This window comes from Wyeomyia smithii, chromosome 3 (assembly GCF_029784165.1).
Source record: "Wyeomyia smithii strain HCP4-BCI-WySm-NY-G18 chromosome 3, ASM2978416v1, whole genome shotgun sequence".
Taxonomy (NCBI): domain Eukaryota; kingdom Metazoa; phylum Arthropoda; class Insecta; order Diptera; family Culicidae; genus Wyeomyia; species Wyeomyia smithii.
Genome location: NC_073696.1, coordinates 204,818,896 through 204,889,551, shown reverse-complemented (window position 1 = coordinate 204,889,551; position 70,656 = coordinate 204,818,896). Strand labels below are relative to the sequence as shown.

General features: G+C 39.0%; 8 protein-coding genes and 2 pseudogenes across 8 annotated transcripts in view; 5 read left to right on the top strand and 5 right to left on the bottom strand.

Moving 5' to 3' along the window:
• The window catches only part of LOC129729015 (uncharacterized), a 1,764-nt gene extending 1,241 nt beyond the window's left edge, over positions 1-523 (top strand). The window contains exon 3 of the mRNA XM_055687493.1: positions 209-523. Within this exon, the coding sequence (XP_055543468.1) occupies positions 209-523 (315 nt within the window). The remainder of the gene's footprint in view (positions 1-208) is intronic.
• A 2,053-nt stretch (positions 524-2,576) lies between these two features.
• Positions 2,577-4,809, top strand: LOC129730823 (E3 ubiquitin-protein ligase RNF220). The gene is made up of 2 exons (XM_055690405.1): positions 2,577-3,181; positions 3,240-4,809. Exons 1-2 carry the CDS (start codon positions 2,765-2,767, stop codon positions 4,035-4,037), a joined length of 1,215 nt encoding a protein of 404 aa, XP_055546380.1. The 5' UTR covers positions 2,577-2,764; the 3' UTR covers positions 4,038-4,809.
• LOC129730822 (mitosis initiation protein fs(1)Ya) lies at positions 4,529-7,361 on the bottom strand. The gene is made up of 3 exons (XM_055690404.1): positions 7,223-7,361; positions 6,944-7,165; positions 4,529-6,715 (listed from the first exon to the last, which is right to left on the bottom strand). Exons 1-3 carry the CDS (start codon positions 7,238-7,240, stop codon positions 4,760-4,762), a joined length of 2,196 nt encoding a protein of 731 aa, XP_055546379.1. The 5' UTR covers positions 7,241-7,361; the 3' UTR covers positions 4,529-4,759.
• Positions 7,358-8,609, bottom strand: LOC129730825 (RNA-binding protein 48). Its single transcript, XM_055690406.1, has 4 exons — positions 8,525-8,609; positions 8,044-8,194; positions 7,794-7,944; positions 7,358-7,680 (listed from the first exon to the last, which is right to left on the bottom strand). The coding sequence occupies exons 2-4, from the start codon at positions 8,152-8,154 to the stop codon at positions 7,358-7,360; spliced, it is 585 nt and encodes a 194-aa protein (XP_055546381.1). The 5' UTR covers positions 8,155-8,194; positions 8,525-8,609.
• Positions 8,610-25,885: 17,276 nt separating this feature from the next.
• On the bottom strand, positions 25,886-33,615 carry LOC129729014 (uncharacterized; annotated as a pseudogene).
• LOC129731727 (uncharacterized) lies at positions 28,055-28,852 on the top strand (annotated as a pseudogene).
• Positions 33,616-34,675: 1,060 nt separating the features above from the next.
• Positions 34,676-52,112, top strand: LOC129730059 (regulator of chromosome condensation). The gene is made up of 4 exons (XM_055689078.1): positions 34,676-35,069; positions 35,139-35,515; positions 50,536-51,351; positions 51,425-52,112. Exons 1-4 carry the CDS (start codon positions 34,988-34,990, stop codon positions 51,695-51,697), a joined length of 1,548 nt encoding a protein of 515 aa, XP_055545053.1. The 5' UTR covers positions 34,676-34,987; the 3' UTR covers positions 51,698-52,112.
• LOC129730060 (ERI1 exoribonuclease 2-like) lies at positions 52,098-59,699 on the bottom strand. The gene is made up of 4 exons (XM_055689079.1): positions 59,576-59,699; positions 59,333-59,504; positions 58,748-59,279; positions 52,098-52,688 (listed from the first exon to the last, which is right to left on the bottom strand). The coding sequence occupies exons 2-4, from the start codon at positions 59,374-59,376 to the stop codon at positions 52,494-52,496; spliced, it is 771 nt and encodes a 256-aa protein (XP_055545054.1). The 5' UTR covers positions 59,377-59,504; positions 59,576-59,699; the 3' UTR covers positions 52,098-52,493.
• A 608-nt stretch (positions 59,700-60,307) lies between these two features.
• On the bottom strand, positions 60,308-61,181 carry LOC129730061 (ERI1 exoribonuclease 2-like). The gene is made up of 3 exons (XM_055689081.1): positions 61,085-61,181; positions 60,537-61,020; positions 60,308-60,480 (listed from the first exon to the last, which is right to left on the bottom strand). The coding sequence occupies exons 1-3, from the start codon at positions 61,099-61,101 to the stop codon at positions 60,370-60,372; spliced, it is 612 nt and encodes a 203-aa protein (XP_055545056.1). The 5' UTR covers positions 61,102-61,181; the 3' UTR covers positions 60,308-60,369.
• A 4,581-nt stretch (positions 61,182-65,762) lies between these two features.
• Positions 65,763-66,662, top strand: LOC129732568 (ERI1 exoribonuclease 2-like). Its single transcript, XM_055693540.1, has 3 exons — positions 65,763-65,813; positions 65,871-66,360; positions 66,424-66,662. The coding sequence occupies exons 1-3, from the start codon at positions 65,797-65,799 to the stop codon at positions 66,586-66,588; spliced, it is 672 nt and encodes a 223-aa protein (XP_055549515.1). The 5' UTR covers positions 65,763-65,796; the 3' UTR covers positions 66,589-66,662.
• The last annotated feature ends 3,994 nt before the right edge of the window (positions 66,663-70,656 follow it).

Genomic DNA, 70,656 nt, shown 5'->3' with positions numbered 1-70,656 from the left:
AAGACCAAATGGTCGTATAATTCGCGTATGATCAAAATAATTGATTCGAATTATGCAGCGATTAATGAATGTTTAGGTGAGATTTATCTTGGCGACAGTGTCTTTTATGCTGAAACTTGTACTACAGCCAGAGGTCTTCACGCATTCATGCTTGAATTCAATACCGTATTCTTGCTCAAACTTTTTGCTAATATTTTTGCACATACAGATGTTCTGTATCAACGTAGTAGAATGTTTACGTAACGCCAAGGCTTGCCTCGCTTCTATCGAAGAGCTCAAAGCAGAGCATCATTTCTACAGAACGCTTAATGATGCAATTGATGTTTCTGGCGAAACGGTCACTGATAGCAACGGTATCAATTATCGTCCCATATATGACTTTATCATTGACAAAATTATTGACGAAATGTCTAAACGATTCAAAGAACTAGATGAATACAAATTCATCATTTGCCAAATTTGCCGAATTCAATGTCACATTCCCTACAAAGAATTTGAAAATGCTTATTTCGTACCATTCTAAATTCGATGAAGCGAAGCTGTATAATGAGCTGACCGTTCTTTACTCGCGCGAAGAGTTCAGAGGCAAAAATATATTGTATTTAATTTCGTTTATCCTTGGACAAAACCTGCATCAAACTTTCTCCGAAACGCTTCGGCTGGCCAGAATGATACTGACATTGCCTAATACAACGGCGTCCGTCGAACGAACGTTTTCGGTTCTCCGACGGATCAAAAAATATTTGCGGTCCAAATCGGGCCAGAATCGATTATTTGGTATTATGATGATGGCTGTGGAGAAAGATTTACTCCATGAGATGATGCTGACGCCATTATTTTACGACGATATTATCGACAAGTTTGCGTTAAAAGTAAACCGAAGGATTCCTTTGTTATATAAATAAATGTTGATAAATAAAACTTTTAAAATCTGTTATCGCAATACTGTTGTTTTAATGTTGCAAATGTCGATTGAACAGGTGGCCCACTTGGTCACGCGTCGCCTCTGAACAAGCCGTTATCCAACAAAATTGTTAGTTGGGATACATAAGGCAATATTAATTGTATTTTTATAATGTTCCCCAAAGGGATTTACAACTCTGTTTTGGAACAAATACATGAGTTAAAAACCAGAAAAAAATCTGTCTGTCCGTTGCTATCGCAACACTAGTATTAATTTGCTCGTACGACTCATGGCGTCAGAATTCTACTTATACTTTGAATGGCGGAATAACGAAGAACGTTTATTTGGATTCATAGCAATGAAACTAGAGATGAAACGATAATAGTTTAACAAACTTTCTTTCTCTCTCTGCTACTGACGAACTAAACCAAATGCTGACTACAGTAGAAATGGCTTGACCAAAAAGGAACTGTAAGAGTGGCTTTTTTACAATTAAGTTTAAAGCTCCGTTGAACTTTTTGTTTCCTTTTTTAATTTTTCCAATAAAGCCCTATATAGAGTTCCAAGCGAAGTGAAAATCTCATACAATATGTTCATTATTTCACGCCCGTGAAAAATGCAATCTGCAAAAATTTCACTTCGCTTGGAGCTGTAAACAAATTTGATCCAGCGAAATCGAAGGTTGTGGATCTTATCTTTTTCACTTGGGTTCACTTTTTTCACGCATGCAAACGCTAATGAAAAAAGCAGCAGCAAGCGAAAACTTGCGTGCGTTTATGTTCTGTCTGTTGCAGCCAATTTTCACTTCACTCGGAGTGTGAGCTCGTGAATTTCGCTTCACTTAAACTATAAACTTCAGGCTGGTGAAATACCTGTGTGTTCTACAAACGGGTTTTCACGACAGACTTCACTTGTCAAATTTTTCACTTCGCTTGGAACTGTAAACTATGCTTAAGATAAAAAGTAGGAAAGTATGCTAAAAAAATAATAGATGAAATTAGGCAACTCACTAAAGAAGGATGACAGTTTAAAACATGACAATCGACATAGACGAAAATTGGTATTTTACCTCAGTTAATTTTTTAAAGCAAGCGTCAATTAAAAATTATATGTTGAATTAATCCATACAAAATCAAATGCACATGACTGAATGGGTGATACTGACTATCGATACTTTCCACCAGCTCACCTCGTTTTGACCTGGAAGCAACCTAACTGCTGTCAAAACCTTTATTAATTTGATCGATTTTAACCCAGTTTTGACCTGGCGTGCTGCCCGAAGCGCACTGTAATATTTGTCAGTTTCAACCCGCCACCACACGTGCTTAGTTCGTAAACAATTAACTGGCACCTCTTGCTCACTTGCGTCGTAAATTGCGATGTCGTTTCTTTATTCCTCCACAGATTTGCCCGAACACAGTGGAATAAAGAAATTCGCTAATAATGAAGTATCTTTGTCGATATACTAGAATATTTCTGTTTTACGATGACGGGGTAGTTCAAAATGGTGCGAAAGTCGCAATACAAATTTAAACTGAAAAAGGGAAAAAGTGAGGCGGGGTTTAAAGTTTTCATTTTTTACGTCAGTTCTACATTACCCCTTGCGCCATGCTGTGTACTATGCTGTGAGTATATACATTTTATTTACGCATTTCATTTGATGAGTCTGTGAGTCTGTGGTGTTAGTGCCCAAAATCTGAAAACAAACAATTTTTGTGCTAGCAAGTTTTTACAAAGTCTTGAATTTATATTCAGATTTGCATTATTCTAGCAGAATTAAATTTCTCGATACGCAGCTCGAGTGTGTATTGATGTGGTCTGTTTTTAAATGCATAAACAGCTAGCCTTGCAACGTTTTCAATGGATCACCAGTGTGTGGAAGAGAATTTAAAAGCCGGTGGCAGCGGAGACAGTGGAAATTTCGTTCGACAGAGGAAACCTAAAACGGAAACGCTTTGTTGTCCGATTTGCGGCATCACACTTCGCCCCAATGATATTGACCAACATTTCGCGTTGGAAGTGGAGCGACTTGATAGAATTCTTAAACCTAGAACAAATGCTTCCAGTGCGAGTGCGAGCTACACCGCAGTCACTGATAGGGCTTCGCCTGTAGCTGGCCCGAGCGGTAATATTTATGGGACCAAAATTGGTGGTAGCACCGGAATAACAAATGGACACTCCACAGAAGACACGACAGATTCGGCTCCATTGGCAACTCCTGAAGAATGCTGGGGAACCTATCAGAAAATTAAGAATAATCGTCAAGCAAGATTGAAGGTACAATCGCAGTCATTTGAATGCGTAGTTTATGTATTCATACTATTTTTTATTTCAGATAAAGACTCGAAAACGCAAAACAGAAGACAGTAACTGCCCTGTATGCAATAAGGTGGTGTCAGAAGATATAACATCTCACGTGGAAAATTGTCTCAAAAAATCTGAAATAAACGGGAATGGTGTGTCCTCTAGGGTAAATGATTCTGATGACGATGATGTAAGTATTGATGTAGAAGGAGAAAACTTTGAGGTTTATGAATGGGCCGGACATACACGAGTTCGCACAACTAGTATGTTACATCAAACCGGTGCTCTGGCGAGTACAGCTGTACGAGTAACAAACGCAGAGGATACTGATGACGAGCTGAATGTTGACGGTGATGAAACGCAGATTTATGGGCCTCCACAATACTCCGAGCGTGATGTTATTTATCCAATGGCCGATAATCGATTTAAAGATTCCTATCTTCGCGGTTTAGTAATGGCAAATGAACCTTTAACACTTAAGAGACCCGAACAAGACAATCCCGGCGAAGGGACCAGTAGACATACAGTCGCTCGTTTCCCGCAGCAACAGCAGCAGCATGTTCACATGACTTCGGAGGATCGAAATGGCGAAAACGGAGACCAGATAATTGAATCACTGAAGTCGAAGATTCGTGAATACGAAGGATTCATACAAAATCGACCTAAATGTCTGATATGTATGGATGACTTTAGGAAACCGGTTGTATCTATTTGTTGTTGGCATGTTTACTGCGAGGAATGTTGGTTGCATACTTTGGGAGCCAAAAAGCTGTGCCCTCAGTGCAGTATGATCACTTCGCCTACGGACTTGAGGCGTATATATCTATAAGACGGTGTGAACGTCGATTGGGAATGCCAAGATGGCATGAGCTGTTTAGAGTCCTTTCCACTGTCATTTTTGAGGAATATATGACAAATTGATTTATGATAGCACTTCGCACGGAAGAAAAAAAACACTTAATACTGAAGACAATAAGCGACTAAGAGTAACTAAATCTTTTTTACGAACGATAAGCTGCTCTGAATATTTTATATTTTATAAGCATCCCGTAGGCCAAGATAAGAAAAAAAGCTGCGATGCATTTTATCTAATTCTACTTTGATATAATTAGTAAGATATAAGTTCTATTATAATAAACTATCTCAATCATAGAAAACGGAGGTCAGTTTGCAACATAGAAGAGAGTGTCACAGGACCATTTCTGTTGAAACCAGTCTATGTTACCAAACGAAAGAAAAACGTAGTTCGACCAGGAAGTTCAGTTTCGTCCGATTGTTACTTGAAATATTTCTTATTAATATTTTTTCTTGGTACATGTATTATTTCGTCAATTTTTGTTTATGTATATATTTATTCTAACAATACAAGCTGACATTGATATGGCACTTTACATCTATTACATAGGAAGAATAACATGCAATACTAGTTTCTTTCACAATATGACTTTGAAACGCGATTATTGATTGTTATTAGCAGTTACGCAACAAATTGAGCATCGTATCGATATTAAACTAAACTAAGTCGCGTAAATTGCCCCAGTATTACAGTCATCAGATGTCACTTCCACTACCATCGCTTCTACTGTTACTTCTCATTCGTTCGATCGGTTGCCTTCCCTGAATGCGTTTCGCCCTCTTAGCCAGTGGACTAGAACTAGTGAGTCTATGAACTGCAGCAGCATTTCCTATAAATTCGTAAGGTCTGGTGTACAGAGAAGCGGTTCGCCGCCGCTTAAGCCCAGCCCCTGCTTCTTGACTGTACGGTATCGCAAACTCTTCTGAGCCAGATGAAGAATTACGCGACTGCTGTGGTTTAGATGCTCGTACTGGAAATCGATCTTTTAAAAATCCAGCGAATGAAGCTGCCTTTTTCAATAATGTAGATGAAACTTTGCCATCTTCTTCGGTATTATCAGTAACCGACGACGCGGAGCCTGAAGTGGCAAGCTCCTCTTGTATGTCACCACGACTCGCAAGTCTCATCACGTTTGTTACAATTGTCCACAGCCTACCAGTACTAGGCAAGGACTGGGGAGCTTTATACTGTGTGCAAGATTTAGTCTTAGATGGCGGCATGAATACATCATCCGAACCGGAGGCGTCACTGTTGTCTTCGGTCATAATAGAATCAAAACGTGAATCTCCTATTGCTGAGCAGCTGAAACTACGAGTGGGAACGGCACATGGTGTTGCCCAAACTTCATCTCCATCTTCGTCAAAATCATCTTTTGTGCTTTTTCGGGACATTTCTGGTGTTGCAAATGTAATAACCTTTTTTAATATTCCACCAGCCATCTTTGGAGTATCCTGATAATTGTGAGCGGTTTTAGACTTTGATCTTCGATGGACAATCAAGCTTTCTTCGTCTAACCGCTGGTTATCACGGTTTTCTTGATCTATTATCTCACGACTTGTGTCTAGGCTTTGGTGAGTATCGTAATAACTGGAAAAGGTTACTCTAGCTTCGGAAGATTCTTCGTTTGATTTTTTGGGAAGGCAAATCATCTTTGCTGTTTTGTGAAAAGCGAATCCTGACGAGGCCGCTGATTCACTGGAGGCTCTTTTCAGAACCGGTGTCGTGCGGAGATCCAACGCTGCTCCTCGCAAGGAAGAATCAGAAGTACTGTTCACACTACTGCCATTAGTTGAGTTGAAACTCATTTTTCGCTGTGTTCCTGGAGCCAAAATTTTGGAGTAGTAACCGTGCTGTGCAATCGCCCGTTGAATACTCTTTGACATAACCTGTCTTAAAGGTGTGGCCACTGCTCGTGATCGACTTCGGCTGATGGCGCGAACCTTGGGAAGTATTTCATAAGAAGCTGGTGACGATGTTACTGGATCTTCGGCTTTTGAATCGGAATCGCTGCCGCTATTACTGTGGTGGATACTGGACATTTGTCCCATTGCACTTGTATAGGATTCATTAGCTGCCCCTTTCCTGTGTGGTAAACAACCATGCATCATCGGAGTTGACGTGGTTCGAACCAGTTTTTTGTTAGGACTAGGTGGTCCATTACCCGGATCCTCCGAGGAAGCATTGACAGCTGATATATTCGATGTGACGCACAACATACTATCAAAACTCTGTCTGCTCTTTCGCTTCCAACGCAAGTTGATCATGGAAAGCGGAGTTAACATAGCTTTATTTATATCAGGAATTTCCTCAATTGGGTCCGTAATAGCACGGAGTTCCTTGGAGATACGAGGAGTGGTTGCTGTTACAGTGGATGCTTTCATAACCTTGATTGCTGTTTGATGTACTTTACCACTGTTCCCATTGGAATAGTCGGAAGAGTTAACAACAGAACAGTTGTCATTTATATTTTCTTTATCCTCTACTTCCTGCGGACGAACAATGCCATTTTCGGGAGATGCTTCTTTTATAGTTGGTATTTGCATAGCATTTTGTTCTAACTGGCAGACGGCGTCGGTTGCACTAGTTCCGTTCCTATCAGTGATGGTTAAGCAACGAGTAATTGATTCGAAATCAGAAGTCGTGTGGAACACCTGCGGTGGAGGAAGATACCGAAAGAAAATAATTATTCATAATTTTGTCACATACAAATTAGTAATGATAGTTTTGTGTTTAATAAAGACGAATATAGGCAGATCACCTGAACTATACTGTATCAAGACATCGAAATTTGTCTACAAGAACTCAACACAAAGGTCAGCAATAATAAGCCAACTAACCTCAAAACTCAACATCGCAAAACAACACCGTAATTCACTCACCTTGGCGCATCGATTGCAGCGTAATGGCAGATGCTCTTTTAAGATGTGTTCTACCAGCAAATTGTTTGGTGTTACTTTCATATCCGGTTTCAGCGGAAATGGTCGGTTATTGCAAATATAGCAAATTTGTCGAATTGCTTGCATTTCCTTGTGATTGTTGTTTTCGTGCTTTTCTCGGCACTTTGCACAGCAGAATACTTGAGCACAAGTCCTGCACTGGACCTACATAAAATTAGAATAATATATATTTTTATGGCTGCATGTCGATTTATATCGTACCTCTTTGGGAATCTTCATTCTTTCTTCAGAAAAAAAGCACTGAACAAACTGGTAATTTGACAATGTGCAATAGACACTCTGCTAACCACGAAAAGAAACTTTCTATTGTTTCTTAGCAGTGTAACCAGAGAGTATTTATTTGGATGATACTTTTCTGTGCTTTTTCGGGATCGATTCTGCCGAATGGACTGAATCCTGTTGCTGTAGCACTTGTTCACACTTTGCGATCAAATTGCTGTGTTCACTCAACCGATTCTTTTGAATTCTCAAATTGACCTCTCTACGCCGTTGAGACAACTTCTCACGGAGCTCTTGTATAGATTCCTTCTCTGGGGCGTAAGTGATGTGCAGAATACCGCCATAAAAGTTTCGAGCGTCCAAACGTTTTTTCGCTAGCCGAGCTTTTTCTAGTTTATCGAATTTTACATAGAACACGTCTGTGAAAGGCTCAACTTGATCTGTAAATAAAACATTTTATTATTGGTATTACTGTGAGACAAATGTCTGTATATTTGAACAGTGCCAAAACACGTGAACAAAATTGTTTGTCTTAACACTTGAATACACTCACGATTTCCACTCGCCCTAATGCTGTCCGTAATATTTAATACATGCTGAACCGTACCGTGACGGCGAAACTCGGTCTTTAGTTCCCGGAGCAAATTGATTTGGGGAACGCCGAAGACTAGTAAATGTCGGGATTCGTTTGCCACTGAGTAGACCTATACAAAAGAAACGGACACAAGAGAATCATATAGAATCAAAATACTGTCATAGTCAGTAGACCTTGAAATTTTTTCGAGAGGGAAAGGAACTCTTACCTTTACGGCAGTTGGTTTTTTCGATTTACGATACGGTGGTCGGTTATGGCAGTATTGATGTCGAATGTGATCGCTCAACTCAATGGAGTTATTACTCAGATCACTGATCATTTTTTTATCAATGAAGCCATCGATACTAACATGTGTGGTTCTACGTGGTTGTGTTGGCAATGGATGAGAAATTAGAGGTATTTGTCATTTTTAGCAACTATTAACGAGGTTAATTGGTTTCTTGTTATCCGAATATGTTTTCTATAAGTGCGATAACAAAAATTCCGTATGCTATCAGATTGTACATGCTATTTGAAAAAAATACTCCGACCAAACTGCGCTATTTCTAGCCTTCTCTGAATGATCAACAAAATTTTATTAGCACATTATAACTGAACATAATAATTAAAATATCTTCAAAATGACAAATTTTCTATCCTGAAATTTCTAACGTCATATATTACACTAGAAGCACATTGTTTACAATTACCTATACTGCGCAAATTTCTACGGTGTTTTGTTTTGTTTAATCGGTCACAAGCAATGTACGAGATCGATCCCTTTTTGCAGAATCGGTCATTTTATGTCGATTACCCGATAAAAAATCCGCATATTTTTCTCCATATTTAGTACATTCTCGTAGGCATATCATCTGAAAGAGTGTAATTTTCTGAGCAAAACGTGAATCATTAAAACTTTATATCATTGTCCATGGATTTTTAAATGAAGAATAAAAATTGCTCCAAAATCGCTACAATAACAGTTGGTATATGGGCGAACTGTCATTGTAGCGATTCGAGCAGTTTTAAATCTTGATTTAAAAAACGAAGGATAACGATAGAATTTTTTTTAAATCACGTTCTACTTGGAAAATTCAGATCTTTCAGATGATATAAAAAGCTGATATAGCTTAACAACCCAATTGCCGATTTCGATTCCGACGAATCCACTGATTGTTGCAACAACTCGTAAGACTGTATTACCACATACATAATGCCTTGTTCAGACTACACCGGATATCACCTGATATCGCCAGATGATATCCGATATCACTTCGAGCGTTCACACTACAGTGAGCTGATATGAATTGACATTTGCTTTATTATTATTTATTGCAAAGTATACTTGTAGAGTAAGGCATTCTCATTCTTTAATTCTACAATTGGATTGAATGTAACCACATCTTAAATATAAATTAATTATTTTGAACTCATTCTTAAGATCCAATGATTTTTACTTTAACATTTTTAATTCCTTTCTTCTAGCCAATCTATACACTTGCGCATGAACCTCCCTCGTAAATTAATATTTTTAATGTCGGCTGGGAGCTGGTTCCATAAAGTAATTGCTCGCACGAAAAACGAATCACGATAGTGAGAAGTAATGAATTGTGGCAAAACAAAGCTTCTGGTACGTGTGCCTCTGAAAAACCTGAGTTTTTCTGAAAGATAACGGGGACCATGATAGGTTATTCTAAATAAAGTAGATATATACCGCGATTTTAGGAAAACTTGAAATGAGCATCCCAGTAGTTGACTTTGGAGATGTGAAACTCGAGAAAAGGTATTAATATTAAAAATCCAACGGACACATCCATTTAGCGCAATTCTTAATCTGTCGAAAGCAGCAGCAGAGGCGTTTGAAATTAATTCTAACCCATAGGTGAAGTGGGGAAGTAGAAGTGTTTTGAACAATCTAATTTTAACCGGAATAGACAGCATGCTTGCAGTTAGCCTTAAGTGACGTAAACCTGCGTAGATTTTTGAGCACTGGGTATTAATATGAGCATCCCATTCAAGATTGTGCTGAAAGGTGATCCCCAAATTAGAGATCTTATCAACATAATCCAAAGTTTCACGGTTGAAAATTATACTCGGTAATGTAGACGGAATTTCTCGACGACTAATAAACATAACTTTGGTTTGGAAGCATTTACAGAGAGAAGATTTCGTTCTGACCATCGGCTAGCATTTTCAAGATCCGAATTAACGAGTAAACCCATTTCATCAACTGAAAGATTGTCAGAGCAGAAATAAAGCTGAACATCGTCAGCAAATATATGTATCATGCAATGCCTGAGAACTGTTGGCAAATCATTAATAAATAATGAAAAAAGTAAAGGCCCGAGTACTGACCCTTGAGGAACCCCCGATATTATGTTGACCGAATTCGATAGAGTTCCTGGCGTTTCTACTAATTGAGATCGATCACAGAGGTAAGACCGAATAAGGTAAACTGCCTCTCGTGAAAAGCTGAACTGGTTTGATAGTTTTTGCAGTAATTTGGCGTGGGAAACCCTATCAAAAGCTTTTGAAAAGTCTATTAAAAGCAAAAAAGCTACTCCTTTCTTGTCCACTATCTTGTGAATGTCGTCTTGCACCTTTAATAAAGCTGTGGTGGTGCTATGACCAGTTCTAAATCCTGATTGATATGGTGTAAGCAGGTGAAAAGCGTTGATGAACTCTTGTATTTGATTTTTGGCAATCTTTTCAAAAGCCTTGGATAAAACACAGAGTATGCTATGGGACGTAAATTATTTAAGGAGTTAATTCTAGGTTTTTTTGGTATTGGAATAACTTTTGACGCTTTCCAGGAACGAGGAAACTTAGAAGTTGAAAAGATAAGGTTGAAAACGAATGTAATAGGTGTGATAATGAAAGGTAAAATCAATTTTATAAATCTAAGAGGAATTTCATTTAAGCCTACCGCGTTCGAAGTGAAAGAATTGATAACTTTTCCGACTTCAAATTCATTACATGGAACAAATTTGAAACCATTTGGATTTTCGGGAGGGGTTGGGGGTATTTCATGATCACGAGTAAAGTTTTCGCTGAAAAAGTTATTGATTTCATCACTAGAATGAGATAACTGTGCTTGATTATTCACGGATTTAGTAATATTTAGTTGCTTAAGTTTAGCCCACAGCTGCTTGCTAGAGTTATTAGAATGCAAAGCTGAGGAAATGAAATCAGCTTTAGCTTTGTTTATTAAGTTATTCACGCGGTTGCGCAATCGTCTGTACTGAGCATGATCGATATCGCTTTTACTGCTGGTCCATTGACTATACGCAGCATTCCTCGAAATCATGGCATTACGAATTTCTTCTGTAAAATGGAAGTTGATCGCTGAAGGACGGTAAGCACGAACTGGGACAAACGTATCAAAGTGTTCTAAAAGTTGAGTAGTCAAAAAATCAATTGCGAGATTAGAGTCGTGCATACTGTAAAGCAAAGACCAGTCGATTTGATCCAAACTATGATATAATTCTCCGTAGTTAATACATCCATAGTCTCTGAAGTATTTTGGCTGATCAGCGGAAACGCGAGATATATTGAGGGATGAAAAAATTATGTCATGCTTAGAAAAACCAGGTGCAGATACTTGATTGAAATTAACAATGAACTCGTCATTATTTGTTAATAACAGATCAATTAGAGAGCAACCCTCTGAATAAAAATGAGTGGGCTGATTATTCACACAGCTAAATCCAAAATTGTCAGTTACATTGCTAAACTGCAAACTTTTACTATTTCTTTTGTTTAAGTTCGAGTTAAAATCACCAATCAATATGATATTGGTGTAAAGAAGCGAAAAATCAAATAGCTTACTGTTTAAAACGGCAGCATAGTCTCCTCTAGGCGGACTGAAAAAAACGCCAAGCAAAAACTTTTCGGTGACATATTGAACCTCAATAAACAAATATTCAGTACAATTGCTGTCATCTGCACCCACATATAAAGTAGAGCTCGATAGGATTCTGCATCGCAATTCAGGCTTGAAATAAACGCAAATGCCTCCGCCACGGCTGTAAGAACGATCATGTCTATGTAGGTTATAACCAGGAAGTGCAATAGAATCGTCGGAAATTGAATCATGAAGCCATGTTTCAGTCACACAAATCACGTCGACTTTACTATTTACAAATAAGTCTTTAAATTCTTCAAATTTGCTTATTCCACGAGCGCATAAACTCTGAATGTTCATATGACATACATTAATGTTATCGCTTTTGAGTGCCACATTCATCACGGCACGCGGGATACTGGCTATATCATTGTTTGTGCGAGCAATGCTCACTTGATTAACTGACATCATCGAAAAAGAAAGAGAGGAGCAAACGCAAATGAACTAAACTAACTAAACGAAAGGAATATAATGCTGAGACTAAAAAAACTAACGTATAAATTTCATTGATCATAGTGATTATTTATACTAACTGTGGTTATGTACTTGGAGGTTTGTAGAAGTTGTTGATTATCATCGAAACTAGGGCATTGAGAAGCGTAGACACTACACCATGGTAGCAACAGCAGCATCGAATCCTCAGCAGCAGCGGCAGCAGCAGAAGGTCCAACAGCAACACCATCAGCAGAATTTTCAATTTACTTTTAGGAGGGGAATAATCAACGGACAATAAAGGAGTGGAAACATGGAATATCATAAAAGGAAAATGATTTGACTAGGAAAGGTTATATATTTTTCGAACTAAGCAGTTTTAACTGATCCTGGTTACGTATAGCCTCGGCTGGAGAATCGGCATTGGTTTTAACGAAGACGACCCCATGCTTGGTAAAAACCTTCTGAATCCTGCCTTCCTTTTTTAGTTTCAAGGCATGTCCTTTCAGCTGACGGGCAGATTCACACAGATTTTCGTTAAGGTAAACCCGTTTGGTAACGTCGAATCCAAGCTGCGACAGATTGAGATTCCTTTGAAACAGGTAGCAATGAAAGAAGTCATCTCTAGCCGCTTTTATAGCAAACTGGAAAAGTATAGGTGGTGAAGAGCCAACGGCAATGGGAACTCGGGCCAGTCGCTTCGAAAAGACAACTGGAACATCCGAGTTAGAGTAGCCCAGAGCAGAAGCAACTTTAAACAATAAGACACTCGTTTTTTCTGACGGGTTGTACGGTACACCAGTAAGCAGGAGGTCAGCTGAATTTTCTAGTTTAGTAATTTAAAAGAAAAGAAAAGAAAACAAAAACAGGCTAAAACAAGACAACAAGAGCAATGGGATTAGGCAGAGTGTAATCCAGCCTTTACACTCTTTGACCAAGCGTCAAATATTTGTCACTTTTTGACAGATTGGTCAAATTTGGTCAAAGATAATTGTTTGTCACTCTCCAATTTTTCATGTGGTAAACAAGGGCAGGTGTTTGTCAAACTATAATGAAAGGTAATCAAATTGGTCAGAAATCTTTCCAGTATCTCCCAGCAGAACGATGTTGAAGTCCACATTGCATGACGACAAATGCAAAACAGCGCCCCTCGCAGCCTGGAAGAATACAAATATGACCAGTCACAAAAAGAAATGTGCAAGATGACTGGCAAATGATGATATCTGCAGCTGAAAAACAAAAACATGATTTTGCAAAAAATAAAGAAATCGCCACTAACAATCTTTATATTCAAAACAATATCCCGACTATTCCACGAACGATTATCAGAATATAAATCAATATAATATTCATGAGATGATACCTGAACAACTGGAAACTACTGCAAAAAAACATATTTATACTATTTGAAGAATAGTTTTAGTACAAAATTTTGGATTATTAGTTTACCATATCTTGTATAATATCGAAAAAAATATGTTCGGGAAAATCGCTGTTTTTGAATGGTAACCATACCTAACGCCTAGTTCACCAAATGATTATTTCTCAGTTTACTATGAACTAGATGGTCAAAACTGAAGCTGATATGGTATGTAAATGGTTATATGACTGTTTTATAAATGGTTAAGATGCTGTACGGGAAACAATTCGTGTATGGTATTTGTTTATGCGGGTTGCTATCATTTGTTAATGATTACACAGGGAGGATCTATCTGTCAAACATCGTGTAACCAACATATTTGGCAACATGGCGTTTGTTTTGGTTTTTGTTCTTTTTAGTCATGAAATTGATCGATGTGAAATATTATATAATTGGAACGTTTTTTTAACAAAACGCGAGAAACCGCGGAAAACTTTCATGAATGTGTTGTGTAGTGATATTTTTCCCCCGTTATTGTTCATGGTTACAAACGTCATGGACCAACAAACGTCATGGACCAGAGTTGATCTGCGATAACGCACACATATATGGAATTTGACAGCAGTGAATCCCCTCTGTGATTACATTAGTCACATTAATGAATCATGAAACTGTGAGCAATTGGAAAATACTCAAGAAAGCGATATTACTTACCTGGAATATATAAAATTATACGACGAAGAATCTTATGCTGTTATCACTCTCGAAACCATTTTGAAAAACACTACGAAATCCTATTTCGTTTGGTAATTATTCAACTTAAAAAATATCATCCGATTTAACTTTACATAATAAAGCGATTTTTTAACAGATTAAGTTCACCTCTTACGAGAACTGCGAGTAGCGATTTCTAGCAGATTTTGAGCAGTTTTAATTCGTGATTGAAAAACTGAAGGACAACGATAAATTTTTTTTGAAAGTCACGTTTTGCTTGGAAAATGTAGCTCTTTCAAATGCTATAAAAAACTGATGTAGCTAAACAACCCAATTAACGATACAAAAATATATTTGTCCTCCAAATATGCCAATAAAAGCAAAATTGCTCTAACTTCGTACATGTTATGATGCCTTGTTCAGACTACGCCGCATATCACCAGCAGAGTCTATGTCTATATAGAGTCTATATAGAGTCGCGCGAAGAGAAAATCTATCGTTTCGGCAACACAGTTTTTGTGCCGTTTGTTGCCAAGAACTATATTATGCATTAAGTTGAAAATTGGAGTTGTCGACTAGCGACATTCGATTTTTCACTTATACCGTACATTATACCTAACGTCGGAAGTAATGCGCTGTATAGCAAATCAGATCCCGATCAACCACTCTTTATGCACCTTCATGAAATGACAACAACTGAAATCAAACGATATAGGTTCAAAACTAATTGATAGCGATCGTTCTCGTTTCATGAAGAAACTTAAAGAGTGGTTGGTCGGGATGCGCTATACAGCGCACTACTTCCGACGTTAAGTATAATGTACGGTATGAGCAGAGATGCCAGATATACAGACAAATCTGTATTATACAGACTTTTGTGTTGCGATACAGACACGCATAAGCCTACAGATTTTATACAGACATTTAGTATAATACAGATATTACACAGATATCTGATATTCTACATAATGGTTTTACCAGTATACACAAAAAAAAAACGAACACAAAAACCAAAAGTCACTGTAGCCGTTGCTGGAAAAAGTGAACTAGGAACTGAACACTTTGCTGAACATATTAATCTTGCGTTTTTGAGCGTGAAATCATGACAACGGGAATCGAGTCAGGCTATCGGGGTTTTTATCGGCCCCGTGGGCACTAATCTGCCTGTTTCGCCCCCAGTAACAAACAGCTGATTGTCTCGATCGATTGCCATGCAGGTTATATTGGTGAAAAGACCGTTTGTTCTATTCGGAGCAATATCCAACGTTGAAGAATTGCTTAAAATGTCCCAAACCTTGAAGGTACTATTTTTATAACCGCGAGACTTCTGCCATCATGTATCAGTTTAGCTACATTACGACGAACGACGATTTTTATCACGGGAAAGACTCTTACTTCTATGTGTTACTTAGATTTAAAAGATAAATTAGTTATCGATTAATCGACCAACTATGATAGACTCGAAAAAGAACAATCAAAACAAGCAATAAAACAAAACAAACAGGTCGACAAATAATTAGGTATCAATGTATCGGTAACTTTTTTTCGCAGCGGTATACAGACTTATACAGACATTTTTATGGATTATACAGACTTGCCAAAAAAAAGTCTGGCATCTCTGGGTATGAGAGTAAAATCGAATGTCGCTAGTCGACAACTCCAATTTTCAACTTAATGCATAATACAGTTCTGTTTTTCACCATGCATAAGCGAATATCATTTTTTGAAATTCGTCACAAGGTACACAGTTTTGAAAGATTATACCGATGATGTTTTGTTAAATTTAAGTAAACCAGTGTACAGGTTTAAAGTTGGATTATAATGTGTAACTAAAACTTCGAAAAAACACATATTCTTTATTATTTCTATATTTCTTTTCAATTTTCAAATTTCTTGATATGAACATGAATGTTTGTTCTCTGTGGATTCGCCGTTATCACGGAGTATTCCGGATTTTTATTCGCAAATAAGTCAATTAGCAATTAGGAGATCTATTTCAGGTGTTTTAGCACAAACCACCCAAAAAGTGGAAACAGAATTGCTGCTACCAGAATCATTGAGTGCTAGGTGAAGAATGGGGGCTAGCAATGGGCGATATTGTATCGGTATCGGAAATATCGATACTTTTGAGACGATATTTCGATTTTTTGGATCGATACACAAGCGTCCGATACTCGACCGTATCGATACTGAAAACCGCGATATTTGTATCGATATTACTTTATGCATACGGACCAGCTAGCTGACATGTTACAAGGGCTAACATCTCAATGCGTACACGAGATCACCGCCACTTTTGATACGCTATGTTATGCTGTCTGTCAGCGTCAGTGGAGCCCACACATCGTAGAACCGCTGCGATGTTGGCTGCGATAAAGCAAAGCAAATCGGATGGAGATGCCAGCTAGTTGATACGAGCTGGAACCACTGAAAAGCTGCCACTGCCAGTATGAGTATCGCACAAGTCTATTTGCACTAGCAAAACTTAAGCCTGTATTACACTCTTTGACCAAGCGTCAAATATTTGGCACTTTTTGACAGATAAAAATTTGGTCGAAGATAATTATTTGTCACTCTCCAATTTTAACATGAGGCAAACACGGGCAAACAACAACCATGATGTCAAATAAATTTGACCATTATGTCAGAAGGTCAAAAATTTGACCATTAGACAAAGAGTGTACTACAGGCTTTAGATGGAGAAATAGATAGAGAGAATGTTGTGAGCCAAACGAACTGTCAAAATCTGAGCCAAACGCAGCATAGGGCCAAATTCGAAATTTGTTTTACTTAAGCCACACATTTAAAGCCAAAAAGGAGTGCTCAATAATAACGTGTTCTCAAATACTTTCAAAAATAGGCATAGCTCTACGTTGCATTATTAAGTCACAAAACTTATATTGTTTCTCTGACAATTGATTAAAATATTGTTTGTCTACATTTATACTCAGCTTCATTTGTTTTTATTTCAAGAAATTCTACTTTCTGCGTTAAAATGCATCCACAAACCCCTCAAACGAAATTCAACGTTATCAGAAATGATGTTTGGCTTCGATTTAGTTGGGTTATAACCATGGGCGCAACTACGGGGGGGCTAGGGGGGGCTGAAGCCCCCCTAGAAATTGTTTAGCCCCCCCTAGAATTTCCCAGAGAATGATTGTATTCAATATATATACATTCCATACTACTTATCAGAGCATTAAAATCAACACAAATTGAGATGTCATTCGTTGGCTAAGAACTAGTTCTGCACCCAGGATCGATTCTCAACCCTTGCTCTCTTACTCACCTTACCAGTCAGACGAGAGCTGTAGTAACTCGTGCTGTATCAAGCAGTTGTTGCCATTTTACTCGGTTTTGGGCTGTGTTTCACCAGTTCCCCAGACGTCTCATCACTCGCAAGTCTCTTTCGATCTAGTCGAGCCAACATGCACGCTGCACCCTTAATTTCTGCTGCCGGTAGGGTTGCTGAGAAGAAGTGATTTCATAGGGTTGTCGTCCGGCATCCTTACGACGTGACCAGTCCACCGCAACCTATTGTCTTTCGCCAGGTGTGCAATGGGGTTCTCTCCAAGCAGCGCTTGTTCATTCGCTGTCGCCATTATCCGTCGTCCGTTTGTACTCTACCTTAGATAGTCCATAGTACCTTCCGTTCGAAAACACCAAGAGGACTTCCGTAGAGGACTACCGGTTATATCAGGGTTTTGCAGTTTTTTGTATTGAGGTGGTCATGTCCGATCATCACCGTGATTGGTGCGTACGTTTGTAATGTCTTAGAAGTAGGGGCCATCGATGAGAACGTGGTCAATTTGTTTTGCTGTACGTTGGTCGAGTAAAGAAGGGACTTTGGACTGCCAATCCGCAGGAAGCTGCGAAGTTGGTGCATAGCTGGCCGTTGTCGTTCGTCACGGTGTGCAGGCTGTGCCGGCCGATAACCGGCTTATACAAGTCTTTCCTTCCGTTCATGTTCCCAATGACGATCTTGATGTCTCTACGCGAGCAGCTATGGTAGAGTTTCTCCAGCTGTGCGGGATAGTGTAGTTGTGGAACCGGCCTTTCATTCTCAACAAACACAACCTGTCGCTGATTGTCCAGCAGAATCCGGTCGACATCCGGGGCGTTAAGCGATCTACTGTTACATATACCGAGCTTCTAATCGTCGTCCTTATTTCGTCGGGAGGGTCATTACCGATTGTTCCGGTTCGTTTTGAATTCTTGACTCTCCGCAGTATGTTTATTTTAGTATGCTGCCTTACCAGGGCTGCGATGCCTAGTCTCGCGACGGAGCTGCCGCTAGAGATGTAGCTGGCGAGACACCACATTTCATAGTTCAACTGTCCGGTCCGGATCAGTCGCTGTTTGAGCCGCCCCTAGCCTGTGGTGTAGACGCTCAGACAAGCTGCTCTCTAAGGAGAACAACTACCCCTTCCTGTCAGCGTACGACCAAGTTCCCACCGGTTCACCGGTTTTCCCTTGGTTGCTCGTATCCCAATCGGTTCCACGTGGAGGTAGGAACAGAGCATTATGCCTTAAACAACACTGGGGTCTATTTTATTCCAACTAGTACGGGTGTTCTGTTAAAAAGCACTGCCCAGCCGTTTACCAAACCTAGTTCTCCTCAATATCGAATCAATGTTGCTGAAAGAGGTTGACGTTGACGCTGTGTTCAAGATATTCAGCACATCTTCGGAGATTCTATCCCGAAGTGATTTTTTCTGCTTTTACGATACTATTTTAGGCTTTATTAAATAAGCATATTAAAACTCTTTTATGACATAGATGAAAACTAGCCCCCCCTAGAAATCTTCCTTAGTTGCGCCCATGGCTATAACCCAACGAGCGGGAGCCCAACTAAAACGTAGCCCAACTAAACATAGCCCAACGAGCGAAATTTGACTGTATTTTAAAAACAAATATAAGTTTTCTGGTTACACTGTTCAGATCGAATATTTGCAAGCGGAAACTAACTCATGCTTTCCGTCGACACAAGTTAGAGTACAAGTGAAAAAAAAAAATTGCAATATTTATTAGTTAGACAAATTCAGCGGTAGACTTCACTATCTTATTTTCGCTGACATATCTATTTTTTTTTATGTCATCAACTTCCTCATCAATTAATATGGAAGTGTGTCAATAATTTATACAAATAAGACGGGAGCTGCCAGTGAATACAAATCTTGAAGATATAAGTTGTTTAATTCATTTGTTTGCCAAAGCTCAGAATTTCTGCATTACCTGTATGTATTTGTTTGTGAAGTCATTTGATTCATGCTGCTCTAGAGAATGCGGATAGATACCAGAAAAACAACAAAAAGTCGGCACATCAAATTTTCATTGCTGGAAACCACCAAAATTTTGCTGATTTTTGGTGTGCTGTGCTTCCAGCAATCTGTTCAGCAAAATGAAATTTGCTAATTATTCAGTAATGCTCAATTGCATAAAAGTGACAGGTCGCTTGCTGCATGTTCGGTAAAACAAAATACAACTTGCTGGTTGTCAGCTATGACAATTTGCTGTTCATTCAGCAAAGCATAAATCAATTTGCTGGTTAACCAGTTAATTCAAGGGAACCATGTTTCCGTCAGGCACCAGATTCCATCCGCCCATCGGATCATAGGCAAATTACTGTTGAACTAGAGATGTATGATTATCATTTCAACTTTTAAGTTCATCTAGCCCAACAAGGACTTAGCTATGGTCCCATATTCGCTATCAGGAGCTTAGCGATGATCCCGTACCAGCTGCACAGCGATTTGGCGCGTTTTACTAATGACAGCTTGACGTAAGTTTTTTGACATATCAATTCTTTTGCTGGATTCCAGCAACCATTCATTTACTGTTCTTTGTTCAGCAAATAGTTTTGCTGTATTTTCGCGAATGACTGAATCGAATACTGGTTTTCAGTAAATTCAGGGTGGCCACTCAATATCAATTTTCAATTTCCCGGTTTTTCCCCGGTTTTCCCGATGATATTTAGTGAAATTTCCCGTGGTTTTATTTTTAAAACATATGAGAAAAAAATCAATTTTCACATGCTTATTTGTGCCTTGCAAAAATAGTGTTACAAAACTATGAAAAACATTCCTCCTTCATCGTGTTTAGCCGTTTGTCGACTTTAGCCAGTACCTTCATGGTAATCTGCTGCACAATTTTCGCCCTCTTTATCTCCAAATCGTTGCCAATCTTTGCCTTCTCGCGCTTTTTTGCTTCCTTCTGCATCTTTCTCTGTCAACCTTCTCTCGAGCTTGCAGTGCTTCTGTATCAGGATGCCAATGAAATGCGTGGGAAAAATTCAAGAGTTGGGGCATAGAGTTTTTGTCTTCTAGAAAAATGTCCTCAGGCAAAACTTCAAGCGGACTTTGGGAAGAAGAGCCTCAGAGTGACCAATGAAAAAAATGCACATGAAACTGTCAAGATGCATTTTGCAAAATGGCTGAAACGTTGAGATCTGTTATTTCAAAACAATTTTTTTTCGAAAAACTTCGATCCTGGGACTTTAAAATTTTCGAGCTGGGGTCAATGTAATGTATAAGAAATTTTCTCATGGTCCGTAAAATAAATTCAACTGACACTCTGAATAAACAATTTGAAAAAAAAAATAATTTAGCTACTGTTTGTTTTTGATATAGAAAAAATCTGAGAAATCTTTAACAAATAGCTCTTCAAGGTGGCGTCTTTCCCCAACAAAATCAAGTAGTCAAAAGGTCCAACACAGAATGAAAAAACTTTTTTTGCTGCTTTTTGCTGCTTGTGGTTAAAATCATACCAAAAATCGGGAAGTACAAACCGTGTAGCTCCGTTCCGGTCCTGTTCGAAATAAAATCGAGACTCGAAGTTTCCGGTCCTATTTGACTTTTAACCGGATTCTCTCCGATGCGATGTCGAACACTATTCACAAAAAGTTTCAATACGCCTCCCGCGACGCTGATAACTTGTTGACTTATTTAAAATCTGACAATATATGTTACGGAACAGTAAATTTAGCCACCTGATCAAGCCTGATTTTATTTGACGCAGATCTTGCTGCGAAGCCGCTGTCGACTTTAACTGAAACCAACAACCAGCTTTCCCCTATCCGGCAGAATCATGCCAGTTAGGTAAACATAAAATAAACAGGGTCTCATGTTGACATTTCCCCAGAAACTGTTGAACAAATAAAGCGGCAGACATGAAGGAGGATGATTTTCCCGGCGTGAAGCCTAATTTCCCGGTTTTCCCGTATTTTTTTTTCCCGGTGATTTAAAATTCCCGGCTTTTCCCGCTTTTCCCGTTTTTCCGGTAGAGTGGCCACCCTGAGTAAATGTATTTATCAAAAATTCAAAAAATGATCTCAGCTATAGTATCGATACTTCTGGTATCGATACTTTTTGATCGATATTTTGAGTATCTCGATACTTTTGGTTCTTCGGGTATCGATACTGAAGTATCGATACTCTCCGTCGTATCGCCCAATGCTAATGGGGGCTGCTAGATCTAGTGATGGGAAACTTATCGATACTTATCGATAATATCGATAAACGCCGGTCATCGATATTATCGTTAATTTTTTGACGTTAACGATAATTATCGATATTATAAGGGTGAGCACAAGTCAGTGCGGCTGGTTACTGGAGGAGACCCAAAAGAAGGAGACCTCTCCTACCCTACCCCAGGAGTTGCTTTTGCCGCTAGGTATTTGTTGGGTGCTGCTATTCGACAAGATTTAGCATTGTTGCGGGTGGTGTGAAGGTTCGTCCCGGGTGTCACTGAGTTTCTGAGAAATAATGGTAACTAAAAAGGTATTTATAGTTTTTAGTTTCCTAAGAACAGATGAATTAGACAACTTAGTACTAGAGAACTTTAAAAAAATATCCAAACTTTTTGCACCATCTCATAAAAAACAATGATACGAAATTGTAATAAAATGCATTTTCTATGGCTTGCCAACTCTTATAATGAGCGGGGGCCTAGTGTGGTTGGTAACGTCTCCGCCAACCACGCTCGACGCCTGGGTTCGAATCCCACCGCCGACATACAGTGGGTCCAAAAAGTATTCGTCTAGATGAAAATTTCCTGAAAAAGCTAGAGACTGAAGCTTGATTGTTACTAGAAAAGAAAACCAATCGTAATTTTGGGTCGCAAATCAATCAATTCATATTTATTCTTTGAAACTTACAAAAAAAAACCATAACCATAAATGTAACAAGGGTGACATTTCATTATAATTCATTTTACGTGTGCTCAAAAAGTATTTGTCTACTTAAGAAATTTACCATTTGAAGAGTTCATACAAGAGTTAAACTTCTTTACCGACGAATAAGCCCTCTGGCAGTATCTAGCCGAATGATATATTGACAGATCATAGTATTTTGTTGTTTTTATTGTAATTGAAGTGTAAATTAAGAGACATCATGGGTCGGAAAGGTAAAGAGACGAGTTCTGAAGAGAGGAAACTAATTATACGCCTGCATAATGAATGCAAGTCATCTTACGAGATAGCGAGACTTGTAGGTAGGCCTAGATCAACCATTCAATCAGTTATTAATCGCTTTAGCATTACAAAAACACTGCAAAACAAACAACGGAGCGGTCGTCCTCGATCGTTAACTGAGCAGGATGACCGATTGATTGTGCGAGCAATAAAAAAAGATCCGAAAATAAGTGCGCCCAAGTTAGCAGGTGAACTGGAGAGAAAAGGTACAACGGTATGAACTAGCACAATCCGAAATACCTGCAAAAAGTATGGCTATAATGGACGTGTTGCTCGGAAAAATTTTTGGGTGAGTCAAGTTAACTGTCAGAAACGGCTTAGTTTTGCCAAGGAACACCAATTCAAGAAGGAAGACTTCTGGAATCGAGTCATATTTTCCGACGAAAGCAAATTCAATATATTTGGATCAGATGGTCAACGTATGGTATGGCGCAAAAAGAACACGGAAATGCAACCGCAAAACCTAACACCAACAGTGAAGCATGGTGGGGTTCCGTCCTGGTTTGGGGATGCATGAGTGCAGCAGGTGTAGGAAAACTACATATAATTGAAGGGATTATGGATCATACAATGTATATCCGCATTTTGAAGGATAATTTGAATGCCAGTGCTGAGAAATTGGGGCTACAAGGGAAATACATATTCCAACAAGATAATGATCCCAAGCACACGGCCCTTAACACCAAGCTATGGCTTCTTTATAACACACCGAAACAACTTCACACGCCTCCCCAGAGCCCAGATATTAACCCGATAGAGCATTTATGGAAAATACTGGATGATGAAATCAGGAAAAGGCACATTTCTAACAAAAACCAATTGAAACAAGTTTTGAAAGAAGAATGGGAAAAAATTTCATCCTCCGTCACGGCCAATTTGATAAACTCCATGCCTCGAAGACTACGAGCTGTTATAGACGCAAAGGGAAACCCAACTAAGTATTAATTTTCATATTATTAGTCCTATTGTTATGCGAAAACTATTTAAAACCCAATTAGACGAATACTTTTTGAGCATATGTTAAATGAAATGTGATGAAATGTCACCCTTGTTACCTTTATTGTTATGTTTTTTTTTAATTTTCGAAGAGTAAATATTAACCTACTGGTCTGCTACCCAAACTAACCGTTAGTTTTATTTTTTAGTACATATCAAGCTCCAGTCTTGGACTTTTTAGAAAAATATTCGTCTAGACGAATACTTTTTGGACCCACTGTAGGTGTCGATGGTTGTGAGGTGGCGTGATCCCCTCACAACCAACCCAACTGGTCTAGATTCAATCCTAGCCGACACCGGGAGATTTTCTGAGGCGAAAAATCTCTGGGATCACGCCTTCCATCGCATGAGGAAGTAAAGCCGTTGGCGCCGGTCCGTTAATAAACGGGTCGTGAGTTAGGGTCCTGGGTGTGGAGTCGCCTCCTTGGGCGTCGGTGATTGGCCACAACAGTGGTGGAACTAGACCGACGGAAAACAAGCGAGAAAAAAAAACTTTTATAATATCATGGACATGCATAGCGGCAGTCTATTGGTGATTCTCTGGTAATTGTTTAGTTTAACTTGGAACTGTTTAAGTTTAAAGTATCTGTTACCCAACAAACAATTTTTAGTTCCACTAAAAAACCAAATCAACGAAATTGTTGCGCCAAAAAAGTATCCTGATTTATACAGGGGGTAGACGAAATAATTGAGATAAATAAAATTCTCTCGAATTTTAAATGGCCAGAACTCTACGAAAAATGGATCAATTTTGATAACCGGTTTCATTTCACTGGAAAACAGTTTTATATTAGTATTACTTGGGAACTTGGTGTGACCAACCTACACCGAAAATGTTTCGGACTCAAGAGTGTGTGTCAAGGTGTACATTTTTGCAACGCATAGAACGTTTTAGGCAACTAAATTCTCTATCTAAAATACTTCATTTGAAAAAATCTGAGATCACCGATCTTTTCTAAAATCATTTTTTGTTTTTAAAATTATATTTTTTTCAGAGTAGGATCTTTAACTCATTTTTTATATTTTTGAAGGAAAGTTCAGATAATTTTTACTGAAATATATTGTTTCATAAGAAAAAAGTTCAAATACAGTTAGGTATTCTTACGCGGGGGATACATGCCTCGTGAAAAAACCATGTTAATTCAGAAATCCGCTTGAAAAACCGCTTTAATTCAAAAATTCGCGTAAAAAACCACGTTAATTTGAAAATCTGCATAAATAACCTTTTAGAGAAAATCCGCGTGAAAATAAGCTGACCTTTTTAAATGTTAATCCAGATAAATTTTCAAACGCAAGTTTGCAAAGTTGCTTGGTTTAATAAGACCTACACACCCACAATGTTCGATTGAATTCTGCTAGAGTGCTGAAAGCTCAAAGAAAATTAGTACCCAACAGGGAAAAAACCGCCAAAATCAACACCCATACTTAATAAATTTATACCTCGATGATTCCTTGGCGAATTTTCAATCTTTGGCTACAAATGAACCCGAAATAAATTCTGATTTATTGACAACATATAAACTTAAGTGAAACAGAATGTCAGAAAAAGTTCTACGCGTTGCAAAAATGTACACTTTGGCACACACTCCGGAAATCCGAAACATTTCCAGTGACCCTTGGTCACGTCCAGTTCTCAAGTAATACTAGGAAACTAGGACAGTTTTCCAGTAAAATGAAACCTGTTTTGTCAGAATTGATTCATTTTTCGTGAAGTTTTGGCCATTTAAAATTTGACAGAATTTTGCCTGCTTCAATTATTTCCCTGATTATACAACCTTCAAAACGAACTTCGGCTTGACACTATTCCGTAGAAAGGGTATGCCGGTTCTGGCATCTACAACATCTTGACACTATTGGCCAACGATCAGAGCATCGAAAGAAAGCCCGGTTCCGGACGGCAAACGACCCTGAGCGACAAGAAGCTTCAAAGTATGCTGAAGAGGAAGACCGAGAGGAAAAGTCACTGCGTGCACTTGGCCGAGAGGTTGGTGCATGCTCTAAAACAGTGTGGAGAACATGGACATACATGCAGGAAGCGGCAGTGCCGTCCACTGGTCTCGGAGCTGCAGGCAATGACGCAGCAACAGCGGTTGAATAAGATGGTCAAGTCAATTTTCCCGGTGAATCGCGACGCGGCAGTGGTATTGGACGATTAGACCTATCTCACCATGGATGGCAACGACTAGCAGGGCTCTTCGTGTTTTACCTCCCCCACGAAGGAAGTGAGCACCGAGGTAAAGTTTATTTCACAGACCAAGTTCCCCAAGAAGGTGCGGCTTTGACTGACAATCAGTGAGAAAGGTATTTCAAAGTTGCTCTTCTTTCGCTCCGGGCTGGCCGTGAACGGAAAAATTTATAGTACAAAGTGCCTGACAGAAGTTGCGTCGTTCATCAAGAAATACCATAAGCGCGAAGACACATTGTTCTGGCCAGATTTGACGTCGGCCAACTACTCGAAGCGATCGTTGGAGGAGATGGAGCGGCTGAATATCGATGTGGTACCGAAGTCGGCGAATCCGCCCAATGTCCCCCATCTCTCTTGTAGGAGCCTATGACCACTGCTACCATTAGCTAGATATATTGTCCCCCATCTGCTTCCCATCGAGAATTTCTGGACAAACTTGAAGCGCAAGATCTACTCCAACAATTTTGTCGCGAAAACGGAGGAGGAATTATTAAAAAAAAAACGAAGAAAGAGCTTAAAAACACGGCTACACGCATGTTTTCGTCCGCCATGGCGAATGTTCCTGTTAACTGCCGGAAGGCTGCACGCAAGGACGTACTATTTTTTTGTGAGGAAGCTAACATGATAACCTTCCACGGGTAATTTATCCAACTCAATTATCTGTCTTAGTTTTTTTTCATCACCATCTGAAATAGTTTTTTTTCATCACCATCTGAAAAAAAAAATTACCGCAAACGTTAGCTGTCAAATTATCGATACTTATCGATAATATCGATAAAAGCCCCGGAATCATCGATTGTTATCGATGTCGGTTTTGGGCGATATTTCCCATCACTAAATCATGATTCTCACAGCTGTTTCTGAGGGATTTTCGCGAATCGGGGGATCTTTTATGCAACATGACTGGCCTTGAACATAAAGGGCACACTTGCGCATTACTCATCTAGGGTCTAAATAATCTTATGCTTTAACAACACTAAGGTCGCCTTTTAAGCGGTTCATTAATGAGTTATTTTTTCGCGGATTCCGGAATTAACGCGGTTTTGTACGTGAATTCCCGAATGTACGCAATATTTTTACGCGGATTCCGGAATTCACGCGGTTTCTTTTTATGCGGCACGTGTCCCCCACGTAAAAGACGACTAAACCTAGTTCTATGAAAATCTGCAATTTGCTTTAAGTTCGATTGAAATTTCCACTAGTAGTTTGGCAACCTCCATGAAATGTCAACTGGTCGTGGCTACAGACGGTGTTATGAACAGATACGCAAAGAGTGAGGTCGAAAACTCCAAGTGAACCGTCAAATCGAGGCTCCGAGTGTGCAAAGTAAACAAACTCAGGAGTGTTACTTTTCGTACAGAATGTGTATTGTAATCAGTATAATTGTTGTGAACCACGTGCAATTATGGTTTGAATGGAAAATGTGTTTGTTATGCTTGTATTATGAGTGATGCATTGAAAATAAAAAAAAAGTATAAACAAGCTTTGAAACTCAGTTATATATTCTCACAAAGTTTCGGAATTTCATTACACTTTCTAGTGCGTATGAAAAGTCATGCGAAATTAAATGTGGTTGCCAGAATTGTTTGAAATAGAATATTAGCAAAGGGTTGCCATATTTACTGCTTTTCTCTTTGCGTATCTCTTTATAACACAGTCTCCACACGGTAAGAGTCGAAAACCCATTAATGGGTACTTTTTCAACCATTTCGCCAAAAAGTGAGCCAACCCATTTAGTGGGTAAACTCGATTTACCCATTAACGGGTAAACCGATTAAACGTCAAAAACTGGGTACAAAATCACTCATTTTGAGAAATAAATTTTCTCAAGGAAATGGGTGAAATTTTACCCATTATTAAATAAACGGAAACTTTGTGATTATCACTCAAAAAAATGAAAAGAAGTGAAAGTGAAATCAATTATTTTTAATGGGGGACAAAAATGAAAGATAAAAATTTGCTTTTATTGATGATTTTAATGAAGCTGGTCTCTTCAAATACGATGGAACTTTCCTTCAACTCAGAAAATGCAGAGAGATTTAAAAAAATCGAAAATAAAAAACTAACCAATTGTTCTACTTTGACATAATTGTTCAATTTTGACGTTTGAAAATCATTGCCTTTGCCTTTCGGATTTCCCGAACACTTCTGACTTTGACATCGATTGTGACGGTAACTTTGACAGAGAAGTAACAGATATTTCGATGCATTTTGTTTTGCTTTTGTAAAAAATTTTGGCAGACAAGTGATTTTTCATTGCAATATTACCAATTAGAGTAAAAACTATAGAGAAAATGCAGGCAGGATTTCTGAAAGCTGATATCAACACTCTTCCAAAAGTAGATTTTTTCATGGTCCAGGAGTTTTTTTCCACCAACGATAAATTTCGAGATGCTAACAAACGTGGAAGAATTGAAAGGTACACTCATCAACGTGGCTCACGGTTCTCAAAGTAATACTACATATTTTTATCTAATGTCTAGGTCCAGTAATCCCGATTATCTCAACTCTGCTATCGGCAAAGTTCAGTACAAAATTAATAATGGTGTGTATACCGTTACAGCTCGGGTTGTTCCTGAGCATAAAGTTACAAAAAAACAATACACCGTAGTTGCAATTATCGATACTCAGCTCGATAAGATTCAAGACGTTTATTGCGAAAGCGAGAACGATGGTTGCAAAGCAGCAGATGGTGGATGTAAGCATGCAATAGCCTTCTTATTTTTCCTCTACGAGAAGTATTCGTCCCCGTCTCCAACGGATGGCACTTGTTTGTGGAAAGTGCCACAATTATCGCGGGTCAATGAGGGTCAATTTTGATATCAGCAAGTATTCTAAGTCGGGTATTAAAAGAAAAAGCGAAAACGGAAGTGGGAGATTCGTCCAGGCGTTGTTAGAAAAGTGTCCTAAAAATCACAGGAAGGTTGTATGCAAAGCCACGACCGCAAGGTTGAAGTAGAATACTTTTGCAAGAAGATAACCCCGTTACTTGCGTGTCAGTCATTTTTTCTAGTAAATAAACGTTGACCGTTCATTGGCAGTATTGTAATTTCTCTTTGTTTGATATTTTGAATGAAGTTTATTGAATATTTTTAAAATTTTGCGCAAATGAGAAGTTGAAGTGCTGCCAAATTGCAATATGCACATTTAATACGACATCATTAAACGGGAACGGAACAAAAGCTACGGTTATGCAGAACGCGAATGGCGGCGCTATGCGATTCGCCTTACCGTGATGAAATGTACAGCTCTTTTTACGACGAAGTAGAGCAATACATTTCAACACATTTCGTCTTGCCGAATCACATCGCGCCGACATTTGCGTTCTGCATAACCGTAGCCAACCACTAAGCGACGCAAACGTAGTCAGAGTATGCATGTGGATGAAGATAATTAACTTTGGATTATAGCGCAAAACGAGAAAATATTAACTCTTCAAATATTCATTTGTGTTCTTCAAATTTCAGTTGTTCAATTTAATATCTGATGAAATCTTTGTTTAATATCTGATGAAGCCTCTTATATAGGCCAAATAATAGGAAAGCAATCGTATAACGACCAATCACGAGGTCGAATTTTGTGTTTTGACAAGGCTTAAGAATTTTCAATAGTACAATAGTACGAATAATAAAATTGCAATTTCCTAAATTTGGTAGGAATCTTAGAAGATTTTCTAATCGATTGCTGCAATAACGAAGGAAATCCATCGGAAACTAACCGATTTATTAGCATTTGAAATTGGACATATTTCGCACTTTTTTCGGTTTTAGATTTTCATTTCACATCCCTATGTAGCCGAACTTTCTGAGAGAAGTATTCTACTTCAAAAAGCATTTTGCGGTTCAAAACCGGTTGCTGATTACAACTTTTGAGCTGCCCTAACATTGGGGTAATTAAGATACACGGACAACATGCACTGTGGAAGCAATTTCACATTCAGTAAATTCGACGGGTGCGACAGATTTAAATTGCTAGGATGCAACACAGAATGCTTGCTTGCGTTGACAAAAATTATTAACTTTCAATGACTTGTTTATTTGCCTTGAAAAAGGCATTTTGATTTCCAAAATTGGATTTCCTGATGGCAATCTTCATGCTGCCCCAACACGGGGGGAATAATGGCTGTCTGGCGACACACGCTGAGAAAAACCGCGCTGCTCCTGAGACGTGGTGATCAACCACAGGGCTAGTGCTGCTGCTAAGGAAGGACGACTGCTGTTGTCGCTGTCTAGAACTATTATGAGCGGCTCCGGCTGAAACAGGCACTTTTATAGGCCAAATAGCATGTTTTCAATTGTAAGGTATATGATCCTGTCGACCGTGCTTGGGAAGCAAGCATATAACGACCAATCAGAGGTCGAATTTTTCGTTTTGACAAGGCTTGGCTATTTTCAATAGTACAATAGTGTGAATAATAAAATTACAATTATCTTATTTTGGGAAGAATCTTAGAAGATTTTCCAATCTATTGCTGCAAGAACGAAGAAAATCCATCGAATACTAACCGATTTATTAGCATTTGAAATTGGACATATTTTTCACTTTTTTCGGTTTTAGATTTTCATTTCACATCCCTATGTAGCCGAACTTCCTGAGAGTAGTATTCTACTTCAAAAGCATACAAACACTGTCCTTAAATATATTAAACCAACTTCTCAAAGTGGTCGTTGTTCGATACATTACCTGATGCTGGAATACAAAAGGTCTCAAGGTATTTCCGATTGGAAGAAGTTCATTTCTTATTTCAAAAGGTCTATGACAGTACAAGCTTGTACTGAAGAATTACTGAATTTAGAAATTACTATAAATAGATTTACTGCATCAAAAGTGTATGAGTTGTCTCGATGTGGAATGTCTGACGGATCGTTGGTTAGAAGCGTTCTAGGACAGAGTAGTAAAACATCAGAAGCAATGAAACGAGGGCTTAATCTAGAAAGTAAGGTTATCGGAGTAATTAAGAAATATTATAAAAATGTGAAGCGATGACGATGGACTTCATCCGCGATATCCAGCCTTCGGCGCGTCTCCCGACGCCATCAATGTAACTACTGTGTTTGAAATAAAATGCCCGTTTAAGGAAGACACCATAAAGTATTACAGTGATGAAGATGGAAAGCTCAAGCATAAAGTAAATTGCCAAATTCATTTGCAAATGATAATGACACACAGAACAAATGGTGTTTTAGTTCTTGTTCGACCAGGTTTTGAAAATAGTAGACATCCTGAACAATTTGTAGAATTTTACGACGTAGATTTTGATAACGACTATATTACTAACATCATGAAAACTAGTTATAAATTTTGGCAAGAGAACATTTTTCCCAAACTGTATGAAAACTTTTGAGAGATATACTATGTTGCATAAATACTGTAAATAAACTTGTAGTGATTAAAGATTAAATTAATGATTGAATGATTCAATCGTTATTTATATCTGATATGGTCGTTCTTATTTGAATCATCTTGTATAGCATATTCAATAATCTAAATTATTACATAGTAACAGTATTACACATCCTATCATGAAATGTCGAAGGTAGAACGGCGAATTGTATGTAAAATTACAATAAATACTTTGCAGTTTTTAGCTATCTTGAGTAACCACTACAAGTAAAATCTATTTCACCCAATCAGCTTGCCTTGCATGTTAACTAATCCACCTATGATTGTAACAATATCATCTACCTTATCAAACAATGTTGAAGGTAATTCTGCATGTGGAGCGCATATTTTGAACTCCCTAAATCTTCTTATAAGGCGCTCAACGTGTATCCTGACACTCGCGATCTCTTTTGCTAACATTGAATCATCTTTAGATAACGGTTCATCATTAGATACACTGGGTGGTCTTATAAGAACTCCTCCAGAGTTGGCAACATCTGATGCCACATTTTTAAAACCGCGATCCGTGAGTACTCCTGCACCGGGCTGAATCATTTTCAAATATCCAGAACGTCGAACGATTTTTGGTCACTCGGACGTCCAGGAAACGCTTTAGATAAAAATGTAACCAAACCACAAGGAGTACAAGATATCAAAAACTTCAACGTATTGCATGATTTATACGATGAGTAAGTTATTGATTGTAAAACAGGATCGAACGGTTTTTCAATTTGCACTTCAAAGCAGTCGATAATGCTTTGAACGCTAGAATATTTGTTCAGAAAAGAAACTGGTAAAAATTTCTCAATCTCGCTGGCTGAAGGCCAGAAAATTATTTCGTTCATTTCTTTGGCGATTTTAGGAACACAGTCATTAAAAATTTGCCCAACGCGCGCGCCTGTTAGTCCTACAGTGTCACTCAAAATCTCATATGATTCATTCAATCTTATTTTTCGAAAAACTAACATATCTCTCTTACTTATGCCAGTAGTGTCTGATAACGCATCTAAAATGAAAAGATTTTCGTTTGAAATGTCTAAATAATTGGTAGATTTTGTCCTAACAAACGTTTCAATTTCACAAAAAACTTCTTTAAAAGAAACTTCAGCTTTAAACTCATTTAAGCTGTCTGCGCTAGGCAAATACTCGCTTTCACAGGATTTTTCACTTGACTGCACATCCAGCTGAACTTTGGACATCTGAATATGGTGGAAGAGTTTTGGATGAGGTTTGATGAAATTTCGTCTGTGTTGCTTTAGTTTCCGTCAAAATAGCACATTGCACAGATACGGACGCTTAGAGCAAAGTCTCTGTTGCACCACTTCGATCAACCAAGCCCTGCTTGTAGATTCGCTGATCGTGAGATTTGGATCCTGTATTTTTAACCATTAAATATGATCACATACGGTTTTGATAACGCTAAGGTTAACATACGTTTCGGGGGCTGTGAATAGTCAAACGGTTCAATATTGGCTGTAGACCTATCGAGAGATTTGCTACTATTCGCCGTGCATTCAAGACTTGAGACTTCTGATTCATCATATTCAAGTGGATCATTTTTCTCTGTCCAAGTACGAATATCTGATGCCGCAAGATTCAACCGGCAAGTTTTTGTGAGGCAGAATGTCTGGATACAATTGAAAACGTTGTTTTATTTTCGCTGATTTAACAATAACGCTTCGATAAACACCCGGCTACAAAATAAAAGAAGATTCTGTGGTTTTACTATATTCTACTAGATGTTTCAAAATTGAAAGCACCTACCTCAAAATGATTATCACAAACAAACATTCTTCTGGTTTTCATTAGCTTTGGCATGGGATTTTCCACGTAAATGCCGCATCGATAGAGCCAAATTCTCCTGGGATCGTCATTCTTCGGAACCGGGAAAAATGTATATCCGGTGATAGTTTTTTTGTCCGCTTGTAGCATACTACAGCACAGGCCATTTTTCGACTTTAACACTATTCTTCCACCTATGTAAACATGAAAAGTTTCGGTAACATCAACATAAAGAAAAATAGGCAGTAACAACAACGATGGTTGCTTCAGGGGGGATTTACTGCTGTCAAAATTCATATATGTGTGCGTTATTGCAGATCAACTCTGGTCCATGAAGTTTGTTGGTACATGACGTTTAAAAGATTTCCTTTGTGGCGAGAAAAGTTCATGATTTTCAGCTAATTGCAGGCTGCTGCCACCAAATTTCACTACGCAACGCAGTATGAATAAAAGTTTTCCGCGATTTCTAGAGTTTTGGTAAAAAAGAACGTTACAATTCTACTGAATTTTACTCCAATCAAAACGACAAAAACCAAAACAACCGGACGCCTTGTTGCCAAATATGCTGGTCACGGTTACACGATATTTGACAGATAGATTCCCCCTGGGTTGCTTGGTTTGCTTTTGAACAATTTTTCGATTTCCGATGTTTTCACTGTGCAGTGTTGCCGTGAAATTGTGTTGAATTTTTGTAATGTTTAAAAAATTTGAAACCGTTTTTTTTTTGCAAATAACCTTTGAAAACGTGAAATTAAAAATGTCTCATGTATTTATTAGACACGCTTTATCACTTAAGACCAAAAACAGAATAGGGCTTTAGTACCCTATTATTTGCAAAAATGAATCTTATTTACGAAAACAGGAGTATTTTATCTGCTATTATCAATTGTCAGAATCGCTATTCTCTGCAACAAAGCCAATACCAGACGGATAGTGAACATTATAGACCTAATATAAAAAAAATCTCACATTGTAAAATTCAATACTTGATATAACATACTGTTTACCTTGCAACTTCTTAAACGACGCAGTATCGAATTTCTTTTAAAGTTCTCCCATGGCAATTGTTGACAAATTATAAACAAAACAGATCGTAGAAGTAACGCGTGCGAACAAATCGACAGAGCAAACTAAAACGATGTTTGAAGTATTTTTTCACCCATTAATGGGTAAACAAATGACCCATTTTTTTCTAAGAACATGTCTTTCTAATGCGTACAATTTTACCCATTTCACATTTTTAAATTTACTTATTCTTTTGACAGCCGCATATGACAGAAAAAATGGATACAACAATACCCATTAATGGGTTTTCGACTCTTACCGTGTAGTCGTGGCAAACTGGATGGGCAACCCTGTTTGTTGGTAAGCATCGGGTAAACAAAACGAAAAAAAAATACCTAACCTAATGTTTACCAAAGCAAGTAAAAAATGATATACCAGGATCATCTGCATATTTTTCAATCAATTAATATAATGGCTGTTCTTGGCAGTACAGTGTGCTTAGCAACCCTGTATAATTCAACATGCGGCAATATCATTTTGTCTGTGAAATCGACTGGAGTGGCAGCGAAAGTGTTACCATATGGACAAGCTTTTTAACGAAGAATTTTAACGACGAAGGTAAGAATGCGAAGATGAAGAAGTGTCAAAATTTAACAAAAAACCGGTGTGCTGAAATTCTTGAAACTCAAACTAGAAAATGATCATTCAAACGTGCCTCAGTGCTATGTCTGGTTAGCCAGAAAGTAAATTGGTTCTGCTTTTTTGATGTAGTAAAATATAGTGAAGTGAACAAGAACAGTGAAGCATCGTTTCAAGAAAAGCAGTGTGTTGAATTAACTGCACATTTTTGAACATTGCTGTTAAATTTTCTTAACCTCAATCCCGCGCAGGGATTTGTTCTATTTAGACAGCAGGCTAATAAAAGCGTCCTAGCAGTTGGAAAATGGCTCGCGGAAAGGCAAAACGTGAACCGGCTACTAATGGTGATGCACCTCCAGCGAAACTGGTTCGTTCATCACACAAATGTAAGCAAATTGATTATTAAGAGTGTGATGTCATGTTGTGTAAGTTTTTTTTTTTTTTCTCGGAAACAGTTGAATTAGCACTTCCAACGCTACCTAAATCATGCGGCAGTGTACTTTCATGTGGCCAGGGAGAATTCGGCCAACTCGGTTTAGGAGAAGATGTGATGGAAAAAAGTCGTCCTGCACTAGTCGATGGTATGAAGGATGTGGTGGACATTTCTGCCGGAGGAATGCACAATCTATGCCTGACGCGTAAGGGCGAAGTGTATTCATTTGGATGCAACGATGAAGGTGCGCTAGGTCGGGCTACTAATGATGACTCCGGCGCGGAATTTCTACCCCACAAAATCAATCTCCCTGCGCCTTGCTTGAAAATATCAGCCGGCGACTCACATTCAGCCTGTCTGTTAAATGACGGACGCGTCTATGCGTGGGGATCATTTCGGGTAAGATTTTTTTTCGTCTAACGGTTTATTTTTCATCCATTTAAATTGAACAGCTGTTTGCTGTTTCCCGCTTTAACTGGTCTGTCTCACAAAACTGGTTGTCGAAATTCTGGAAGGGACTTTTACCTGCGTAAAAACTCTTTTGGAAGGGGACTGGTTTTACCTGTGATGTAGTGTGAAGAATGCCAAGGGGAAACATAGGAAATGCATTTTACTTTTCTTCATGCAGTTTATACGTTGTGTGATGCTGTAACAGCTGGTTGCCATTTTGAGTAGAACTTCTTAAGCCCTTCAGCCGTTGATTTCAATGGCGGGCTCGTATCAAAGCTAGTGTTAATCTCGCACTTGGAGCACACATACGAGTACATTCGTTACTCATACAACTGCTTCGGGAAGGTCTGAGAAAAAGCATGTGGAAATGCCTCAGCAAGGCACCTTCTTGAAAGGAGGGTTTCGCTACCAGAAAAAGCATCTAGTGTTGGTGCATGTAGCACTTTCGGTTAGTTCATTTGGCCTGTAATAGTGCATTTGAGTATGAAGTTTCGTACGATAGTGAATTCACTATCACGGGACATCCGTGAACAACTGAAAACTGCTATTTGAGAAAGCGAATTGCTAGCATTTTTAGTACGATTTGCGAGCTGCTGTCGTCTCGTGAGAGACTTGCGGTAGAACTCAATTCAGACTAGTCTAACACTAGCTTTATTTTCGGTCTGAGCAAGACGAGAAGTTTCGGGTGGTACTAAAGTTGTTGGAGTACTTAATACTGCGTTAACGGCATCACATTCGGAAGATTAGTTTTTAAATTATTAGTGCTTTCGTTCGCAGATTTCTGTTTTATGAGACAAGCAAGCAGTTACCTTATAAAATTTGATTTCGTTTTCCGCAATTTCATAGGACTACCACTTTTAACTCATTTATATTTAGCGATTCCTGTCTACTATAATGCTGTGCTTAGCAAGTCTGTGCCATTTGCATCTTCACCGAAATCGAGTTTCTTAATGGAAATAATTATTCATACATAGCTTCGTAACAAGAAATGAAGTCAACATTTTTCTAAATAAAAAAAAAAAATATATCCAAACTCATTGTCCCATCTCGTAAGAAGCAATGCTGTGAAATTGTGACAGGAGGTAATTTTTTGGTTAGGTTCTCTTCACTTTCATTCTCTCATATGAGCCGTTGCGAACCAGAGTGGTCTATTCTTTCAAACAAAATGTTCTAATATAAAGGTTACACACTTAATCCAAAAAAAGTCGTTCGGTAATTTTTTTACAATAATCCATCAGTAAAGTGTAATAATACCGGTATTCCTGCAAAAAAGCATCAAATTAACGACAGTTCTGTAAGATCTGTAAGTTTTACCATAATTTTGTTAATTTTTACCGGAATATTTGCTTAATTTTACATTTACATTCCTTTTCTCTTAAACCTATTAATTTGAATACGTTGCGTTGGTGAGCATTCTCTACCTCCACGCTTTCAACACTAACACAATCTTTCTCTAAAAAACGAGCCTTTTTATTCTACGCTAAAATGAGATAAACAAAAAACGATACAACCCCACGCAGGATAAGCCATACACCACAGGTAACCCACATACTAATAAAATAGACTTCCTCAAGTTTCTACGCGTGAGTGCATGCGCAATCACGCTATGCAAGAAAGGGTGAAAAATACGAAAGGGCCGAAACAAGGAACAACTCCTTTTTGACTTATCCTTTCCATTTCAATTTCGTTCTCATTTGACATGGACCAACTCATCGTCGCGTGCCAGCATCAACTCTACCATCTTCGAAAAGGTATCAATGCGTGACGACGCCACACTAGTAATGGCCTCATATGCAAGAGTCTTTAAATCTATGTCTGGATGGAGCAACTTTAGCTCTTCAAAAACATGCATCCCAGAAAAACTCATAAAAATATCTTTCTTTTTGTAAAGTGCGTTTTTGATGCGCGACCAAGAGGGCGACGGATCCTCTCTTTATACGTTCCTTGGAACAGGAACGGGTCGACAAAAATGTTTCTTAGAACAGGAAAACAACTTGAGTTTTTTAAACTTGTACATTAAGCCTAAAGTACAGTTATTTATATTTTATTTATATGGTTACATATGGTTTACATAATAATTGTTTAGCCTTTAAGGCTCTGCATCTTTGTTTTGAGGTTTGCTGGTAGCTTAATTCTATAGATTTACATTATTTGTGTAGAATTACAGTTCATCGTTTATAGATTTGTTTTTAATTGAAAGAGAAATTTTGATAACCTACTTAACTACGAATAACTAACTTAAAACTAACTTGAAACTAAAGTAACAGCTCACGAATGATCTGGTGAGGTGACCTGGCGCAGGACTCTCTGAATCTATTCAAGGATGTTGTTCTCCGTTCCTCCAGCGCTACGTGTAAACGAAATAGAAGCTTTTGGTCCAGGGAGAGACCAAGATAAACAACCTCACTCGACCATTCGATGGAAGTGTTATCGAGGTGGATTCTCACATTGGCAGGCGGAACAAGTCGAGTTGATTTTGAATGCGAGAATATAATAGCCTGGGTCTTAGCTGCATTGATGCAGATCTTCCAGCTGTTGAAATTGTTGGACAGGACATCCATACGCGTCAAAGCTCTAATCACTGGACCTTTGTAGATAATGGAATTGTCGTCTGCAAACATAGACAGGATGCTACCACCCGGAAGGGAAGGAGCATCTGAGGTAAATATGTTGAACAGGATGGGACCAAGAAGGCTACCCTGTGGCCATATGGCAATTTTTAGTCCCGTGTACAAACAGCAGGCAGTTAGAGCATTGGGTGACGTCACGAGGCACTTGTTTGTAGCGCTCCCAGGCTACGATGATGTGAAAAAGTGCTCGGACGGACTGCAGGTCCGCCTGGCACGTTGAATTTTTCTCCAGGTTTACGTGATATAACTGATCACGGTACTTACGAGTTTTGTTGTGACGCGTCATCTTATGGATCTGGATTGGTTTGAGTCCTTTCGTCTTTAGTTCCTCCAACAGAGTGTCAACTTCCATGTCAGGAAGACCGCGGAGAACAACCTTGAGGGGTTTTACTGCTTCGATATCGTGGGAGAAATATTACACCTTGTGTTTCTGCAGTATCACTCGCACCGCCTTCTAATGATTCATCCAACCATCAGTTTGTATCATTCAGTGCACATGCGGATGGTGCATTTCAGTCCTTTGTCAATATAAAACACTATTGCTTCAAGTAGACCTTCCGGGCAACCTTTCACATAGAAAGGCGGGATGTTCTCCTTCTCCACTATTTCGGGATCCGTGGCGTTTTCCAGGACAGCGAATCTGTTGGCCAGAAGCTTTTTAGCCGCAGGATCATGCGTATTGTCAGGCCGAGGCCGTTCCCCCGTACTGGAACTGGTTTTTGATTTACCCATATCAGGGTTCACCGTAGCGTCAATTTCCAACGCGAAAACTGAAACTTACAAACGAACGTACAAAGCGAACGAGGCGTAAAATGAACAACTGTTCACCGTTCTGTAACGTGATAGGGACGATTTGGTGAAGAACATCGTTTTTCTCATGTAGGGAGCTATTCACCTCATTTTTATGAGTCGCACTTGTGGCATTTCGTCCACTAGAATGTAATAGATGATGTTTTCGCCCACAACCTTCTACTGGGCAAGGCTTTGAAAATTCACATTCGTTTGCTCTGTGTGTGTTGGAATTACAAGAGGCGAAACAAAGTTTTTCCTTAATCGCAACCTCATACCTTTTATTTAATCCTAACTGTTTAAATTTATAACAGTCAGTAGTTTTGTGTTTCTTTTTGCAAATCACACAAGTAGTCTTAGATTAGATATTTTGTGGAAACGTGGCCATTCTTTGGCTGTTTCACCAAACTTAGGCAATTCCATTAGGGCTTGCGTCCAGTTTTCTACTGGCGGATCTTCAGTAAAGCTCATCGAGCTGCTTCGATCAGTCTTCATTTTGCCGAATGACTGAATCATTTGGGCCGATTCTACCACGTCTGGTCCTGATAGTAACTGTGAATTAAGAGAAATAGTTTCCACTTTCGCAGCTGCGTCAAACACCAGTCTTGGTTTTGGCGGTTGTTTGTTACGAAATGAGGAAGATAAAATGCTTTTGAAGTTTCTATCACATACTCCTCTGCTTTTAATTTGCGGATGTAACCCTTTTTTTGGTACTCCTTAATTTTACCGATATACTACTCTCTTAAAGCAGGATTTTTATCCATCTTCTTTTCTTGCTTCAGAAGGCGACTTAGCGTAGTTTAAAACTGTATGGAAGATCAGTACCATGTAACTATTTTCCGTACGGCTTTGGAAACTAAATCACTTTGCGGTACCCAAAGGATTCTATAGAGAAATCATCTGCCAGTATTTCTCTAATAGATTTTCCCTCTTGTTTCACCTCTTCTATTGTTAACAAGTTTTTTGCGTTGATATCTTTATCACTTCCGCCATTGCCAATCCTAGATTAGTTAGCATGGCGATGGGTTCACTATTGCTACGCTAGCGCTTCTTTCTGCAGGAAGCATATTGGCTAGTAGCGTTTCTTGTGGCTTCAGCCACTCGAAAAAGTTTTCTAAAGTAGGAGTTATAAAGGGATTACTTAGGGAGAAAATGATTTTCTCCTCATTCAATTGCATGACCCCCTTTCAATGTTATGTGGCCGGTATTTTACTTGCCAGGTCTTTGAGTAACCTCCGGTCATTTCAATATTCTTTCCTATCCAGGCTTTTCATCGTAATAACTAAGCTAGCTACTCCTGAAAATCCTATTAAAATCTGTTGTCGACTACAAGAGTTTAAAAAAATTGAACGTCTTTCTTATTAAAGGGTTAAACTCCTCGGGTTACCTTAACCGACGTGCAAAGTACCTTTTCGCATTCGAAAGGCTTCTACACGCTAGGGATAACCTCTGGAAATTTAACTTTCGGATGAAGAAAGAACTACGCGAGTTCGATGTTAGCTAGTGGTATGATTTTATTTGCAGCAAATCGAGGGTTTATATACAAAATTTACAAATTGGAATCTTATGAACTATGCCTACGTATGGTAGAGTAAAAGAGAGAGAAGATTCTCCTAATCTTCGTAAGGGAACAAAAAAAAACGTGACAGAATTTCCTTGTAGCTGTTGAAAGTTTCCAGTACCCATTTCCTCAAATTGTTATCTTTGGACAATTTACGTTCCATTATTTCTAGTCTCCGCAGAGCGTAATTATAGTTATTCGGAAACGTTGTATTGTCGCTCTCCACAGTAATGCTACTTCATATCGTCCATTCGTGTACTTCAAAGTTTCCTTAAGAATCTTTTCCGATCTTATATCATCTTCAGGTTGCGGTAGTTTTTCGACTACTTTCACTCCAAACGACTCTAATGATTCGAATCTTCGCATTAATGCGTTTAGTTTTTCCTCTTCTTGAATCATCATCACGTGTTCGTAGTCCACAGTAGAAGATATGTTTCCAAAGATTAGCCATCCAAGCTTGGCTTTGATGGCGATTGGATCCTTTTCTTCTCTCATTTTAGTTTCCATCGGAACTAGTAAAAGACTATGATTCAGGCCTATTAATACTGTCGATCGTGCTTGGCAGTTACCCTTTATAGGCAAATTCTTCAGGTATGAATATTGATTAACCATCTTTTTGTAATCCAGGGACTGAGCAGGTAATTGTAGATTCTTTACCGTTTTTACCGACTTTAGTGTGAATTTTTTACCCGATGTTCCGGTAATTTTAAACTGCACGTTTTTGCTTATTTCAGTACGGGTAACATTTTGAGTCCATTTTAATTTCAATGTTTCTGTTCTTCCTTCTGAATCCAGTTGTTCGGCTATTCCTTCATCGGCGAGTGTTAATGAGGAACCTGCATCTAAGAAAGCATAAGTGTCCACCTTGATATCACCGTTTCTCAATGTTAATAACTTGGTAATATCGGTTCTGTTTTGCCTGGTCGTGATGATTGAATGCTTCTTCCGGGGCGGTCGGTGCAGGTTGACTTCCCGAACAAACAAGACATCTTTTTAGTTTTTCTCTACTTGTGTTGTTTTCGGTGGCATCTGTAGTGTGGAGATTCATTTTGCGTGGCGGTTCTTTAACAGCTTGCATTTTCCTTAACGTTGCTGCATGAGGCTTCAGCCACTCGTTTAGGTCGCTCAATTTTTCATTGTCGTTGTGGTTTTCCTCAGACCACTTTATTTGCAAATTAATCGGCAATTTTTTTACTGTTTCCTCCACTAAACGGGGATCATTCAAATAATCTTCTTTGTTCTATGCCGTGAATTGGCCACAAGAATGTCAAGAGCGTCTGAACAATCGGCTACGACATTAATCAGATCTTTGTAGACTATTTCTGGTCTACCCAAAACGTTCTTGTAAACGTATAATTATTTGATCCGTATTTTCAGGATCCAACATTAATTGCTTGACGCTTCTCTCTGCGTCTCCATACAGAACTTTCTGTAGTCTAGTCAAGTTTTCCAACTTGGTAAGGCACCTTCTTTGGTGGTCTCCGTAAATATTTTGTGGAAACGTGGCCATTCTTTGGCCGTTCCACCAATTTTAGGCAATTCCATTAGGGCTTGCCTCTTTAAGTAGATCGTCCAGTTTTCTACTGGCGGATCTTCAGTAAAGCTCATCGAGCTGCTTCGTTCAGTCTTCATTTTGCCGAATGACTGAATCATCTGGGCCATGGCGTCTCGATTGTCCTCCAGTATTTGCGACATCATATCGCTAGGGAAAGGGACTGCTTTTAGTCTATAAAATTCATCCAAAATAGCCGTGAACTTTAAACACAGCCAAGGCTTATCTTTAGAGGGCACCATTCTCAACTGCGCACAGCTGAGATGGAACCATCGGTCGCATTCATCGCATGCGACCATGTTTTCCTTCGTATCCTCGGCAGTGCACAAACGGCAGTTGCCATTGGGATTCTCTACAAAGTAGTTCATCTTTGAGTGGTGAAGGGGTAGCGACTTCCTGGACCGGGCAAATGTCGACTACAGGAGTTGAAATAATTGAACGTCTTTCTTATAAAAGGGGTAAACTCCTCGGGTTATCTTAACCGACGTGCAAAGTACTTTTCGCATTCGAAAGGCTTCAACACGCTAGGGATAACCTCTGGAAATCTAACTTTCGGATAAAGAAAGAACTATGCGAGTTCGATGTTAGCTAGTGGTATGATTTTATTTGTTTTTTTTTTTATTTTTTTTAATAGATTCAATATTCTTATTTTTTTTTACGGTATTTTCATTATACATTTGTTTTTTGAACATTGTAAGAGATTCAATTTTATCAACTTTTCAACTCTGATTTTTCCGTTGAATCTTTTGCAAGTAGGTTCTAGCACAGGTTCTCCAGACCGACGAGGCGTATAAGAGCATCGGCAGGATGACCTGTTTGTATACCGTCAATTTATTCACGACGGATAATTTCGATTTTCGGTTGATTAGCGGGTACAACTTCTTCATTAGCACTAAACTTTTCGTTACTGTTTGTTCAATGTGGGGGCGATAAAGTAGCTTATGATCATAGGTCAAACCAAGGTAGCAAACATTTGACGACCAGGGAATATCTACATTGTTCAACCGAATCTTTGCTTTCGGCACCAAACGCTGACTATTCCGATGAGGAAATACTATGGTCTGCGTTTTTGCTGCATTCACACAAATTTTCCATGAGGTGAGATAATTCACAAAGGCGTTAAGCCCAGTTTGCAGCTTTTTAACTATTTGGTTGATCTGCAAACAGCGACAGGATGCCTCCATTGGGTAGTTCAGGAATAACTGATGTAAATAAATTGTACAGAATAGGACCAAGGATGCTGCCCTGTTGAACACCAGCTCCTACGTCGTATGGGTCAGACAGGCCACCCAGCACACAAACCTGAGATTTGCGCAGCGTAAGATAGTTATGCATAAATTTCACTAGATAAACGGGATAGTTGTAGCGCTGTAGCTTGTAGATAAGCCCTTCGTGCCACACGTTGTCGATTGCTTTTCTATGTCCAGGCAGGCCATGGCAGTTGTTTTAGATAGCTCCTTGTTCCGATTGATGAGTTTTGTTACTCTCTGCAGTTGATATGTTGTTGAATGGCCTCTGCGAAAACCGAACTACTCGTCCAGGAATATGTTGTTCACTTCTGCGTGGCACAGAATACGGCTGTAGATGCATCGTTCGATTACCTTGCTGAGGGAAGAAAGCAGACTGATGGGACGGTAGCTTTTGGGGCATGTGGGATCCTTTCCTGGTTTCAAAATGGGAATCACTTTCGCCAGTTTCCACTTTGCTGGAAAGTACGCCAATTCAAGGCATCGGTTGAACACTTTTTCCACCACAGACAAGGCTGTTGGTCCAAGGTTTCTGAGCACAAAGTTGAACACTCCGTCGAATCCGGGAGCCTTCATGTTCCGAGAGAATTTGATGTTGTTTTGTACCTCGTCCACTGTTATCCGCTGATCAGGTGGTAAGATATTCGGTGTGCGCGCCAGAATTACTATCGATTCGCTGACAGCTGGTACGATTCCACTCACAATATCACGACCAAGATTGTGGGAAGCGGCAAAATGCTGAGAGATAGCACAAGCTTTTTCGCGGGAACTTAGCAGAGTTTCACTATTCACTATCAACGGCGGAATGGGTTTTGGTTTGTTCTTTAACACTTTAGCCACACGCCAAAATGGCCGTGAGCAGTTGGGCAAATTACGTAATTCGGTTGCAAACTGTCTGTGTTCACTCTCTCCAGACCTTCTTGAACGATTTTTATCAGCTGTCTAGCGTAGAATCGGTGCCTAGGGTTGCGGGTACGTTGATATTGCCTTCGCAGCGAGTTTCGCAAGGAAATTATGCGCTTAGTGTTATCGTCGATTTGCGCAAACTTACGTGTCATTGGAACAGATGGGATGTAGCGGTACTCTGCTTCCTGGATGACGTCTATCATGGACTGTAGAGTACGATCGATGTCTCCAGTGCTGTTCAAAGTGATGTCCGCATCAAGATGGTTTTCAACATACCGCTGCAGCTGAACCCAATTTGCACGATGGTAATTTCTTCTTTGTTGAACTTGGCGCCGCTCTACGTTAGCACCAATCTCAGCGATGACCGGAAGATGATCCGAGGAGAGCTCTGTTATGGTTTTCGGAATCGAAAATCGATCGGTGATGTTGGTCAGAAAAATGTCAAGCTTGGAGCCTACATCACCAGGGGAGATGTAAGTTGGCAATTCCGGATGAGCGGGATAGTAATATCCAGCTTCGGAATCTTCTACGATGATGTTACCATTTGAGTTGCACCTGGAGTCACCCCAAGCGGAGTGGCGAGCATTGAGATCACCTGTGATGACGAAATTGCCTCCTCTTCTAGGCAGTTTTTGGATGTCGTTCTTCAATTTCACCGTGGTTCCATTTGCCCGTCGAGACTGCTTCGGACAATAGACCGCAATAAATATGATTGGTCCATCAGTGGTGGTAATTTCGATTCCTACAGCTTCGACAAAGCTTGTGTTGAAACTCGGTAGTGATGTGTATGGTATTCCTCTCCTTATGGCGATTGCAACCCCGCCCCCAGCTGAGGTTGTGCGATCCAGTCTGACTATCGAGTGTTCCGGCAGGTAGAAGTTTATGTTCGGCTTCAAATGTGTTTCGGTTATTGCAGCGACATCGATGTGCTGTGTGTTCAGAAAATTTTAACTAGTTTTAACTTCTTGTTGGCCACAAAGCGGGCATTCCAGTTAAGGATTCGAAAGAATGGATCCATGACGGTAGTAAAAAGTCATCATGACCGCAATCTGTTCCTGGTTGGTGCGACAAGCCTTTGTTTGCTGATCGAGTTTAAGAAAAAGCGCAGCTAGCTGTTCTATCGAGTACAAATTGCTACTTGCTGGGGGCATGCTGGCAGCCTGTGCATAACTCAAAAATCCGGGGGGGGGGGTCCCGGCTAGGAATACCACCAGTTGGAGGAGGTGGAAACGGCAACGTACTTGAAGTCGCTGGTGGGGTTGGTGTAACGCTAGGTTGTACAGTTTTTCTTTTCGACGGTCGCTGGCGATTGGCAATTTCACTTCGAATTTTGATAAATTCTGCTCGTTTTGGACAGGAACGGCTGTTCGTAGCATGCTCATTGTCACAGTTGAGACACTTGATTTGTTCGGCTTCCTCAACAAGACAATCCACTGTTCGATGCGAACCTGCACATTTCATGCAGCGACTCTTGATGTGGCAATGCTTTGTGCCATGTCCATAGTTCAAGCAGTTGGAACACTGCGTGACATCGCGATGAATCGGTTTGTATCGCTCCCATTGCACGATGATGTTGAATAGGGCGGTGATTGTTTTCACTGTGCTTAGTGTAGTTGACCCCCTGGTCAGGTGGATCAGGTAGAACTGATCACGATATTTGATGGCTTTGTTGTTGGTGTTGATGGCTTTGTTGTGGGGTGGATGGAACGACGATTTTGTAGCCGTCTGTGCATAGCCTCAGGGTAGCTACCAGCCCTTTGCTGATAAGTTCATTGAAGTGTTGCCTAAGTCCAGGCGGGAAACCTCTTACGTAGAAAGGCGGCATTTTCTCCTTCTTTTCCGTTTTCGCGGTAGTTTGGTCAGCCAGCGATGCAAACTTGTTAGCCGCTAGTATCTTCTTGGCGGTTCCATCATCCTTTTCAGCAGAGTCACGAGGACGCTTATTGCTTTGCTCCTTACTGTAACCCGTTTTTCCCATTTCGTTGGGACCCGACAACGTACTGTTGTATAACGAATGCGATAGGTAAAATAAAACTTTCAGTTGTTGTAACAAACACGTCTGTACACACCAAGCGTGAGACGAAGAATATTTTTTTTTTATTTGTAGCAAATCGAGGGTTTATACACAAAATTTACAAATTGGAATCTTATGAACTATGCCTACGTATGGTAGAGAAAATGAGAGAAAAGATTCTCCTAATCTTTGTAAGGGAACAAAAAAAGAACCATCCGCCGCATTCTCTTGCCAAACGACAATTTTGCATTCGATGGTTCGTGTATGATAAACAGCCGAAACATATTTTTTTCGCTAAAAGAGTATCGTTCCTTCTTTAGGGTCCTTGTTTTTTAGTTTTTGACAATGTCTTATGACTTCCCGAACAAACAAGACATCTTTTTAGTTTTTCTCTACTTGTGTTGTTTTCGGTGGCATCTGTAGTGTGGAGATTCACTCTGCGTGGCGGTTCTTTAACAGCTTGCGTTTTCCTTAATGTTGCACTTTATTTGCAAATTAAACGGCAATTTTTTTACTGTTTCCTCCACTAAACGGGGATCATTCAAATAAGCCGTGATATTGGCCACAAGATTGTCAAGAGCGTCTGAACAATCGGCTACGACATTTCTTGCTTTCTATCTTATGGAAGGCAGTTCATTAATCAGATCTTTGTAGACTGGGTCTACCAAAAACGTTTTTGTAAACGTTTAATAATTTGATCCGTATTTTCAGGATCCAACATTAATTGCTTAACGCTTCTCTCTGCGTCTCCATACAAAACTCTCTGTAGTCTAGTCAAGTTTTCCAACTTGGTAAAGGCATCTTCTTTGGTGGTCTCCGTAAATATTTTGTGGAAACGTGATCATTCTTTGGCTATTCCGCCAAACTTAGGCAATTTTTAAAGTAGATCGTCCAGTTTTCTACTGGCGGATCTTCAGTAAAGCTCATCGAGCTGCTTCGTTCAGTCTTCATTTTGCCGACTGAATCATCTGGGCCATGGCGTCTCGATTGTCCTTCAGTATTTGCGACATCATATCGCTAGGGGAAGGGACTGCTTACAGTCTATTAAATTCATCCAAAATAGCCGTGCACTTTAAACACAGCCAAGGCTTATCTTTAGAGGGCACCATTCTCAACTGCGCACAGCTGAGATGGAACCATCGGTCGCATCCATCGCATGCGACCATGTTTTCCTTCGTATCCTTGGCAGTGCACAAACGGCAGCTGCCATTGGGATTCTCTACAAAGTAGTTCATCTTTGAGTGACGTTCATCTTGCTTCCTTTCTTATGGAAGTCAGTTCATTAATCAGATCTTTGTAGACTATTTCGGGTCTACCAAAACGTTCTTGTAAACGTTTAATAATTTGATCCGTATTTTCAGGATTCAACATTAATTGCTTGACGCTTCTCTCTGCGTCTCCATACAGAACTTTCTGTAGTCTAGTCAAGTTTTCCAACTTGGTAAAGGCACCTTCTTTGGTGGTCTCTGTAAATATTTTGTGGAAACGTGGCCATTCTTCGGCTGTTCCACCAAACTCAGACAATTCCATTAGGGCTTGCCTCTTTGAGTAGATCGTCCAGTTTTCTACTGGCGGATCTTCAGTAAAGCTCATCGAGCTGCTTCGTTTAGTCTTCATTCTGCCGAATGACTGAATCATCTGGGCCATGGCGTCTCGATTGTCCTTCAGTATTTGCGACATCATATCGCTAGGGGAAGGGACTGCTTTCAGTCTATTAAATTCATCCAAAATAGCCGTGCACTTTAAACACCGCCATCTTTAGAGGGCACCTCTCTCAACTGCGCACAGCTGAGATGGAACCATCGGTCGCATTCATCGCATGCGACCATGTTTTCCTTCGTATCCTTGGCAGTGCACAAACGGCAGCTGCCATTGGGATTCTCCACAAAGTAGCTCATCTTTGAGTTACGAAGGGGTAGCGACTTCCTGATGGTTTCCTTGAAGACTTCGTAGGGTTGATTGTGCTGATGATTTCGCAAGGTTGATCATCGTAAAAAGAATCGTCGCAAGGTTTTAAATAAAGGACCGATACCAACTAGCTCCTCTCTGGAGTGACGCCAAATGTCGACTACAGAAGTTTAAATAATTGAACGTCTTTCTTATAAAAGGGTTAAACTCCTCGGGTTATCTTAACCGACGTGCAAAGTACCCTTCCGCATTCGAAGGGCTTCAACACGCTAGGGATAACCTCTGGAAATCTAACTTTCAGATAAAGAAAGAACTACGCGAGTTCGATGTTAGCTAGTGATATGATTTTATTTGTAGCAAATCGAGGGTTTATATACAAAATTTACAAATTGGAATCTTATGAACTATGCCTACGTATGGAAAAGGAAATGAGAGAGAAGATTCTCCTAATCTTCGTAATGGAACAATAAAGAACGCGACAGAATTTCCATTCGCCTAGTCAGGTCAAATTTGCCTACCCGGGAACCCAGTACCTGAACGGGAAAAAAGGTTTCGAGCGTTATCGTCTCTTTCTTTACATGCGCCTACAACAACATTCGTTCAGGCAGTTACAATATTTTGACAAACGCCGGATTTTCATTCCCTATTTCCCTACTTAAGATAATAATGCGTACGCAGACGCGCCGGCTGATAATAGGACTCATCGCCCTTTTCTTTGAGCATTACCCGCCTATAATTCACACAGTCATTAACGCTGGCTAAACCTAACAAACTAGGAAAAAAGACCTTTTACGATCAGTGCACTCGCACGGGTCTAGAAATTCTATACCTGCTTCTAATCTAGCACCCGCACGAAGGGTTGGTCGGGAAATCATCTAGGTAGCGATCTCTAAATAAGGGGAACCTATTTGCGATTATTTTTCTGCCTCAAATTTCCTTTCCAAGAAACAATAATGAATGAGTTGCTGAATGACTGTTCGCTGTTGGCCCATTGAAAAAATGTAAAACTGATTACCATATCTTTAAGCTCTAAAAATGCGTTTGTTACATCTGTCGTTGGTCTCCCGATTAAATTCTCTTTCAGTTGTCGGGTTTTTTAACTCTCAGATGCCTGCTTCAATTGCCTAATTTTCCTATCTCTTGATGTTCTTTTTTGAACGCAAAGTGCAACACACGAACCTTTAGAACCAACTTTTCTTCTTTGAATATAAAGGGCAACACACGAACCTTTAGGGACAACTTTTCTCTTTCCGGAAATTAAGAACGAGACACGAGTTTTAAGAGGTTTAAATTATTACTTACTACTTCATTCAATTTTACTTACATTTATATCTCTAATTCTACACTTCTTAACTCTACACTAAGAAAAGGAAAACCAGCCTTAAAGTGAGACCAGGTATTTTTTGCCTGCTAACGGGCGTGAACTATGCTCAAAGCATCAATTCTTCTCTGTAGGCAGGACAGATTCGCTAACCTTCTTCGTCTCGCAGGACGAATCTGTGTCGCCACGCAGGACGAATCTGTGTCGCCACGCAGGACGAATTTGTTTATTTTATGTCGCCTCGCAGGACGAATTTATTTATGTTGCTTCGTCTCGCAGGACGAATCTATGTCGCCTCGTAGGACGTGATTGTTTTGGGTTTCCCTATGTTTGCAGTACTAAACTTGTCCAGGACCCTGTTTTGGTTATAAAATATCTATGATCTAATCGCAATACGCTTGACGTTATCTCTTCGAACGTCTTCTTACATTTTAAACAAATCCGCGGTTAGTCTTTTATGCACGTGGTCAAAACCAGCGGTCGCGTTCGTCGCAGGCTACCATAGCGTTACACTTTTTTGGTTATTTACAAAGTCGGCAATGACCATTTTCATTGGCTACAAAATTTCTATCCATTTCGGACTCCCTGCTTGTTGTAAACACCGGCCGTGTAAGTACCGGTTCGTCAGTGCTTCGATGTCTGATGAAGACTATAATTGCTGGCTGATGATGTCCCTTTGCTGGACCTGCCTCGTACTAGTGACTCAACGCTAGCCTCTAGCTAGTATCAAGATTCAGTTCTACCGGCCGATGATGTCGGTCTAGTTGGAATTTCATCAATTTCGCTTTCGTAGCGACACCGATTGAAAAGCCTTTATTCAAACTTTATATCAATTTATGTTTAATAAACAAAGAAGAAAGAAGTGACGATTAAATTACCAAACTATTCCAAGATTGGACTACCTACATGAAAATAAAACTGCTTTCAATCTAGGATTATCACTGTAGGCAGAAGCACTAACCTCACGATCGTTGGGGTTGGGGGTGGGGAACCAATAGAAACGTGAATTAATGGACTTACTTTTTTCTCGTTTCCCGATAGGATTCGCATGGCAACATGGGACTTACGCTGGAAGGTAACAAACGGTTACCGATCGAAGTTCTTCCTGGCATCAAATCGGTTGACATTGCTTCCGGTGGCGATCATCTGGTTATTTTGACTGAGATTGGCCATGTCTATACCGTTGGATGTGCCGAGCAGGGTCAGCTGGGTCGTATCTCGACCCGAGCAGCATCCGGCGAGTCCCGACGGGGTAAAAAGGAACTGCTGAAACCCGGTGTCGTCACATTGAGAGGAAAGTTTGTTCTCGCCGATGCTATTTGGGCTTCTACGTATTGTACCTACTACAAAGATCGCAACACATCTAAAATCTTTGCTTTCGGATTGAACAACTATTGTCAGCTTGGCATTCCAAATCCGAGTGAAAATGTAGTGAAACCAGTATTTGTACCGGAATTGACCAGCTTCACAGATGTTCGGACTATCACAGGAGGCCAGCATCATACGATGGTTCTCAAGAACGATAATAAAGTGTACGTAATTGGACGCAAAGAATATGGTCGGCTTGGGTTGGGAGATGTTCCAGCTGATGCGAAAACATTAACCTTGGTTGATATGCTGGCCACTAAAAAAGTGGTGGACGTTTCTTGCGGCGATTGTACATCTTTTGCAGTAACGGAGGGTGGCGAAGTTTATGCATGGGGAATGGGTTCTAGCCAGCAGCTTGGAACTGGAAGCGAAGACGATGCAATCAAGCCTGTGCTGTTGGTCAGCAAACAGATCCAGGGCAAAAGGATTCTAAAAGTGTCCAGCGGGGGTCAACACAGCTTATTCTTAGTAGAGGATAAACCATCCAAAGTGAGTTATACCAACGAAACATACCGTCAGCTTCGGGAATGACGTTTACGAATCTATGTTTATTTTTCCACAGGAACGTACACCCGTACCGGATGTTTCTAAACCTGCTGCTAAATCTAAGAAAGCCGCCACTATGGAAAAAGCAGAACCATCGTCAACTTTGGATGAAGCAAGTAGTAGTGTGAAGTCGGATGAGGTGACGAAAGAAGCATCTGAAAAACCCAAAACTAATGGAACCGTGCCGAAAGATAAAAATGATGGTGGAGATTTAGTGAGTAGTAGCAGCACTGTGGAAGAGACAGCAGACAATAAACCATCTGCCCGAGGACGCAAGCGAAAGCTTTAATGGCCTGATGAAAAGCACGACTGCTAGTAATATTTAACAGTAAATATTTTAAGTTAGCTAGAGAATGAAAGCAACACTTAAGACTAAGTGCTTTTTGTAGCATTGTAAAGAAAAAATCTTTACAATTTCGTATTTCATGGTTTGTTAGACAATGTCGGTTCACCCTAATTTTTTGTTCTTATTGTACTGTAGCTTTTCTTTTGTTTTCTTATGAAGCCATTTTCTTGTTTGCAACATACATTAGACTAGGCATTTCATTCTAGTTTAAAACCTTGTTATCTGTAATTGTTCTATGCAGAAAAAAATCAAACTTGAATATGCTCCTGACGAAATATTCAACTTAAATCCGTTTTCTCGATATAATGCACGTATTTAAAATTGTACATGATAATAAAACTTTTCAATTGAAACAAAAGTATTTTTAATCGACAGATTCAAACTAGTGCCGAAACAATATAACTTTTTCGATTCAATAGTGAGGCTGATTCACAACTTGAGGCTTACTTGTATGTTCTGAATACGTACCAATTCAATAACCTCAATGCCTATCTTTAAGGTATTTAATAACACCTTATCGCACACGAACTCACTAAAATCGTTAAACAATCTTTAGATAGCAATATCAGCAACATTTAAACGCGAGTCTATTGAATTAGCATGAATTCAAAGTATATACGCGAGCCTCAAGTAGTGAATCATATTTTCCTAATAATTTCTGCCACTTTGGAAAGATTTAAATAAAAAAATGTTAGAAAAAAACAAGGTATTTATTAGCTTTTCATGAAAGCTGCTGTCTTTATTTACCCCTGAAAACGTTAAAAGGCTTCAAATCTTTGGTGATCACAAAATTAGCACCATCCTTGCACATGCGCATTATCAGCCTGGCAATGTTGCGCGAATCATCCAATCCACAATGTTGCCTCCCCTCAAAAACTATATCCAAATTTGTCAGAGCATTTGCAAAGCTCTCAGGGCGGCGCTGATAAAATTGCTATTAATTCATTAAATTTGTTGGAGCGTTTTCATTAATTTAATTTAGAGTTTTTAGAGTTATTCAACTTAGAGTGTAAGATCATTAATGCGACAGAGAGAGAGAGGATGAATAAATCAGAAGTAGATGAGTATTGAACGCGCTCGGATGTGTTTTTATACTACTCGTGATAATACAGTCCATTTGAACATTTTCGTTAACATTTTGGTCCTACTCCGCCGGATAAGGGTCGAGAAAAGTGATGTTGATCACCTCTCCTAGCGTGGAAAGCGTGAATTCGTTATAAAAAGGTGTTTTTCGTCAGAAAGAAGTGTGAACTAAATTCAACAAAATGGCGTCAAGCCACGAATCCTTTTGATTTCGCAGCAGCGGAAACGACGACATTGTTGGAACTTTCTAGAACAGAAAAAAGATGGCGACCGCACGAACACCAAACCAGAAAAATAAAAACAAGACACCGAAGAAAGATAAAGTTGAAAACAACGGTGAAAACGGAGCTGGAGCATCGGTAACGTTATCAGTTAGTGACCAGTTAAACCAACAAAAAGAAAAGGACAATCGAAGAAAAATGGAAGACGGCTTAAAAGTGCTTGTTATTAAAAAAGAAACAGTTGAAAGGAAAGTCCAGCGTGTATTAGTGGCGCTCGCAGAAATGGACGAACCGAAAAACAGGCATTTACTGCAATTACATTTGAAAATGGTGGAAAGTGCATATATCGAATATAACGCATTACAGGATCAGATATATAGTCTTAATGTTACTGCAGATACCCGAGCTTCAGAAGAAATGAGATTCATTGAATTTGAAAAACTTTATTGCGATGTTGTTGTGCAGTTAACAGAAAAAATTGAAGTAGCGGCGGTGAAGAGTGAAATCGACAAAGCCGCTATGTTACCAGCTAATGTTCAGCCGTATATTCCACCATTGAAGGCTCCGTTACCAACTTTCGACGGTAAATACGAAAACTGGTTTGCTTTCAAAAATATGTTTGAGAACGTAATGGATCGCTATCACACCGAAACACCAGCCATCAAGCTGTACCATTTACGGAACGCATTGGTGGGAGCTGCAGCTGGCATTATCGACCAGGACATCATAAACAATAACGATTATAATGCTGCCTGGGAAACGCTGGAAGAGAGATATGAGGATAAACAGGTCATAGTCGACAAGCATATCGACGCGATTTTTAACATGCCAGCAATGATCAAAGAAAATGCGAACGCATTGCGCAAAATTATTGATACGTGTTGTAAACATGTTGACGCCCTGAAAAACTTAGAGCTTCCTGTTCAGGGTCTTGGTGAGGTAATGCTGCTAAACATTTTATCGAAAAAACTCGACATCGAGACGCGAAAGGCTTGGGAACTTAGTCAGACTAAGGGAGATTTGGCGAAGTACAGTTCTACAATGGATTTCTTAAAAGAGCGGTGCCGTGTTTATGAGAAGATTAGCCGATGCAGTAAACCAACCGAAATTGTGAAACAAATTCGTCCTATAGGGAAGGCTGAGCCTAAGATACATAGTCTTGTGGCTGCCACTGGGAAGTGTTCGCATTGTAGAGAAGATCATGAGTTGTGGAGGTGTGAATTATTCAAAGGCGCAAACCTTAGCGATAAATATGCATCCCTTCGCAAGAGTGGTTCCTGCTTCAATTGCCTTGAGAAGGGCCATATAACCGGTAAATGTAAATCAGAGCATAACTGTAAAAAATGTGCTAAACGTCATCACACGATACTACATCCCGAAGACGCACAATCTACTGAAACTGAAACTAAGACAAATCCTACAACGAAAAAAGAAGCTCCCAAAGCTAATTCTGAAGCCAATACGTCATCAGCATCAGCAAACACTACCGGTTCTGTTTTATGTTCGAACGTTGAAGATGAACAGGATACATTACTGGCCACGGCGGTAGCGACTATCATTGGCCCTGGTACTAAATCATCAACATGCAGGGCTGTGCTAGATTCAGCTTCACATAAGCATTTCATCACCGAGGCACTTGTGTTGAAACTTGGATTAAAACAGAAGCGAAGCAATTACACCATTATCGGAATTGGTGGTAATCGAATGACGATTCAGTTCAAGGTACACGCTCGAATCAAATCCAGAATAAATGAATATGTGTCACCATGCTTGGAATTTTTGGTGGTGAATAAAATAACAGGAAAACTTCCAGTACAATGCATCGATCCAACGCGACTGAAGATTCCTGATAACATCGAGTTAGCGGATCCATCATTTAATGTGCCCGGTCAGGTCGAAATCCTGATTGGATCTGGTTTGTTCTTCAAGTTGATCAAAGGTGGACAGTTGAATCTGGAAGATCATATGCCGGCAGTGCAGGAAACTCAGCTCGGTTGGATTGTTAGCGGCGTTATTCCAACCAATCACGTTGGTGTTGGGCAAGCTTTATGTGGAACTTTAACAGAAAACGATGTGGGTAAGTTGCTTGAACAATTTTGGCATTTCGACTCTTACGATGAGAGGCCGGTAAATGAATATTCCTCGGAAGATGCTTGTGTTGCACATTTTTTGGATACACATCGACGTGATGATCATGGCAGATTCGTTGTTCGACTGCCTTTCAACTCGGCTAAAGAACAGTTAGGCGATTCTCGAGAGATGGCCAAGAGAAGGTTTTTGGCTGTGGAACGACGATTGGACAGAGATTTATCTCTCAAGACGCAGTACATTGCCTTTATGAGAGAGTACAAACAGATGAATCATATGGCAGAAATTACACCTTCGGTTGACGAAATGCCTTCAGATGCATTTTACCTCCCACACCACTGTGTGCTAAAGCCAACGAGTACTACCACAAAGTTACGGGTAGTTTTTGACGGCTCAGCTGAATCATCGAGTGGTGTTTCAATTAATCAAGCGCAAATTGTTGGTCCTACCATACAGAATGATTTAATATCTATCCTTCTGAAATTTCGTTCGTTTCGATATGCGTTGAGTGCTGATATACCAAAAATGTATCGACAGGTAGAGGTCCATCCTAATGATACTTGTTTCCAAAGGATTTTCTGGAGGGAATCTAGAGACCACCAATTGAAGATTTATAATCTGCGAACGGTCACATACGGACTAGCTTCATCGCCGTTTCTGGCAACAATGGCATTACGACAGCTTGCTGATGACGAGGAACAACTATATCCGCTGGCGGCAAAGGCAGTAAAAAATTCTTTCTACATCGACGATATGCTTTCAGGGGCTGATTCGGAAGAAGAAGCAATCGAACTATTGCAGCAGGTTAGGGATATGCTGCATAGTGGTGGATTCGATGTTCATAAGGTGTGCTCGAATTCTTCTGCTGTACTCCAAGTGGTACCTGAGGACAAACGAGAAACAATTAATAAAATCAACGATCCAGAAATCAATATGTTAATGAAGACGTTGGGAATCGCTTGGGAGCCAACGACCGACAACTTTACGATTTCTTTGCCCAAGATGCAGGTGTCGCAGCCATCGCAGTTAACTAAAAGAATTTTGCTTAGCGAAATTTCGAGGATTTTTGATCCACTCGGCTTTTTAGGTCCAGTTTTGACGACGGCGAAACTAGTGATGCGGGAAGTTTGGATGCTTCACTTAAAATGGGATGAAGTGCTTCCACACGCACTTGCGAGCTTCTGGTTAGAGTTTCGTGATCAACTGGAACATGTTGAAGGCATCAAGATACCACGTTGTGTACTAAGTGGAAAACCTTTGAATTTAGAGCTGCACGGTTTCGCAGACGCGTCTGATCTGGCATACGGTGCTTGCCTCTACGCACGTTCAATTATGAATGACGGCCAAGCTAAAATGAAACTAATTTGTAGTAAGTCACGTATCTTACCGAAAAAACAGAAGAGTGGAAAAGAATTTACAACACCGAGAGCGGAGTTGCAGGCAGCATTAATGTTGTCCCGCTTAGTTGCAAAAATAGTTGAAGCGCTGGAAGTGAAGTTTTCCTCCATTATTCTCTGGAGTGATTCACAAATCGTCCTGTGCTGGATACAAAAATCTCCGGAAGCATTACAGGTTTTTGTTGCTAACCGCGTGAAGTTGATTCAATCTCTGACTGATGAGTACATTTGGCGTTACATTCCTTCCAAATCGAATCCCGCAGACTTGATTTCGCGTGGTGTTCAACCGCAATTGTTACCGAATCTTGAGATGTGGTGGAGCGGTCCATCGATCTTGAATCAGGCTGATTGTGAGCTATCGTTGCCTCCCTTAGTTTCCGATGTAGATTTACCAGAGCTTCGAAAAACAGTTCTTGTATGTTCGAGACAGCCAAAGAGAATGAAAATGTTTGACACAATCAGCAGATTTTCGATTATGCAGCGCAGCATGGCCTACGTTGTTCGTTATACCGATTATATCAGGAGCGGAAGAGAAGTCCTTACAAAGGGGTTACTTACAGCTGACGAAATGAACCGAGCGATGTTACTTATTGTACGACTGGTTCAAAATGAATGCTTCGCTGCTGAAATAAGGGCTTTGAAGGAAGAGAAATATTTTGAACATCCACTGAAATGCCTAAATCCTTTTTTCGACGAAAATGATAAGATTCTCCGTGTAGGTGGACGCATTAAAAATGCTGCTATTAGCTACGATAGCAAGCATCAAATGTTGCTTCCACAGAAACATCCTGTCACGCTGGCTTTAATTCGTTACCTGCATAGAAGTAATTTACACATTGGACAACGTTCATTACTTGCAGTAATTCGACAGCAATTTTGGCCGTTACGGGCAAAGGCTACGATTCGGAAGATTATACACCAGTGTACACCATGTTATAAATTATGTCCAAAACGAGCCACGCAGCTGATGGGTGATTTACCGGAGTATAGAGTGCAGCCAAGTCATGTTTTTGAAGTTGTTGGAATTGATTTCGCTGGACCTTTTAATTTAAAATCGTTGGCCTCTATTAGAAAGCCGGTGTTGACGAAGGGATATGTGTGTTTATTTGTGTGTATGGCCGTAAGAGCTATTCACCTTGAAGCCGTTTCGAGTCTTTCAACGGAGGCGTTTTTGGGAGCACTGCAAAGATTTGTAGGAAGAAGAGGTTTGCCACGAAAAATACTTTCGGACAATGCAACCAATTTCACCGGTGCCAATAATGAGTTAAATCATTTGGCAAATTTGTTCGGTACAGAAGTGCATAAGAGAAAATTAAACGAGTTTTGCGTATTACGAAACATTGAATGGTCTTTTATCCCTCCCCGAAGCCCTCATTTTGGAGGGATATGGGAAGCTGGGGTAAAGTCGGTAAAGTTTCATCTACGACCAATTTTAGCTGCACATAATTTAACATACGAAGAGTTCAGCACGGTCTTAGTGCAGATAGAGGCGATTCTCAACTCGAGACCGTTGACGCCTTCTTCAGATGATCCTAATGACATTACCGCTTTAACACCTGGGCACTTTATTATTGGACGGGAATTCCAAGCCATTGCTGAGCCATCTTACGCACATCTCAACATTGGTAGACTTTCGCGATGGCAAATGCTGCAGAACATCAAACAGTCATTTTGGAAAACTTGGTCAAATGATTATCTTCACGAAATGCAACAGCGACAGAAGGACTTCAAGATTCACAAATTTCATGTGGGTTCTTTGGTATTACTTGTAGACGACAATCTGCCACCATTGCAGTGGAATTTGGCGCGAATTACTGAACTACATCCTGGCAGGGATGGTCACGTTCGAGTTGTTAGTTTGCGTACAAAAGATTCGACGATTAAACGAGCTGTAAAGAATATATGTTTGTTACCTATGGATGGAGAAGAAAGGGTTTAATTGAAATGTTCTCATTTCAATGGCCGGGAAGATGTTGGAGCGTTTTCATTAATTTAATTTAGAGTTTTTAGAGTTATTCAACTTAGAGTGTAAGATCATTAATGCGACAGAGAGAGAGAGGATGAATAAATCAGAAGTAGATGAGTATTGAACGCGCTCGGATGTGTTTTTATACTACTCGTGATAATACAGTCCATTTGAACATTTTCGTTAACAAAATTAATAAATTTTCTAAACGATTCAATTATTTCATATAACAAATTACCATGTAAATAGCTTTAACATCGATCCACAGATCGAAGCAGGCTGGTTTAGCGATTCGTTTTCGAGCGCATTCTTTGCTCAAGCATGCTCCCAAATCCCAGTCGGACCAGGTTGCAAATGCTACACTTCCGGTTTGGTCATACGGATTTGTTTTCGGTAGAGATAGATTTCGTTCCGCCAGAACTTTCTGCAGCCATTTGCCGAATAATAAAAGGCAAGTGTTCAGAGGCACTCCGGCATCCACCTGTTCCTGCCGGATGCCGGTTAGTTCAGTGCAAAATTCACTCAGTCTCGGATTCTCAACCGGCATGACATGCTGGCGAAATTCTGCCTCTATTTTGCCGGTTTCTAAATTTAGCAGCACTGCAGGAAATTCAATAATCTCGTATTTTTTCCATTTTTGTGTTTCCTTAGGCCAGCAAGTGGCTTCGAAATCTACGACAATGATATATTTGAAGGTTTGAGTAACATGTTTGCAGGTTTGTTGACTAGCGGCATTATTCACGGATAGTTTTTCGACGGCTTTCAGTGATCTGGAAACAAAGGCTAACGATGATTTTGATTAAGGATGACTAACTATACATACCTTGCTAGATTTGGTAGCGATTGTTTCGCTGTTGATCGGCTCATGTTTTTTGTGTATCGATTATTTAGAAATTACTTCAAATTGAGTTTAAAAACACAGGTCACTTGATTGGCATGTTTAAAATTTCACCATATTATACAATTTAATACTACATGCTAAACAGAATAAAACACTGAAATTACATAAAATTTTCTTGAAAATTACAAATTTAAATCCGTTGTTCGTTCGAAGCGATAAACTAACAGAAAATATGCGAAAACAAGTGAAATACACTATGCTCCTAATGAATCTGCTTTGAGCAGGTTGTTTTTAACATTTTTAAATACTTTTGAACTCAATCATTTTTTGAACATTTGCAGCTAACCGTGTATGCTATGAGATGAATTTGATTTGATTCATTTTTGGAGCTGCGAAGCGACATCTGCGCACAACTAGATAAACCTTACTAAATCTTACACGCTTGCCAAATATTGCTTCAAAATCTGTAAAATTTGACCAACCCTTGTACGTTGTAAGGTAGTAACTAATACAACATAAATCTCAATGCTCGAAATTAAACTCTAACAAAAAAGGAGGATGAAATTACAAAAATCTGATCTGATCTCAGCCAGTTAGGTGCGTCGATCTGAGTTTTCGAATCCCAACGCCGATAAACGAGTCGACGGTTGTGGAGTGGCGTGACCACTCACAACCAACCCAACTGGTCTAGTGTTGCCGACGCCAGGAAATCGTTATGTCATAGAAATAAAGCCTAATTCCATTAGAAAATAATTTAGCTGGTGTTTTTTCGGTTCGCTTATAAAAGTAAATGGGTGAACTTATTGAGAAGTCTTAGAAATGCTGTTGTATCTCTTTTTTTCTTGTAGAGTTTGCATAACAAAACACTATTGAACTTGAAACTATTATACACTTGAATACCTTAATGCTCAAAATCAAACGAGTTTCGTTTATTTTGTTACAAGTATTTATTGGCCTTTGATTACAACTGTTTTGTGATTTTGAATTTTACGCCATCCTGGCACATACGTACTATCATCTTAGCTAGGTTGCGCGAATCGTCCAATCCAGTGTGCTCTTCCCTCAAAAACCATACCCAGGTTTCTAAGTGAATCTGGAAAGTTTGGTGGGCGGTGGTACTTATAAAATTCCTATAAATAACAAAAAACCTTTTCTAAACTATCCAAATTGATATGCCGAAAATTACCATGTAAATCGATTTAACGTCAATCCATGAATCGAAGTAGGCCGGTTTGGAGAGTTGTTTTCGTGTGCATTCTTTTTTCAAGCACACTCCCAAATCCCAGTCGGACCATGTTGCAAACGCAACACTTCCGTGTTGATCATTTGGATTTGTTTTCGGTAGGAATATATTACGTTCCGCGAGAATTTGCTTCAGCCATTTATCGAACAGTCCAATGCAAGTACTCAAGGACACCCCGGCATCCACCTGCTGTTGGCCGATTCCGGTTAGTTCTATACAAAACTTACTCAGTTTAGGAATCTCGACTGGCTTGACGTACTGCTGGAATTCTGCTTCTATCTTACCGGTGGCCAAATTTAGAAGCACGGCTGGAAATTCAATAATTTCATGTTTCTGCCAGTCTCGAATTTTTTTTGTCCAGCATGTGGCTTCAAGATCCATCACGATAATATATTGAAATTTTTGCTGGTTACCAGCATTCAGTGCACTAAAAATACGAAAATCAATAAGAAATTGTTGAAAAGTATTTTAAAGTAGAACATTTTCTATACCTTGCTAAATTTAGCATGATGATTTTGCTGTTGACTGGTGTATTTCTAACTTTTTACTGAGTGCTCAACGGAAACTGGAAAATATTTAAAATCTAATTCAGCAAAACGCAAGGGTAACTTGATCCAGAAATGCCAGATGGTTTTAAAACTGATTGCAGCTACTTGAGAACTGGAAAAAATTTAAAATTTAATTCAGCAAAACGCAAGGATAACTTGATCCAAAAATGCCAGATGGTGTTAAAAACTGCAGCTGCTTGAAACTGGAAAAAAATTGCTCGAAATCTAAAGTGGATTTACGAGATTTACCAGGAATTGGGTTGTTTAGCTATATTAGTCTTTTATATCATCTGAAAGAGCTGCGTTTTCTAAGCAAAACGTAAAACGTAAAAAAATTCTATCGTTATCCTTCGGTTTCAAAATCCCGAATTAAAACTGCCACAATCTTCTCAAGTTTGTGTGTTTCTGACAAACCTGCATAATTATAAAATGTTTTGCACTTGAATTCGCCCTACTGGTCAAAACATATAGAATTCATATGCAAAACACTTTAGAAGTATTTATTGTGCAACACCTCATTTTCAAAAGAAAAACACTTCCAAATCTCGTGTTATGAGATACAAACATAAAGTGATTGGATTTTGAATCTGAAATAAATGTTTACCAAGCTTCGAATGGTTTTTATTCGATTTTGAAATGAAAACAGTTCTATATGGAAATGATTGCATATAATGTAATTTTTGTTTTATTTATAAAATTTGAATAACATAAAAACTCATCACCAAATATAAACGTTCCTTCTCTGTTGAAGAAGCCTGTGAAAGAAAACAAATAAATAAATTAATTTAATTTAATTATTTGATATTTTAGTAAACAAATACTTGCCTCTAGCGTAAAGATGCTTTCATCAGAATCTTTGTGATTTCGTGCTGGAAGGACGAAATAAGATTAGAATTTGGTTCTTTTACGTGACATAAATCACTTACCTTGCAAAAATTTACAGATGTAGTCCGGGAAATCGTCGAACTTCTAAGCCGTATGACACACGCTGACTTTTCATCTGTGGCCATTTTCCTGCTTTTCAGCACAAACGGCACTTCATATGACATATAAAAACAGAATGAATCAACTGAAAGTGTTTCGCACATGATATTCACTGTAATGAAACAGTGGGACAGATTCAAGTGCAATTCACTTGAAAGGGATGTTGGAATAATACGTAAATGAAGTGCGGCTCACAGATGTAAGTTGATGTGTGCGACAACTTGAACCGAAAGTGAAAAATGATTGAATTCGATAAAAAAAATTCTTCAAATAACAATGCAGAGGTATTTTCATATCCAATTGATGAAACACTTGAATGGAGCGTGCGCAGTTTTTTCAGTGTATATAGTGTCTATAGCATAACCACAGACAAACAGACGTACCACTGCATGCACAATTCCAAAGCCTGTATTACACTCTTTGACCAAGCGTAAAATATTTGGCACTTTTTGACAGATAAAAATTTGGACAAATATAATTGTTTGTCACTCTCCAATTTCAACATGGGGCAAACACGGGCAAACAACTACCATGATGTCAAATAAATCTGAACATTATGTCAGAAGGTCAAATATTTGACCATCAGACAAAGAGTGTACTACAGGCTTAAGAAAATTGTGGTTTCGACTAACTTGTGCCACAGACAAACAGACGTACCACGAGATTTATTTTCGTGGAAAATGACCGTTATCATTTTAAATGAGTTTCAGATATGCGGAATATTCCCGCCGTAGCGGCGCTGATGTGCCTTTTCCTTTGAACTCAGTGTATGTTTCTTTGAACTGTGTATGCAGTGATACGTCTGTTTGTCTGCGGTTAAATAAAACATATGCATTTCTTTTTAAACAATTCATCCACAACGAAGGTCCGTTATATAAAATCCCAGAGTTAAAGTTTGGCCGGCTGTTGCAGAAAAGACCCCTAGAGGTGGAAACACTAGTGGCAACCCTGGTCCACAGACTAACAGACATAACGCGTCGAACAAATTTTCAATAAAATCATCGTTTGGATGATTCCAGTACTTTACTTTAATAACACTAGCACCATCTGCTGTCGTGTTCGCGCTGCGTCATGTATTTCGACATCAGCGCCAGCGTTACTGCATGTGTCAAATGGGGAACTACAAAATATGTATGAGATTGCATGACAGCGTCCCAGACGACGTTCTCACGCGTTGACTGTTATTCGATTGAAAATTTGAAATGAACGTTTTTTGTGGCGATGGAGCTATCAATCTATAACTTTCAACCACTTGAACGTTTTCCTTTTTGCATTTCATTTTATTTCATGCAATTCGCGGGTCAAATACTTTTTCTCATGCAGAAATGGGAATGGAAACCAGATAAACTTGATAAGATTCACACAATTAAAAAAAAGTTCCAGCAGAGTATTTCGGTTTTTCGAGCAGTTGCAGACATTTTTTAAAAATATCTGGCATCTCTGCAAATCACTCTTCCTTTTTGCTGAATTGAATTTAAAACAATTTCTAGTGTCCGTTGAACATCACGTGTGAACATAAAGCCAGTCAGCAGCCAACAAAAATGTCGACAATGTTTAATTTAACTAGGTATGTAGAATGTTCGAGATTATGGAGTAAATAATTAAAACATATTCTTGTTCCTAGACCACTGAATGCTGTTGCTGGTCAGCGAAATGGCGGTCAAAAATTAAAATATATAATCGTTATAGATCTGGAAGCCACCTGTTACACAAGGACAGTTCACGAACATGAAATTATTGAATTTCCCGCTGTGCTTCTAAACTTGGCCACTGGCAAAATAGAGGCGGAATTTCGCCAATATGTCACTCCGCTCATGAATCCTCAGCTAACTAGATTTTGTACTGAACTAACTGGGATTCGCCAAGAACAGGTGAATGCCGGGGTGTCCTTGACCAACTGCCTTCTACTATTCGACAAATGGCTAAAAACAGTTCTAGCAGCACGTAATCTGTTCCTACCGAGAACAAATCCAAATGACCCGACCGGAAATGTTGCGTTCGCAACTTGGACCAACTGGGATCTAGGAGAATGTTTGAGCAAGGATTGCGCTCGAAACCAAATTCGCAAACCGGCCTACTTCGATTTATGGATTGATGTTAAATCGATTTACATGGTAATTACTTTAGTACCTATTAACGTAGATGGGTAGCCCATAAATAGTTTTCTGTATTTATAGAATTTTTATAAGCGCTGCTCAGACAACTTTTCAGAATCACTGAGCAATCTGGGCTTATTTTTTGAAGGAAGAGAACACTGTGGATTGGACGATTCGCGAAACCTCGCCAAGATGATAGTGCGCATGTACCAAGATGGTGCAAGATTCGAGATCACTAATCAGTAACCAGAAAAGCTAATTAAATACTAATAAACTTGCATCGTTTAATCTTAGATATGACAAGTATCCTTAGGCTAAGTTTTGAGTCACATATAATAGTTTTCGTTAATGGAAAAAGTGCGTATAAATTTAAATTTACGAATGAATTATCTCTCAAAATCAATACATTGAATAAAAAAACTGATTTTTTTATATTGGATAGTGGATGATTTTTTATATTGGATAGAGCAAAAACTGCAAAGTTTCCGATCTTAAATAAAATTTGGTATTCGCTTTATGTATGTGCATCACTTCAAGGACTTTTCGCGCAATGAAAGCGTTCCATATTAAACTGAAACTTTGTTATGAAAAACTTAAAAAAAAATTTTGAACTAAGAAAAGCACGTTTTGCTAGGATTGCCTATTTATGCGATGCGACAAATTTTTAATTAGTGGGAGTACAACATAAAATTATCGCCTTTGCCCCAAACTTACGTAGAACCTGACAAACCTGGGCGGTGACTTTCAGGGATTTAAATGTAATTGTTATGTCCGTCAATTCGTCACATGTGAAAACATTACCTTCTCTGGTCAATTCGACTCGATCATGCATTTCGATTCGAATAAGACGAGTTGCTTGTCAAATTTTTTTGTAATACGTCTCATAATAAATGTACTTAGATTAAATAGACAACAACGATATCAAAATAATACTTCAAACTATTTTTAGAGCACATCTTTTCTCTTGATAAACAGCTAAGTCATTGAAGTCCATTAATTTTTTTTTCAATTGTTCCGTATCACGTATTTACATGTCTGCGGTTGAATAAAACATATGCATTTTTTTTCAAACAATTCATCTACACCGTTATATAAAGTTCCAGAGTTAAAGTTTGACCAGCTGTTGCAGAAAAGTCCCGAAAACTATCTCCCTGGCCCGGAGAAAATTCACGTTCACCCTGAGACCCTGGTATCACCCAGACCCGGAGACTTCGGGTGAGACCCGGAGAGGTGGCAACACTAGTGGCAACCCTGGTCCTTTATCAATCTATAACTTTCAACCACTTGAACGTTTTCCTTTTTGCATTTCATTTTATTTCATGCAATTCGCGGGTCAAATACTTTTTCTCATGCAGAAATGGGAATGGAAACCAGATAAACTTGATAAGATTCACACAATTAAAAAAAAGTTCCAGCAGAGTATTTCGGTTTTTCGAGCAGTTGCAGACATTTTTTTAAAATATCTGGCATCTCTGCAAATCACTCTTCCTTTTTGCTGAATTGAATTTAAAACAATTTCTAGTGTGCGTTGAACATCACGTGAAAGCCAGTCAGCGGCCAACAAAATTTTCGACAATGTTGAATTTAACTAGGTATGTAGAATGTTCGAGATTATGAATTAAATAATAAAAACATATTCTTGTTCCTAGACCATTGAATGCTGTTGCTGGTCAGCGAAATGGCGCACGAATATTCAAATATATAATCGTTATAGATCTGGAAGCCACCTGTTACACAAGGACAGTTCACGAACATGAAATTATTGAATTTCCCGCTGTGCTTCTAAACTTGGTCACTGGCAAAATAGAGGCGGAATTCCGCCAATATGTCACGCCGCTCATGAATCCTCAGCTAACTAGATTTTGTACTGAACTAACTGGGATTCGTCAAGAACAGGTGAATGCCGGGGTGTCCTTGAGCAACTGCCTTCTACTATTCGACAAATGGCTAAAAACAGTTCTAGCAGCACGTAATCTGTTCCTACCGAGAACAAATCCAAATGATCCGACCGGAAATGTTGCGTTCGCAACTTGGACGAACTGGGATCTAGGAGAATGTTTGAGCAAGGATTGCGCTCGAAATCAAATCCGCAAACCGGCCTACTTCGATTTATGGATTGATGTTAAATCGATTTATATGGTAATTCCTTTAGTACCTATTAACGTAGATGGGTGGCCTATAAATAGTTTTCTGTATTTATAGAATTTTTATAAGCGCTGCTCAGACAACTTATCAGAAGCACTGAGCAATATGGGTTTAATTTTTGAAGGAAGAGAACACTGTGGATTGGACGATTCGCGAAACCTCGCCAAGATGATAGTGCGCATGTTCCAAGATGGCGCAAGATTCGAGATCACTAATCAGTAACCAGAAAAGCTGATTAAATACTAATGCACTTGCTTCGTTCATTCTTAGATATGACAAATGTCCTTAGGCTAAGTTTTGAGTCACATATAATAGTTTTTGTTGATGAAAAAAAGTGCGTATAAATTTAAATTTACGAATAAGTTCTCTCTCAAAATTAATACATTGAATAAAAAAACTGAATTTTTATATTGGATAGAGGATGATTTTTTCTATTGGATAGAGCAAAAACTGCAAAGTTTCCGATCTTAAATAAAATTTGTTATTCGCTTTATGTATGTGCATCACTTCAAGGACTTTTCGCGCAATGAAAGCGTTCCATATTAAACTGAAACTTTGTTATGAAAAACTTAAAAAAAAATTTTGAACTAAGAAAAGCACGTTTTGCTAGGATTGCCTATTTATGCGATGCGACAAATTTTTAATTAGTGGGAGTACAACATAAAATTATCGCCTTTGCCCCAAACTTACGTAGAACCTGACAAACCTGGGCGGTGACTTTCAGGAATTTAAATGTAATTGTTATGTCCGTCAATTCGTCACATGTGAAAACATTACCTCCTCTGGTCAATTCGACTCGATCATGCATTTCGATTCGAATAAGACGAGTTGCTTGTCAAATTTTTTTGTAATACGTCTCATAATAAATGTACTTAGATTAAATAGACAACAACGATATCAAAATAATACTTCAAACTATTTTTAGAGCACATCTTTTCTCTTGATAAACAGCTAAGTCATTGAAGTCCATTAATTTTTTTTTAAATTGTTCCGTATCACGTATTTACATGTCTGCGGTTGAATAAAACATATGCATTTTTTTTTCAAACAATTCATCTACACCGTTATATTTATTTATTTATTTATTTATTTCGTCAAGCAAATGTAGACTACAGTTATAATAATACAATGCTTTCTTATATTCTATACATTATTTCCAGTAGTTAGTCGTTTTTTTATTTGATTTCTGCCCATGGTGATGTCGATATTTTCGCAGTGCTGGTTATAGTGACGCATCATGCGATTTATTGGGCCATTTTTTGAGTAGTTTGTTCTGTGAGAATTTTCCGAAAATATTTTACGATTTCTTAATTGACGACTGGGTGCATAAAAATTTAGTTGTGATAATAATTGAGTAGATTGCACGCGTTGAGAAATAATGTCATTGATAAAATAAAGCATTGAAAGATCGCGGCGTTCTTTAAGTGCTTGTATGTCTATAAGCATGCAGCGTGCTTCATATGATGGCAAGGGAAATGATGTCCAATTTAGCTTACGAAGCGCGTACAAAAGAAATTGTTTTTGGACAGATTCAATGCGTTCTTCATGTGTGGCAATATAGGGATTCCATACAATGCTACAATATTCCAGAATTGGTCGGACGTATGTAATATATAATAGTTTGATTGTATATGGGTCTTTAAAATTGTGGCCGAAGCGTTTTATAAAGCCCAGCATACTATTTGCTTTGTTGATAATTGTATTATAATGTTCTATGAATGTGAGTTTGGAGTCTAAGATTACGCCTAGGTCCCTAACGATTTTGCATTTTTCTACTGGTTGGTTTCCTAAGAAAATGTTTGTTGGTGGTGTTACTGTTTTTCTGCTAAAGGCTATTGAATTACATTTTTTAATGTTGAGTTGTAATAGGCTTTTGTTGCACCAAGTGTAGAATACATTAATTTCGTTCTGGAATATTTCGAAGTCTTCTGCATTGGTTATTTCTATAAAGAGCTTCATGTCATCAGCATATACAAGCACATGTATTGACTTAAGAAGAAAGGAAATGTCATTTACGTATAATATAAAAAGAAGAGGGCCCAGGTGGGAACCTTGAGGAACCCCAGAAGTTACTTCTATTGGGTTTGAAAAGGAATTTTGAAAGCGGACTATTTGTGTTCGTTTTGTTAAGTATGACTGCAGCCATTCCAAAAATTTTGTTTCAGTTCCGTATTTTTCGAGCTTGAAGAGTAATAATGGTATGTCGATTCTGTCAAATGCCTTGCTAAAGTCCGTATAAAGAGCTTCTACGTGGTTACCGTTGTCCATTACAGTCAGAGTGAAAGTTATGAATTCCAAAAGATTTGTGGTAGTTGATCGGCCTTTGTAAAAGCCGTGCTGTTGAGTTGTAATTTGGTGTTTTACTTGTTGAAAGATTTTTTCATTAATTATTGATTCAAATAATTTTGGAATGCATGAAATAATGGCAATTCCACGATAATTACGAATGTCAGATTTAGCGCCAGATTTGAAAATTGGCACTAAATATGAGGTTTTCCAGAGTTCTGGGAAAATTCCATTCTTCAGGGACATGTTAAAAAGGTGTTGTAATGGTGTAGATAGTTCTTCTGCCAAATTTTTGAGAAAAATTGGAGCTATTCTGTCAGGTCCAGGACCTTTCGTAGCGTCTAAATTTTTAAGTGCGTTTTGAATTTCGAATTCAGATATTTGATTGACAGATAAAGAATTCGAAAATTCAGGAAAATACGAGAAGTATTCGCGGTCGCGATCTGTTTCTTCATATTTGGTGTAAATTTCTTGAAAAAAAGTGGCAAAAAGACTACATATTTCATTACTAGTTTGTCCTACATTACTGTCAAGATGCATTCGTGATGGAAAGTTGTTACTTTTTAGTTTGGTTTTTACGTAATTAAAGAAGTTCTTAGGGCAAGACTTGATTTGATATTCGATTTTACGATTATGTTCTTCATGTGCAATTTTAATGGCTGCGTCAAGTTGACAGCAAATTTCTTGGTAATTTTGAAGATTTTCGCTATTGCTGTCTTTTTTGTATATTTTATGTGCTTTTTGTTTTCTATTGTTTAGGTTCTTCAATTGTGGATTAAACCACACTGGATATTTGTTGGTGTTCGTTCGTCTTCTTTTCTTTAGAGGTACATTTTCTGATATAATTTGATTAATTATTTCATAAAATTTTGATACTTCTACGTTGACATTTCCTTCTTTACAAATTATACTACGCCAATTTATTATGCGAAGTCTACGTTTGACTTGTTCGAAGTCAGTTTTGTGGTATTCCGGTACATCCTCGTACTCGCAGTCGCTGGGGTACGAAGTGTTATTCATTACTATTGAATATTCAATTGCTGTGTGGAATGCTTCATTTTTCCAGATGGGAGTCAATGATGCATCTACACAGAAGTCTTCAGTGCAGTTTGTGAATAATAGGTCTAAATAAGCATTTTGTTTGTTTTTGACATGATTGATTTGATATAGACCGAGTTCTGAGGATTTGCCAAAAAGATACTGCAGTGTTTCGTTTTCGCCTACGACTGGGAGTAAGATAGATTCATTTTCAATGTCTACAATAAAGTCTGCATTACGTTGGTTGAAGTCGCCATAGACATGCAGTTTTACTTCTGGTTTCATGTTAGACATAATAGATTCTAGAATTTTGAAAAATAATTCATACGAATGTTTATGAGCATGTTCCGGTGGAAAGTACACAGAACAGAAGATATGTTCTTCGCCAGCAATAAATGCTTTGGCCCATACGTGTTCAAATTCTTTATATTTGTCGGATATTATTTCTTCAGAAGTAAAGTCTACATTAATGGCAATGAGGACTCCACCGCCTGACTTTTTTTGACTGGTAGACAAATTCCGATCGTGCCGGAATACATTGTAATTGTTTCCAAATACTTCTTCGCTTCTTACGCTTTCGTCCCAGCTACTTTCAGTTCCTAAAATTATTTTAAAAGATGACGACAATAGATTTTGTTGAATTTCTTTCATTTTGCTTGGGCTTTTCATGCGATTGAAATTCTGACAATAGATAAGAATTTCAGTCGCATTCTGTCGAGGAAGCGAAGAAGTGTTAGTCAAGTTATTACTTATGTTTAAATATAATGGTTCTGCCTCAGAAGAGGGCGTCCTTACTTGCGAAAATTTGTACTAAATTTATTTACACTTTCGCGAAGTTGTTGAAGACGGTGCGTGCGTTCATTTGATAAAAAATGACGATATGATTGAAGGTCGGCTACTGCTTCGGCTGGCGTGAGTCCATATTCCTGATGGACTTCAATAAAGACGCGTTGGAGCTGTTCTGGA

Coding starts and splice junctions, on each gene's coding strand:
- LOC129730825 (XM_055690406.1), bottom strand. CDS start 8,154: ATGATCAGTGATCTGAGTAATAACTCCATTGAGTTGAGCGATCACATT. Junction 7,945..8,043: donor AAAAACCAACTGCCGTAAAG/GTAAGAGTTCCT, acceptor TCTTTTGTATAG/GTCTACTCAGTGGCAAACGA. Junction 7,681..7,793: donor CATTAGGGCGAGTGGAAATC/GTGAGTGTATTC, acceptor TTTTATTTACAG/ATCAAGTTGAGCCTTTCACA.
- LOC129730060 (XM_055689079.1), bottom strand. CDS start 59,376: ATGAGCCGATCAACAGCGAAACAATCGCTACCAAATCTAGCAAG. Junction 59,280..59,332: donor TCGCTACCAAATCTAGCAAG/GTATGTATAGTT, acceptor CTTTGTTTCCAG/ATCACTGAAAGCCGTCGAAA. Junction 52,689..58,747: donor ATGTTAAAGCTATTTACATG/GTAATTTGTTAT, acceptor ATGAATTAATAG/CAATTTTATCAGCGCCGCCC.
- LOC129730061 (XM_055689081.1), bottom strand. Junction 60,481..60,536: donor ACGTTAAATCGATTTACATG/GTAATTTTCGGC, acceptor TGTTATTTATAG/GAATTTTATAAGTACCACCG.
- LOC129730823 (XM_055690405.1), top strand. CDS start 2,765: ATGGATCACCAGTGTGTGGAAGAGAATTTAAAAGCCGGTGGCAGCGGA. Junction 3,182..3,239: donor ATCGTCAAGCAAGATTGAAG/GTACAATCGCAG, acceptor TTTTTATTTCAG/ATAAAGACTCGAAAACGCAA.
- LOC129730059 (XM_055689078.1), top strand. CDS start 34,988: ATGGCTCGCGGAAAGGCAAAACGTGAACCGGCTACTAATGGTGATGCA. Junction 35,070..35,138: donor GGTTCGTTCATCACACAAAT/GTAAGCAAATTG, acceptor TCTCGGAAACAG/TTGAATTAGCACTTCCAACG. Junction 51,352..51,424: donor TAGAGGATAAACCATCCAAA/GTGAGTTATACC, acceptor ATTTTTCCACAG/GAACGTACACCCGTACCGGA.
- LOC129730822 (XM_055690404.1), bottom strand. Junction 6,716..6,943: donor GCTGCAATCGATGCGCCAAG/GTGAGTGAATTA, acceptor CCTCCACCGCAG/GTGTTCCACACGACTTCTGA.
- LOC129732568 (XM_055693540.1), top strand. Junction 66,361..66,423: donor ATGTTAAATCGATTTATATG/GTAATTCCTTTA, acceptor CTGTATTTATAG/AATTTTTATAAGCGCTGCTC.